The following is a 72089-nucleotide window of genomic DNA, read 5'->3' as shown; positions in this document are numbered from 1 at the left end:
CCAAAAGGGTGAAGCTTTTGTGAAGAAAGACTCAAACTTCAAATTTTCTGTTGGTCAACCAACAGGATGAAGAAAAAATCTTCGATATGACTGGCGAAGGAAAATTCAATGACGTTGAAAAGCCATAAGTGAGTTGACATTGATCATAGCTATTGGCACATTCTTAAAGATTACTCTTTGACAGTGAGACTGTGGAAATAACCTGGGCAGTAAAGAGAACCTACCCAATCCATATCTCCTCAGTCATTTGAGCTGCAATCAAATATCTGCAAAGGGGATCTCTTAATTGTCGTCAAGATGAAGATGAATAGGCAAGTTAGATCTCCGGAGCCAAAGAAGATTTGGATCATCTTCGAGATGAAGGAGTTTGTGAAGGATCCTTTCAGAGAAAGTTCAGATCACCGTCGAGATGAAGGCGAGTGTGATGAACATACCGACAAACCCTAAAAGATATTTGATTTCTGCTATAATCTAAAGACCTTTTAGAATCGATGTCATCAGCCTAATTCCTGAGAAAGAAAAGAAGGATCGGAACATCTCCAAGATGAAGGAGTTTGTGACGTACCCTTCCCCGAAAAAGAGAGAAAAGTCAAGACATCTCCAAAATGAAGGATGATGTAAAAGCCCAAGAAAGCTCCATGACTCAAAAGAGTGCAAAAAGATCATCATGGGAAAATGCCCAGGATATCAAACTGCCCAAATTATCAGGAATCATCTTTATCTATGTGAATTTCTTCTATCAATATCTTTTCATTCAAATGCTTTTATGAAGCTAAGAATATTTTCTCTCTTTTCATATTAAGGAAATTGATAGCCTCCTTGAAGAAAATCAACAACAATAATTTGACTTTGATTCTGGACTCTATAGAGTAAACCCAGTTGGGGGTAATACTCTAGGTGGATGAAGGAACATCTTTCGAAAGTGCTTACCTTAAAATTACCTTGAATCAACTATAAATTTTATCATTTTGGCAAAATTTTCTAGCTTTCCTAATAAAAAATAATAACTTAACAACTGTTTTGATACATCTTGGTGTTGCCTTTTCCTTCTTTCGCATAGTCGAAAGAGTTGCCTTCCCCTCTTTCATAAGAGTTGCCTTCTTCATCTTTCGCTTTGATCGAAAGATTCACCTTCTCCTTTCCAAAAGGATCACCTTATTCGTCTTTCGCTTTGATCGAAAGATTTGCCTGCTCCTTGATAAAAGGATCGCCTTCTTCATCTTTCGCTTTGATCGAAAGATTCACCTTCTCCTTGATAAAAGGATTGCCTTATCCGTCTTTCGCTTTGATCGAAAGATTCACCTTCTTCTTGATAAAAGGATTGCCTTATCCATCTTTTGCTTGAATCGAAAGATTTGCCTTCTCCCTGCCAAAAGGATTGCCTTATCCGTCTTTCGCTTTGATCGAAAGATTTGCATTCTCCTTGATAAAAGGATTGCCTTATCCGTCTTTTGCTTTGATCGAAAGATTCACCTTCTCCTTAATAAAAGGATTGCCTTATCCGTCTTTCGCTTTGATTGAAAGATTCACCTTCTCCTTGATAAAAGGATTGCCTTATCTGTCTTTTCGCTTTAATCGAAAGATTTGCCTTCTCCTTGCTAAAAGCATTGCCATCTTCATATTTCACTTTTTGCCTTCTCCTTGCTAAAAGGATTGCCATCTTCATATTTCACTTTTTGCCTTCTCCTTGCTAAAAGGATTGCCATCTTCATATTTCACTTTTTGCCTTCTCCTTGCTAAAAGGATTGTCATCTTCATATTTCACTTTTTTCCTTCTCCTTGCTAAAAGGATTGCCATCTTCATATTTCATTTTTTCCTTCTCCTTGCTAAAAGGATTGCCATCTTCATATTTCATTTTTGCCTTCTCCTTGCTAAAAGGATTGCCATCTTTATATTTTATTTTTGCCTTCTCCTTGCTAAAAGGATTGCCATCTTCATATTTTACTTTTGCCTTCTCCTTGCTAAAAGGATTGTCATCTTCATATTTTGCTTTCACCTTCTCCTTACTAAAAGGTTCGCCTTGTCAAGAGATTCGTCTCCTTGATAAAAGGTTCGCCTTATTCATCTTTCACACCATCGAAAGATTTGCCTCCTGTTACCTTATTGAAAGAATTGTCTCACATCCCTTTATTTTTCATCTCTCACATTCCCAAAAAGAGTTGCCTCATTCAGTTGAAGTATCTCTTCCTGTCCTATCACGATTTCTCCATTTGAGAATTGTGTATGGTCGTACCCACTCAGGTTAAGGGTCAAACCTGTATCTTCTGCAAGAGGTCATTAAATTCAAAAGCTATTTCAGTCTCAGCCGTGAGACGCCCAAGATCATCCATTTTTCAAAGCTTTAGGGAACCCTATTTCCTCCTTTCGCAAACCCCTTTCGAATTTGTTTGTCAAAACTCCGAATGGCCCATCATGGTCTCTTCACTCGAGGATTCTGTATGGTCGTCTCCTTCAGGTTAAGGGTTAAGCCTGAACCTCGCCCATCGAGGTATCTTCCTTTTTCAGGTTTGGGTTAAACCTGAGTGTCGTTCTGATGAAGTCCTTCGTTTTGACGAGATGTTTTTCCAGTCCTATCATGGTTCTTCCCATCAAGAAACCCATGCCTTGTATATCCATCCAGGACAGGATCCTACTTAAGCATCATCTTCTTTTCCAAAAATGTCCCATTAAGGTCATCATATATTCCTTCCCCCATTCAGGTTATTTTGAGATACCTTCATCCCATCTAGGTTAAGGGCTAAACCTGACTCATTCCAAAAGTTGATCTAGCCTCACTCATGAGACTTGATCAAAATTCTTATCTTTCATCATTTTGGAATCTTTGCCCAAAGTCCCATCACGATTTCCTCATTTCTATTATTCAGTCGTATAATTATCAAGGATTTCGTCTCCCCAAGCCATTCAGGATAAAGGTTTTAAGCCTGAAAACCATGTCTTTCAAATAAATTCTTCCACACCCAGTTCAGATCTGTTGACTGGGGCATTTTTTTCAAAATTTGAAGTGTTTCTTTGCCACTAAGCTCGGCTTTCAACCGACTTAGTAGCAGAGAGGGGCATCTGTGAACACCCCAAATTTTCAAAATCTTATAAATATTCCCCTTTTGCCCCTGACCCCATTTTCTAAGCAATTGAGTAACTTTTAAATCTAAGTTCCAGTTCATTTCTCAAGTTTTATTGAAATTAATTTCATTTTATATGTCTGACTTGATTTCGGATCCAGATCCATTGTCCAGATCCAAATCTGGGTCTCGTTGTCCAACTTTTAAATTAAAATTACAGAAAATACCAAAAATAGTTTTTAAATAGCTCGGACAATCCATTCGGCAGCCGTTTGGATCCATCATATTGTATTTCTCGATTCAAGTGTCAAAACTTGAACATTTTCTCAAAATCTGGATCCAAACCCATTTTCTGAAGAAATTTTTCCAAAATAACCTTGATTTTTCAGAAAAACCCTTTCTTCTGTAAATATTTTGAAATTTTGTAAAATTAGTTTAAATTTCTTAGTTTTTAGAGTTTTGTTTTCAAAAAATACAAAAAATATATATAAACATAAAAAAATAAGAAAATAGGGAAAAAATAACACAAAAATAATCTTTTTGAAAAATACCTTTCAAAATTCGAGTTTTATGAAGAAGCACTTTTTAGCAAAATTTTATTAAAAACTTCCTCTTTACAAAATCTTGAAAAACAAAAGGCGGGGATGTCACAAAACTCCTTCTTAGGGTTTTAAAAAAGGGTTACAGGCCGCACTCTCCTCTCTCTCAAACACTCTCGAAACCCTCTCTCGCCCCCCTTTTTCCTCCTCCACTCATCGCCAACCACCCAGGCGACTCTCCTCCACCCATCACCAACCGAACCCTCCTTCCTCCTTTTTAAAAGAAGCACGAATGGGAAGGATTCAGGGATCGCTTTCACCCCTCCATCCTCCTGTGTATACGACTCTTCTTCATTCCCTCTTCTCCTCTCTCTTATTTTCCCTTCTTGCTTTATTTTCTCTGCCATGTATTTGTTCAACCCCAGCAATACAGGTTAGTCCTGCAATTAAGGGCCAAGGTAAGTGTCGTTTCCTTCATTTTTTTTTATGTTTCCTTCACCTTAACGCAACCATCGTGGTGTCGTTTTGTTTATTGCAAAACTGAACTACGTATATGCAAGATTAATAGGAACGAATGTGTTCCAACAAATTTTTCTTTCTTTCTTCTTTCCTTTTTTTATTTTTCATTTCAATTTCTGTTTGTGTTACGATATGTTCTTTTTTTTGCCTTGATTTCTGTTTTATTTCCAGTTGCTCGATCCTGTAGGATTCCAATTTCTCTTTTAATTGATAGGTTTTACTTTATTTTTGCAGTTTGGTTTTGATTTTCAGCTTCATCAAATATGGTTCAGCATTTCCACTTTGTTTTTGCATTCCCCTTTCACGTTATTAGCAATTTCATTCTATTTCGTTGTGACTATACATTCATTTTCTTAATACTTTCGATGTATTTTATCTTACCTGGTACAACTCCTTCACAATATTGCTATATTTGGGTGATCTTCTATATTATTGCATTTCCTATTTTCGGATGTGGTCAATAGCATCATTAGTCTCCTTGCGCAGGATCTAACCCTGTATTTGTATCTTTTTGTTCACCCTATTGATAAGATTGTGAAGATTAGTTACCCTTTTGAAACAGTCTGATTTGTCCTCCAACAGCCAATAAAAAAAAAATCCATTTGAGATTATGAACTCAAAAGTGTGAAAACGTAACTAATATCAGATTTTCTCTGGAGTTAACAATATGGGTCCTATTTTATTCAAATATTTGCTATTTGCACATGGTCAAGCTAGAGATTATGGAGAAGTTTTTGGTTTGTTCTGCCAGGTAAGGCCTTCACTACAGTTGCATCCCTTTCATTGGTACATTGGGTGTGTGTGGTTAAATTACAGGTGTTTAACCAATTTGGTTTTTTTCTTTCTTTTTTTTTTGTTTTGTTGGGCAAATGTAACTGTGTACACATTGATTCAATCTAACTGTAAGCAAAATTTTATTATGTGTGCCCATTGTGGAAATTTGTATCCTGTAGAAAAGGTACTTTGGAATCATGACATTTGGAGGAAATGATGTCTCGTAGAATGTTATGATCACAGAGTATGAGGGGCTTTTGCATGAATGCCTCTGAATCATATAAAAAAGAATGTCGGTTGAGTCTCACAGTAGCCCTCATTTCAAGTTCAGCTGTGAATTCTGCTTTATTAAATCAAGCACCTAAGCTTTGATGTGAGTTTCAATGACTTGCCTACAAGAGGTGGCATTTGGCCTGTCCTCTAGATTACTTCTCTTGGCTATGCATTACATGCATTTGTCAATGGTAAGTATATAGGTATTGCCTTTGTCTGTATTGAAATAAGAATCTTTCCCTCTGTTACTATACCAAATCATTTGATTTAGCAAATATATGCACCAAGATATTTTAGATAGACACATTTTCCATCACTATGTTTAAAATATTTTGAATTCTAACATGCATAGGTAGTGTTTTATGGTTGCCATTTAAGCTTCAGGTGAAAAACCTCTTCAAATTAAATGTTGTGCTTTCTAAGAAATTGTTGATATTCCATCATAATCATCTACTGATATATACTTTGATTATAGCCTGTGTTATCCCTGTTGAAACAAATTCAGAGGTAACTTTAAATACCTTGAAGTATGCCAACCTTGCACACAACAAAGCAATTGTAAGTTAATTCTCACAGTTACATTGGTTACTTTTTTTTTCTTTCTCTTTTATGAGAGTTGCATTTAGTTATGCCTTGTGTTCTCTAATGAGAGTCACTGCTCAAATCAACCTGCATTTTCAGAGATATCAAGATTGATATGCAAAAGAAAGGTTCTGAAAACTTAGTAGCTTCTGGAAAAATCAATCCATGTTTGCCATTTTTTTTTAGTGTGTAACTGCTTCACTCTGGCAGGTTTGATTAGGCAATTGACATAGATCCATCTCAAGGAGCTGCGATTGTGCAATTAAAACTATAATTTGATCTCCATTGAACATGATTGGGATGCACAATAATATTCCTCGGATGCACCCTCTACGACAGATATTACAGAGAGCTTTAAATGTGGAGAGGAATTCATGATCAATCGGGGTGGACCGAAACTCTTCACTTGTAGATGGTTGCCCACAAATCAAAAACCAAAAGCACTAGTTTTTTTTTTCATGCCATGGATGTTCAGTGGAATATAGCATCACAATGAAAGCACCTTCCTCAACAGGCTTTCATTGTTGCTATCTTACTAATCACCCCTGCATCTCACCATCGTCACTGCTACAACAGAGCACCTAAGGTAAGTTTTCTACTAAATGTATTTTGTTCTTCAAAGCATACTTTGTAAACAGTTACCTTCCTGCCCCAATCTGTCGATAGCCATTCATGGCCGATATTGGCAAAGGGAATTCAATTTGTTAAAATCAGGTGTTAGAATCAATCTTCTTCCTCCATTATGATAAAAGCTACAATAGATCTCGTGTGTTATCATAGCCAGGGATATCAAGCCAATGCATTTTATTAATAGGGTATATACACGTATGCCCACAGGTAAGGTGACTGAGTTCTTTTATTTCGTGCTTCTTATAACAGTTACCTGATCAAACTTCCTCAATTCTTTTTTTTTTTATTACTAGCTTATTGTGAACTGATATCATTCTCTGCTGATTTATTATTTGTGTGTCATTGGTGTACTTACATCTCCTCTATGGCATAACATCAACTCTCTATTTATCAGGTTTCATTGGCATAAAATTGCGTCCCTCCTGTTTCCAAGTCCAGCGATTGGAGGTAACAATTCAGTTGATTGAATGTCTTGAACTGAGTTCAATATCGGATTGTGAGAAACAACATCTCTTGTTTCATCTATCACTGTATATCCATATAGTCTCACCTTTTTTTAGATTCTCTAAAGTAGAGATTATTCATATCTTCATATATGCACATACCATATACCAGTTCCTTTTCAGTTTAATCTTGATAATTAATGATTTCACTAGTGCTCAACATATGACATTTAGCCCAGCTCCATTATGTTTTGCAGTTTAATTTAGTTGTGAGGTTAGGAATGGTGTTTGGAATCTATTGGCTAGTGTGTGCCATCATTGGTAGGCTGTGATACGTTTCAAGTAAATTTCCTGTTTGCTGATCCAATGCTAGTACCCTATGGTGACAGTTGTTTACTCATCTGAAATATTGTGATTCTTAAGATTAGAAGCTTATTTCTTGCAAGACATGAACCAACAAATGTGCAGATTCTGTGTGGTATTGCAGAAGGATTACAAATGGCAATGTTCTTATCATTTAGTAGTATACAGGTTGGAGAATTTGCCTGGGCTAACAGTCGAGTGTCTAGAACAATTGCTGGAAAGAGCTGCTGATTTCGTTTGAATGGAGTTGAGAGGGTTGCTGTATAATTTCTTCTAGTAAGATTGTTCACTTTTGATTATAATTGCAGCAACCTGTTACAATGCTATTCATCTGCAAGTCTACAGGTTCACTTGTTTTAGATAGAATATGTGTAATTAGGCCTAGAGTGAATATAAATGTCAGGTGATACAAGACACTGATCAATATGTAACAGTGGGTGTCTTGAGAGTGTGCTGGTGAATGGTTCCATTTCTATATTGTGTAAATCTAGTCCAGAAATGTGGGTATGTTTTTTTGGCTTACCAAAGCTATAAAGAAGAAGGCTAAATTGCAATTTTGCTATTGATCCATAACAACCCTTGCTGTTATGAAGCATCTACAACAGAGTCTCTGCTATTATACTCTGTCCGGTATATGCTCACCCAACCACTCCATAAAATCCACGTTGTATCCACCTGAAATGCTCTAGCTCAATTGTCCCAAGGAATATCTGGCAATACATCTGCTGTTTTGCAGCAGATTCAAGGTTTACATCATTTGGTAGCAAGCATTTGAAGAATATGGCGTTTCTTTACAACCATTCCAGCGATGCAAGTGATCTCATCAAATCATGAAATGGCAGATTGAACTTGACTGTGGTTCTGCAGTAAATTTTAAAAGCAAAAAGTTGGATGTTATTTGAATATGTTCTCAGATCATAATCGTGAAAATGAACAATGTAAAGGTACATCCTACTGCTCTCAGCATCTTTCACAGCTTGTTGTCTATTTACACTCAATACCACCTCTTTAGCCTTGATCACACAGTATATACTAGTTTATATATTAGTTGTACATGTTAGTTGTAACATTATGTTAATATTGCATATGTAATTACACTGCTAAACGTTAGAAATCCTTTAGTATTTATGTGAGTTGTAAAGTAAATCCCCTGCAGTTTGTATCATCATGATGCATCATATCACCTACACTATCACCCACTTCTATAATACTTTCTTCACTGTGGAGGCATCTGTACATCCTGTGTTGGCATTTGTATATTCTATATTTTTATACACTTCATCTCATTCTAGCAGCATCTGTATATTCTATATATACTTTATTTCATTTGTATCTAACAGCATCTGTATATTCTATATGTGTACCTTCATTTATCAAATGTTTCACGGTGATTTTAAACTCTGTGTACTGGCTCCCATATGATTGCCAAATATTCAGTCTCACTAAAATCTCATGATTACTGTGTGTTCATCATACAGTGCATGGTCCCTTAGCCAATTTTTTGTAGAAATTGATCTGTCAATTGATCTTATGGTGCTGTGTGTCATAAATTGGCACAAACAACTTACTTCAAACAACTTGCTGAAACTATGTGGACCTGTGACATCCCCTTGATTGAACTAATTTGTATATTTGATCTTGGAGCTTGTGAACACCCCAAATTTTTCAAAATGTTGTAAATATCCCCTTTTTGCCCTTTTCTCCCATTTTCTGGGTAATTGAGTCAGTTTTCTAATCTAAATTTCATTTTATTTCTCAATTTTTTCTGAAATTAAATTTATTTTACATATCTGACTCAGTTTCGGATCCGGATCTAGATCAAAATCCAAATCTGAGCTTCATTATCCAATTTTTTTTTTTAATCAATTTCTAAAAATTAACAAAATAGCTTTTGAAAAGCTCAGACACTTCGTCCGGTATCCATTTGGATCCATCGAATTGTATTTCTCAATTCGAGGTTTAAAACTCGAATATTTTCTCGAAAACTTGGGTCCAAAACCCTTTCTTCTGAAGAAATTTTCCTGAAATGGTCTGAAATTCTCAGAAAAATACTTTTGTAAATATTTCTCAGAAAAATACAAAAAAAAAATTAGCGTTTAATCTTTGTTTTCATGTAAAAAACTTAGATTCTGTTCCAAAAATACAAAAAAATGGAAAAATCATGCAAAAAACCAAAGAAATTAGGAAAGACTACGTGGTTTTTGAAGATTTTACCGAAAAACTCACCTTTAACCATCTTTTTAGAAAAACTTGAAAAGGAGGCCTTTTTTGGAAAAACTAATTTTTAAGGTTTAAAGGTCGAGTTAGGGTTTTTGAAAACCCTAACTCGCCCTCCTCCCTCAGCCGCCCCTCTCCTTCACGAAGCCTCCCCGGCAGCCCCATGTGCAACCTCTTCATCATCCGTGCATCCACCTTCATCCAAACTCTAAAAAAAAAACCCTCGATCGCCAACGGCCTGGCACGCTATGTTTCTCCACCTTCGATTGCCAACGACGCACAATCTTCTCACCTCAGCCATCGATCTGCAACTGGAGTATGTTCCTTCTCGAACCTTCATCTTCCCCTATAAGAAGAGTGACGCAGGAGGGGAATGAGGGGGGAAAAAAAAGGCACCCATGATTCACATCATCGATCTTCTTAAGAGATATTTTTTTTCGCATCTGCTATCGGGCATCCATCTTCATTGAGTAACACCCATCACGAGTAATCTTCATCGGAATCTCAAGCAGCCAGTCTTCTTCCCCAATCAGCAGGCACCCGGGTTGCTGAAGGAACAGACTATCTCTCATTCGTCAAAGGAAGGAGCAGAACCAAGAAGACCAGCCACTTCTGTAAAGGGGAATATGGTAAATCCTTTTCCCCTGTTTATTCTTTTCCCCTTTCTTTACATTAGTCCTTATTAACGCACTCCGGAGAGACTGGGATTGCTTATTGCAACACCGATCCTTCTATTGTGCAACAACCAACAGAATGATATCAGATTCCCACATTCTTTTTCTTCTTTCCTTTTTTTTTTCTTTCTCTCTCTTTCTTTAGTTTTGTTATGAATCGCTCGCTGTGTTTAGTATTTGCTCACGATTACCGCAGTTCCTCTGTTAATTTGTCATCTTATTCCTCTAATAGAAGTTGTTACTGAACTTGTACATTCTTTAGTCATTCATGTTGTTAAATTTGTTACGGTCGCAGACCACTGTATTTGTAAGTTTCTCTTTTAGCCTATCATCTAGCTTTGCTTCACAAACTTTTTTTTTAGTATTATTCTATAAAGTTTCTTCATGATATCTCATAGTTTAGTATTATTAATCTATTTCGTCTTCATGATTTGTTTCTTGCAGGAGTAATTGTTTGAATTAGGTAATACCATTGTGATTTAATATTTCTTGAATTTGATTCATTGTGCCTTGCTCGTAATCATTGCATCTTCTTTCCCTAAAAGGGATGTCGTGCTCTCTTTTACAATGAAATTGCATTTTGATCCCTGCGATTAAGGCAAAGTGGAGAAGCCTAAAAAAAAAAAAAAAAACCAAGCCTGCATTCTATGCATTTCTTGAAGTCTCTTTCAATGGCTATTCTGTTTTAATCAATTTTCTCTGTTTTGACCTGTTTGCTTCAATCTGCGTTACTTATTGCATTCTCATGTTTATCAAATCATATGAGGCATCAGGAATCTATCTCAATATAGACAGAGATTACTGTACCATCGAGTTATCTACCATCGGATTGAGCCCTGACCATCTGTTTTTTTTTTACTATGATGCTATATTTGGTAGTAGGTTGTTATTTTTCATTTCTTTTCCACACCCCTGGTCCGGATCCTGCGACCTCCTTAAAATTGGTGACGTGGATGACATGAAAACTCGACCCTGCTTTTCCAGTACCTTTCATTATTTACATGCCTCATTATGCTTACCTAAGCAGATTAACGTCAGTACACTAGAATGGGTCGGTGAATTAAAGACATGAGGCAGTATCTCGATTCAGCAATCGTCCATGATGGGCAGTAAGTCAAGGATATTGCTGTCAGCATGAATGGTTTCAGCTCAATACCTCCTGTTTATCATCACCACCATGGCATTTTCGTTATATACTAATTAATTATATGATTCGTGATTGTCTTATCTTGTTGCACATTTGAAGTGGATATTTAAATTAGTATCATTCTGGCAATCTCATTATATCAAGGTGGAGCTTCAGATACGCAGTTTGACTGCATGAGTTGGGATTTTAGGTCCACAGATTTGCAAATATTGTGGTTGTTTCTGTTATGATTTCGCCATGGCAAACTTCAGATAATTTTATTCTCTACATCTCGTCTGTTGTAACGTGCTGATCTCTGCATCCTGGCCTTCACTTGTATATTATCGTTGACATGGGAAGAAAATCAGGTTCAGAATTTGCGCCACCACTCACAGCATAGTGTTGCCAAGTATGTATATGTGAATCATTGTAGGTTATTACTCAGTGTAACCTCTGCTTACTCTCATGTTGTGCACAATGCACCTCATCTGTCCCCTCTCTGAAGCTTCATTCGCCCTCCACGACATCCATATATTTCCAGACTCACAATGGCTACAGCTGCCTTATAATCCATGATCGATAATCACATATCCTGATTTGAGATTGATATGTTCTTATTTTTTTTCTTTTTTTTTCTTTTTATAGGTATAATCTTACTAGCCTCTGCCCATCTACACACTACCCAGCTACCTGATCATCGGTGTCACCAACTACCAGTAAGGTATGTTTGGTAGTTACGTTTCTACATCTATGTTCGGGATCATGGTAATCGGTCACTGTCGAGCCCTATATCTAAGTCATACCATGTTATTTTAATCTGTTCTTTCACTAACATTTCCATACATAAATGTTAAACACTATTCCTGCTAATAATCATACTGACAGATCAATTTAATGCTCAACTCAGCTTAAAAGTTTGGATTAAGTGCCATGTTTTAAAAATAATTGTCGTTAATTGGCTTGATGGGTATTAGATTAGATGATGTATATTGCTTGTTTAGGTAGCCAATAAGTTTACACGATCTGTCTTAGTAAGTCAACGGTAAAATTGAATTCTAGAAAGTGTTAAATAGTAGATATGCCGGTCCTTGCCAAATGGATTGAGTTTAGGTCGATAGGTGTTCACGGCTCAATACCAGTAAATATCAATGTTGTCAACTTTGTTGAGATCAAAAGTCATCAGACATAGCATAGGCATTAATGGTTGATAAAGGGCATATCTAAGCATATGGCATGTATCATGCCACGTAATTACCCCATACCACTTGCTGTGAGTATCTCAACAGCATCCTGTTATTCCCACTAACAACACTGCATTCCAAAGTACAACAGAACTGGACTTCTTCTTTTTGCAAAGAAACATTGTGGTCTCTTCTTCCTACATTTACAGGACCTGCCAACATATTAATGATTATTGCAGCTCCCTAGGCTCCCAGTTGAGCTCTCAAGTATTTGAATCTGAGGGTTCAAGGAATGTTAAACGTGTAGTCCATCCTGTCAAACAGTAACTGATTGTTAAATATTTGGGCTGTCACATTACACATTGGCCTTTTCATGGAACACCCTCAATGTCTTAGAGATGGGTATAAAGATCAGGAGATCCTTGCATTTTACCACTATGATCACTATAAGCTCAACACGTTGTTATATTCCTGTGTGTTCTCAAGGATCAACGGCTGGGAAATTATGATAATTTTCTAGATCTATATGTCACCATATGTCATGTTCCCCCTGTTCACTGCTATATCTTTGTATTTAGCTACAGTTTAGTGTGCTGACTAAAAAAACAAATTCTGACTTACTAGTTACTGCAAAATGTTGTAGTTATCCTGATATGCTCAGAATGGTAAGAGTCGGATATGTGCAGGGCTAATGTTCAGTTAAAATTAACACTTGAGGAAAATGATAAATCTGGTCATGCTCAGGTTTTTCTTTTGTAAACCCAAGTCTCTAAGATTTTTTTTTTTTTTTAACTAAATAATGGTGATTATCTTGTTTCTTCACTGTTGCATTTTATATTATTGGTAGATCCATCCAATTTATTGATAGTTCTCTTAGGGCCATTGTATACATAATTGAGATTAGTATACTTACCATAGTTTTGATTGGCGCCTCCTCAGTCGGCCTGTTCACATCATTCTAGATAGATACAGCGGTTGAATGATAAATAAAAAAAAAATGGTTTTACCATCTTTAAATAATACACCAGGTCAACCCTCCACTCCCACATACAGCAGTTAGGTAGATGCATCCTCTTGTCTTTTTTTAGATAATATATATTTCCTGTGTGTAAATACATTCTTACATCTGTTTAGATAAGTGCAGTCCCATGTACCTTCTCTATAAATTTGGCATTCGGGTTTTTCCGGATATCTTTCCATCATCCTGCATTTCTTGCAATTTTGCCTTACACTAACCAAGTGTTTTGTAGGAAATACATCTAATATGCAAATTTCCTTCTTAGATTAGGACTTCAAATTCAATTCCAACAATGTAATAAGTCAGATATTAATGAAAATTGTACATTTCCTGTTTTAGATAGAATGTATGAGCATGCATCTTCATAGAATTACTTGTTTTCATATCATTTTCCCCTTACTTTTCAAAAAAATCTCACAATGGCAACACGAATGGCACGTGCACCATTTTGTAAGAGGTAAATTAATCCTAAGTTGATGATTTACATCAACGGCCATAGTCGGGATGTAAACAAGACTTAGGATTTTTATCTTTTACGAAATAACACTGGATCCATTTTCAAAATTCATCATATTTCCTTAAATATTTTCTCCTTTTATTTGAATTTAACTTAAAATTGACTCAAAATATATACCAATGGCCATAGTCAGGGTATATTGAGAATTAATTTCATTTTAAATTTTATAAAAGCACCAAATGTATTTCATTCTTCACCTGAATTTAAATATAGATTATTATATAATACATTCAATGACCATAGTCAAGAATGTATTATATCTTCAATCTTATTTTGATTCATTTAAAGAATTGAATAGCTTTTCAAAACCCAATTTCAAAATTATTCAAATTCATTCATCATTTAGGATAGAACTGCATCATATTTTCCAAAAATTCCTTTTTCAAAACTCCAAGTAATGTAAATATCTTCCTCAATCTATCTTCAATCCTTCTCAAATCCAATTCATCCTTTCATTTTTCGAAATTCTATTTTTAATCTCAAAGTTCAATCCAACTTTGAGATTTCAAGTTCATTTTTATATATTCAAATTCAAATTAGATTTCAGAGTTCAAATTGACTTTGAAATTTCAAATTCATTTTCAAAAGCTCTAATCAAACTCAAAGTTCAATTTAATTTTGAGATTCTTGATTCATTTTTCTAAATTTCAAATTCAAACTTCAAATCCAAGGTCCAAATTGACTTTGGGATTCATCTGTATATTCAAAATTCATTTTCCAAGTTCAAATCTAACTTGGGAGTTTTTGACTCATCTTCTGAATATAAACTCCAAATCCATTTTAGGATCCAATATTCAACACAGTATTCAACCCTCATATTGGATCTCAGACTTCAGATCCAATTCCTCTTTAGGATCCAGACTCCAATTTCACATTTGGATCTCAGACTTCAGATCCAAATCCATCTTAGGGTCCAGAGTCCAACTCTACATTGGATCTCAGATTTAAGATCCAGTTCCATTTTAGGATCCAGAATCCAATTCCACTTTGGATCTCAGATTCTAGATCCAAAATCCATTTTAGGATCCAGAACCCAGTTTTACCTTGGATCTCAGATTCAGATCCAAATTCCCTTTAGGATCCAGAATTCAATTCCATCCTGGATCTCAAATTTTATATCCAAATTCTATTTCAAAACCCAGATCCAGTTCCATCTCAGATATCAGATCAAGATTCCATTTCAAATCTAAACTCATCTTCTATTTTCAAAAGCCAATATTATTTCTCAAATCTGAATTCAAAATTCAAATTCCTACATTGAATTCAAAATCGACCCTTGAAAATCGATTCTAAATTCAAAAGGTCCATTATGACTTTGGAAGTTTCAATTCTAAATTCCTCTTTCCACAGCTTTATCCCTCCTAAATCCAAGTCCAAAATTCAAAGTCCATTTCAGACTTTAAAATTTCCTTTCTCTTTCCTTTTATCTCACCTTCAAATCATCCTTTTTCCAAAAATCAAAATTTACTTTTCCAACTCTGATTTACTTCAAAGACTTAGAACTTCTCTGATCTATCTCAAGTTAGATTCAAACATTTCTTCACTCCCTTACCAAATTCATCTCAGACATACTTGGAAATTTCTAAATCAATTTTCAAAAGAGCATACATCTTTGCATTGCACAAGCATGATTCTTTGTGCATTTAGATCTTTTAGGATAAATTCTTAGATTATATTTAGGCAAAGCAAAAGGCATAGATTCGATCCTTGGTTCGATTACCCCTGGTAAAGGCGCCAGGAACGGTCGAACCTCGTATCGACGAGCGAATCCCGTCTCCCATTTTCCCGCAAATATTTTTCAAAACGGAGGTGAGTTAAATTTCTAAATTCTTTTCAAATCAAGGTCAAGTGAAAACCCGCAAAAGAGTTTCTCTTCTCTTCTCTCTTTCTTTCTTTTCTCTTCTCTTCTCTCTTTCTTTTTCTTCCTTTTATTCTTCTCCCTCAAAAAGGAGGAAAATAGAGGTTAGAAAAGGGAAAGAGCAGGAAGAGAGAGAAACCAATGAGAGAGGAAAAATTTTGCAATGATCACAGTTTTGGCGACCGAGATGGGACTCGTCTTCGTCCGGTTGGATCTATGCCTTTGCTTTGCTTTAATATTTTCTAAGTCTTTATTCTTCTATGTCAGCTACATTTTCATGCAAACCTTAGGAGCCTAGACTCTGTCCTAAAAGCTGACATCTTTGCATATAGGATCTAAGTATGGTTTGGTAGGACCATATTGAGGAGATTATTCCATGTTCACATTAAACTTAGGTCTTAAATACAACTCTCCTCAATTTTAGGGATTGAATGCAAAACAATTTATGCAAGTGTATGCTTCTATTCATTTAAATTCTATCTCTTTAGGACTTGCATTAGAGCCTTCTGATTTTATTGCATGTTGATCATATTTCAAAAACATCCCTGCCTATATTGTCCCGGTCTTCACGTTGCTGGGTTGTCTCACTGAACCATAATTCGGGAGAGTGCCTCACAACTGGACCACTTATTTGGGTTCGCGCCCCCCTACCACGTACCTAAGGGCCATAGTCTGAGGTATATCGGTAGGTGCTCAAGGATGTTGGGAAGCCCTTACCTTAGAACCGGAGAAATATCTTATATGCCACGTACTTTGAGCTTCGGCTTGAGTATATCGGCATACCTTGATTGGAATCAGATGATCTCAACCGTAGAGTTAGGATTAAGGTCCTACGAGCTATTTCAAATATTACATATAGAGTCAACCTTTAAGGAGTGTTGTGTGCACATCCTTGTTTGTGCAGCTATGATTATGCGATGTTTTCCTTCTGTTCCCCTATATATATCAACCTCTTTTAAAACCCTGGGTGTACTCTTCAAAACTTCCTCTATTTTCAAAAACCCCGGGTGTATATTTTCTCCTTTACCTACGTTCTTCTCTCTTTTGTTGTCAATCTTTCTTTAAAAACCCTGGAAATTCTTTCTTTAAAAAGTCCCTTGATCTTTTATAAAATTTCTAGGAAATTATGTTTGTTCCTCCTCTCATCAAAAGTCTATCCGTAAGTCTTGCATTCTATCTGACTCTTTTCCTTTTTTTGCCTCAGTATCACTCCGATGGCATCCGAATCTCCCGATGCTATCTTTCCTTGGGATCATGTCTTCTATCAAATAAGGGATGGAACCCCAGATCATCGGGTCATCCAGTCTCATACCTTCTTCCATCGGTGGTACTATTCTTGGTTCACCGCCTTCTCGCGTATGTTCCCAGACCACTTGGATGATTGAGGATTGGAGATGGCATCGGCAGTTGGCAAGCGAACCATCAACGACAGTCTGATTCAAGCTATGGCAGAGCGATGGAATCCGCGCACCTGCACGTTTTGGTTTCCGTGGGGAGAAATGACTTTGCTAATGGATGAGTTCAGTGATATCATGGGATTGCCAGAACCAACTGGTCAGCCAGATGATCTGGTCGAGCAGCAATCTTGATCAATGTCAAAGGGGTAGATGTTCGAGAAGCATTGGCCAGAGCTACAGGGAGCAGATCCTGGCCTCTCACAGAGATCAACGGAAGTCAGTTCATCGATCTGTTTGAACTCTACAACAAGTATGGAGCTTATGAAGAAGTCGATACCTTGTCCCGGGCAGCAAAAGAAAGAATCCAGCATGCCATGGTCCTATGCACAGTAGGATTAGCATTCTTTCAGGATGGTCAGAATTTCGTCGATATCAGAGTCGCCCAACTTTTTCAAAGATGGGGAAGCAAGCAGACCCGTCAGCTTTCAATATCCATGGCGGCTCTGGCTTTTCTCAACAGAGGTTTGGCTCGATTTGCCCTCGGAGAGACCATTTTGGTGGAATGATGCACGTATGCCTTGCAGTCGTGGTTCCTGCAACATGTATCGTCAAAAGCCAGTTCTTTCAGATTCAGCAACAAGCAGCCGAAGTCAGCCATTCAGTGTCGAACTTTGATCGAGAGGCTGCATCAGGAGGAAATCGTTTGGGATTTCTTCCACAGAAGAGAGACCGTTCCTCGGTACACCTATGCTCGTGACAAGCGCTACAAACTGCTCGGCCCTTTCTTCTGCGTAGACTATCATCCAGAGAGGTGTCTACGACAGTTTTCGCAGCGGCAGGTTCGTGTCAACACTCGCTTCCCGGCAGGCCGCATGCCAGAGTTCGATCTACGGTCGGATCAGTGGTCTGGAGCATACCATGTCGCCAAATACACTTGGGACTCTTTCATTCCTTTGTCTATATTTCCCGGTCCTAATGTATCATCAGAGTATCGAGAATGGTGGCAAACTGTCTGCCCACCTCCCCTTTGTATTTAAATTTCGTCATTAATAAAAATACAAACTTTTATTCTGATAAAAAGCTTTTGTGGCCAAAAATCTTATTTTGTTTCATATAGTTACGAATTCATCCCGAGTGATGAGACCCATTTTCTGTGTATTCTTTCCTCGATTATCTCTCGTCATGATAGACGACCTCACCTAGGTCATAAGGCGCATTTTGTTGCCACAAAAGGTGACACAATCATTGCAAAAATGTGTGATAACCCATTCCCTGGTGGTGGGATAACTTACCTAAAAGTTGTCTATCAATTCCTTCCCTCATGTCTTTTCCTAAAAGAAATCGCATTTTCAAAAAATTTCCTCCGAACCCTAACCATTCCTTTCACCTTCACAGGAAATCACTGGCATTGGCTCAATGGTTGTAACAAGGGCAGGAAAAGAAACAGTTCCTCAACACAGCAACAGTGAGGCCGGAGGGATGGATTCCCCCAAATCAGTTAGGGGACAGAATCAGAATCAAGCAGATGATATAGATCTAGCCATGTATAATCTGTTCAAAAGAATGATGACCAAAATGATGGCTGAGCAGGCCGAGGCTAGTCAGAAAGAAGTTGCTCCAAAAAGCAAGCCAAAGAAGAAGGCTGTAAAGAAGCCAGTCAGGATTGTTAGAAAGCAAGTACAGCCCGACACCACTTCTGAAGAAACAGAATCAGCTGAAGAATCGGAAGAGGAAGAGCAGTATGTTTATCATCAGAATCCTCCACCGCAGTTTGTAAAGACCGCTGCAGATCCCAAATCAATAAACAAACCCGTTCCGGCTAATGACCCAATGCAAGAGCAGATGAAAGAAATGAATCGGGCCATCAAGGATATCCAGGCCAAAAGCAAGGGCAAGCAGACCTACTCTGGCGAAGATTTTTATCATGGTCTGGATGGGGATGACAATCTGGAAAATCTCCCTCGCAAGTTCCTTAAATTCGATGGAACTAGCAACCCTAAGGCTCATTTGGCCACCTTTTATGCCGAATGCGGCCGTTTCAGGAAAGACAATCGGGCGTTATTCATCTGCTTTCCTCGCAGCCTTGAAGGGATAGCGGCCAGGTGGTATGCAGACCACATTAATCCTATCGAACTACGAGAGTTCGATAAGGTCGTGAACTTGTTCATTGAGTGCTTCATGTTTAATGTCGAAGCCTCACCAACCCTTAATCATCTGTATAATTTAAAACAGATGGAGAATGAGAAAGCCAGTGAATTTATCCACAAGTGGAGAAGCACCTGTAACAGAATGAAAGTTCTCATCCCTGAGGAGCACGCCCTGCAGATTATTCTGAATAATTTTGCCCAGCCTCTGAGGAACCTCATTTCTACTTCGCCCGCCAAATCATTCATCAAACTGATTGAGAGAGCCGAGTGGCTCGAGACCGGTCTGGATAATGGCTTGTATGAGGATTACCCTTTCGTCTGAGGAAACCCTGAGCAGAAGAAAAAGGCTCATGCTGCTTATTCCACGGATTTTTCAGACAACAGCGGTAGTTCTGGCAAAAAGAAAAGCAAGAAGAATCGCAGCAAGAACTCAGGGCATCCCAGGGCCGAAAGAACAAACTCTGCAGCCCAGAAGAGAAAATTTGTTAAGCCACAGCCCATCCAACTAGTGCCCCAGCCAGAAGCAAAGCAGCCAGAAAAGCCGAAGCACGAAGGTTGGAGTTATGATCGGAAATTTTCAGCCTTAGAGAAGTCCCGCGAAGACATCTTAGAATATATGATGTCGAAAGGAATGATCAAACTTCCCAAGGTGGCAGACCCTCCCGTCGCTATGGGTAAATGGACTGACAAGTTCTGCAAGTTTCACCGGATTGTGGGACATGACACCGAGCATTGCTTTGTTCTTAAGAACATCATCCAGGACTGCATTAACAAGAACCTATTGATTGAGGATGAAGAAGAACAACCGGAAATTCTATCCAAGCCATTTCCCAAACACTCAGCTTCGGTCATCATGGAGCAGGCATTCTCTCTTCAAGATAGCATCCAACCATGTTCTAAACAGGACATTCAAGATCAACATCAGGTCCTAGTCCTTCGCCAGGCACAACCATCCGTCAAGAGGGCGGATGCCACTGCATCTTCCAACAAACCAACAAAGGCAACGATGAAAATTGCCAAGATGGTCCCCAGAATCCCGAAGCGCTTTATCAAGGCAGCTTCGAAGAAGGAAGAAGCTTCAGGGTCAGTTCAGAAGCCGATCACTGCTTTATCCAATGTTTCTATTTTAGACTTGACCCACGCTTCACCTGAGCACCAGCAAGTGTTAGAAGATCTGCTCAGAAAGATCAAAGTCAAACCTAGCACAACACCGCAAGACATGGCTCAGATCGTCAATCAAGCAATGACGAATGCGCCAATCACCTTTTTGAATGAGGATCTGCCAAAACCTCATTCTTTTCATAACAATGCACTTTACATAGTCGTGCGAACCAGGGGCATGACAGTCCCTCACGTGCTAGTCGACGGGGGCAGCAGCCTAAATATCTGTCTAGAGATGACAGCCAAGGCTTTGGGATTAAAAGAAGAGAAATATACCCCGGATCCGATCATGATCTACGGTTTTGATAACCATGGGCAGACAACCAAGGGGAAGATATTTCTCGAGATCTTCATCAACTATTCGGTGCATACTGTACTCTTCCATGTGGTCAATGTACCGCCAACATACAATATGTTGCTTGGGCGCACCTGGATCCACAATGCCAATGCTGTCCCATCAACTTTGCACCAGCGTATCAAGTGGTCAAAGGGAGGCATGATCACTACGGTCCTAGGAGATGATCCGGAAGAACGACTCCCGCAGCCGATGATTCCCCGTCCCACTTTCACTGCAGACATCTCGAGCATCCGGGAAGCCGAAGAAATTGATCTAAGTGAAAGTCTGGATATGCTAAGTTTGAAAGAAATCCAGCCAACAGAAAATGTCACCGCAGTTGTTCAGTGGCAGGGACCTCGCTTCTTCAAGCTAGAAGGACGCCTCGATTGCACTTCATTTAAAGATCACCCTATGTTTCCTCGATTCTCAAAATCAAGGAAAGGATTTGATCTTCTAATGAACCACGGTTACCAACCCTTCAGGGGTTTGGGCAGAAATGAGAACTACATTCTGGAGCCGATCGTCCCCGCTCAGCATGTCATCGGCACAGGCTTGGATTTCATAGGTCAGTCATCAGGCAGAAAGACCATCTTCGTCAAGGGAACCCAGTAAAGAAGACAATGCCAGTGTTTTCTGCTTTTTCCTTTCTTTCTGTCATCTTGTAAGAGCAAGATCCGCCCCGGCTTCTTTCTTTTCTTCAAACAATCACTTGTAAATATCAGAGATTACTCAATCAATGAAAAGTTTGTTTTCTCTGTTCATCTTGGTGTACACAAATTCTTTGCTCGTATCCTCGGCTATTCTGTCGCTCTCTGTTTATGTGCAAAAGGCTATTTTTAAAATATCTTACCTCTTTTTCTCAAAAGCCTTCTTTTCGCTTTCAGGATTGCCGGAATCATGGCTCCTAAATCGTTCAAAAAGCTCATTATCAATACCAACCATTTTCAAAATAAACCGGCCAGAATCTACAAGGCAAAGACAGGGGCAGAAGTCAGCAAAATGACAGTGCAGATTGAAGAGTTGGCAGAATTCGACTCGACAATTCAAGATTTGCCAGCATTTAGAAGCAGGATGAACCATTGCCGTTGGTTCAAGATCCAACGGAGGATGTCAACATTGGTTCAGAAGACGATCCAAGAATCCTCAAAATTGGTTCCAGTCTAAGTTTAGATGAGAAGGAAAAGCTCATCTACTTCCTCAAACAGCATCGGGAAGTCTTCGCTTGGACTTATGAGGATATGCCAGGCTTAGACTCCAAGTTAGTCAAGCATCGCCTTGTGTTGAAGCCGGATTGCAAACCGATCAAGTAGAAGCTAAGAAAAATGGATCCTCGGGTGGCACCGCAAGTCAAAGAAGGACTTAAAGAATTGTTAAAAGCAGGATTCATTCGGACTATTGAGTACCCAGATTGGTTGGCGAACATCGTGGCGGTTCTCAAAAAGAATGGCAAAGTTCGAATCTGCATAGACTTCAGAGATCTGAACAAAGCCACCCCAAAGGATGATTATCCACTCTCCAACATCGATCTTCTGATCGATAGCACGGCAGGCCATGCCATGTTCACCTTCATGGATGGATACTCGGGCTACAATCAAATCAAATTGGCCGCTCGTGACCAATCCAAAACTTCCTTCATCACGCCTTGAGGTACCTTTTGCTATACAGTCATGCCATTTGGACTCAAGAATACCGGGGCAACCTATCAGAGGGCTATGGCAGTGATCTTTCATGATCAGATTAACAAGAACATGGATGCCTATGTGGATGACATCCTGGTCAAGTCCAAAGAAGGAGAGGATCATCTTGATGCTCTCGGCCAAGTCTTTGAAAGACTTATCCTCTACAAGTTGAGACTCAATCCGCAGAAATGTGTCTTCGGGGTAGAGTCAGGCAAGCTACTTGGCTACATGATCAGCAAGAAAGGCATAGAGGTGGATCCTGCCAAGGCGAAAGCAATCATTGATATGTCGGCTCCTACCAATCTCAAAGAACTGCGAAGCCTTCAAGGTCGCATTCAGTCTATACGGTGCTTCATCTCCAATTTGGCCATGAGATGCGAGCCCTTCAATCACTTACTGAGAAAAGAAGTGAATTTCGAATGGGGACCAGAATGCCAACTCTCATTTGAGCGCATCAAGCAGTATCTTCTCAATCCACCTGTTCTGAAGCCACCAGAACTTGGAAAACCGCTTCTTTTGTATATTTTGTTGAGAAACTCGGTTTTGATGTCACATAATATGATACACTGTCTTATTTGATTTTATATGATAGGATAATATGTTCTCTTGAAATAATGTTATATTATGACTGAATATGTTTTGCCTTAAATCTAACGAGTATTTGATGCAAGGATATCTCACCCAATAAGGATGGAGACTTCCTGTTCAAGTACAACTATGGTGCAATCATACTCCTTGAAGAAAAAGCTTGATGAGCCATGCTTTCCTAAAGCTCAAATGAAGAAATCGGCTACCTCAAGATGAAGATTTTTTCTTCTTTAGAGTCATATGTAACAGAACCTTCAGGAACTTGCATTTTGCATATTACATACTCATTCATACATACTATATCATAAAAGTATACGATAGTTTCAAAAAGCTTCTTTTTTGAAAACCAATAAGTGTACCTTCTTACAACCTTTTATGAAAGAGATATTTTGTCATATAATAATTGTACCTTCTTACAACCTTTTATGAAAAAGACTTTTTGTCATATAATCATTGTACCTTACACTATATACAAGACAACATGAAAAAAGGAATGTAGGAAAAAGAAAAAAACATAACATCGACTACATGGAGAAAACAAATAAAATATGTTTTTGAAAAGACTTTAGTTATCTTCTTTAATGAAATGTTTTTATAAGAAGAAGACAAAAACATAAAATCGACTACATAAGAAAAACAAATAAAATATGTTTTTGAAAAGACCTTAGTTATCTTCTCTAATGAAATGTTTCTTAATACAAAGAAGAAGACAAAAACATAAATCGGCTACACATAAGAAAAACAAATAAAATATGTTTTTGAAAAGACTTTAGTTATCTTCTTTAATGAAATGTTTTTTAATATAAGAAGAAGACAAAAACATAAAATCGACTACATAAGAAAAACAAATAAAATATGTTTTTGAAAAGACCTTAGTTATCTTCTCTAATGAAATGTTTCTTAATACAAAGAAGAAGACAAAAACATAAATCGGCTACACATAAGAAAAACAAATAAAATATGGTTTTAAAAGGACTCTAGTTACCTTTTTTCATAACCATAGAATGTCGACTTACTTGAAGTCATCATTCTCTCTACAAAGCATTAAATGCCTTCTGTAACAAATCCTTTCTAAATATCCTTTCCAAAGAATGTCGACCTTCTTTTTGGTCCTCATTCTCTTTGGAGACTTTGAAATACACTACATAAAGAATACACTTGACATGACTATGTACAAATAAATATCTCAAAGCACTCATAGTACTTACACTCATTTAAAGTAAAGAAGTACTAATGTACCTCAAATCATTAATTAGAATAAAGACAAAACTACAACCCAACGTTCAAATGTACTATTGTAAGAAATAGACTTTTTACATAAAATATGTATTACCTAAAACAATACAACGACTAGTGTACCCTCTATTTCACCTTTATGGAAAAAGGCATTCTCGAACTTCTCTAAAAGATGGTTTTGAAATGACCTAACATTTCACATTTCAAAAAGTTACAATTCCAAAATGTAACGACTACTTTTTATAAGCTATATAAACACACACACATAAACTATTCAAACAAGAGGAATGGAATAGACGTGTGAGCTTACAAAGAGAAAAATTTCTATTCGTGATTTGAAAAGAGAGCCTTGAAAAAGAAAGAGAAAAAGAAAAAGGAAGAAAAGAGAAAAAGTCAAGTCCAGCTCTTTGACAAAGAGTATCCTCTGAGTGACAAACAGAACATTCTTAGAATCCTTCATTCGTGCATTCATATCATTCTGAAGGTTCTATAGGAAGTATTGTAACTCTGTTATTCACTGTATTTCTTCTTTGTTTAAAGAAGTAGACCTCTGTGAAAGAGGGTGTTGCCCTTCTCTGTTCAGAGAAGAAGACCTCTTGGGAAGAGGGTGTGCCCCTTCTCTGTTGAGAGAAGAAGACCTCTTGGGAAGAGGGTGTTGTACTATTTATCCGGTAACTCGGATGTTATAGTGGAATCTCAAGTGGTTTGCTTGGGGACTGGATGTAGGTCTGGATATTGACTGAACCAGTATAACTTCTGTGTTTTATGTGTTGTGCCTTATTGCTTAATTATTTTATTTTATCGATCATTATCATATTTCACTATTCACCCCCCCTCTAGTGGAATTTCATTTGGTATCAGAGCAGGTTTGTTGGTTTCGACGTAACAAGTCTTCCAGCACAAATGGCATCTACCTCTTATGCTCGTGATATTGAAGGTCAACACGCATCTCGTCCTCCCTTCTTCAATGGCTCCAACTATGGATATTGGAAGTGCAGAATCGCTATCTTTCTCAAATCCATAGACTTTGCTGTATGGAAAATTGTTGAGCATCCATACACATCTCCATCCGCAGACTATAACTTATGGTCTGATGAAGAAAAGAAAATGGCAAACCTAAATGCAAAGGCTATGAAAGCCTTATATTGTGCCATTGATCAGAATGAATTCAACAGAATATCTATATGTGAATCTGCATATGACATTTGGCATTCTTTGGAGGTTATTCATGAAGGAACCAACAAAGTAAAAGAAGCCAAAATATCATCTCTTGTTAGAAAATATGAGTTGTTCAAAATGAACAAAGATGAACCCATCACAGAGATGTTTACCAGATTCACCAACATCACTAATGATCTGAAATCTCTGGGTGTAACATACTCCCAGACTGAAAAGGTGAAGAAAATCTTGAGATCTCTCACAACTGATTGGGAGAAAAAGACTACTGCTATTGAAGAAGCTCAAGATTTATCTAAACTTACATTGGACGACTTAATAGGCAATCTTATGGCCTATGAAGTCCACATGAAAGAAAGAAGGGAAGAAGAGCAACCAGTAAAGAAAACTCTAGCTTTCCCAGCTCTATCTGAGAATGAAGACTCAGATAAAGAATCAGAAATTGCGCTACTTACCACAAAATTCCAGCACTTCATGAGAAGGAACCGGCTTCAAACAGGCACAAGGAAAGAAAAGATCTTAAAGAAGATCCCATGTGCTTTCAGTGTAATAAGCCAGGCCACTTAAAACGTGACTGTCCACTTCTCAAAAGAAAGTCCAAGACTGAGGAACCAAAGAAGAGGTTCTTCAAGAAAAAGGCTCTGCATGCTCAATGGGATGATTCAGAACCATCCACTAGTGAAGAGTCAAGTGATGATGAAGCCGAAACTGCAAATATGTGCTTCATGGCAAACGAAAGTTCGGTAAGTGAAATCTTTGATTTTTCCTTTGAAGAACTTCTAGATGCTTTTCAAGATCTATTTGAAGAATCTAGAAAATTGAGTTTCAAAAATAAAGTTTTAAAATCTGAAAATTTAAAGCTTTCTCAAGAGAATGAAAAACTCAGCTGTAAAAATTCTGAGTTAAAAAAGAAAAATCTTTTGCTTATGTCTGAAATTTCTTCTACTAGCTCCAAAACTAAAAATATGCAAGTAGAGATTTCAGAGCTAAAAAGTAAAACTGAGAACCTCATGAAAACGGTTTTCAAGTTTACTAAAGGTAAAGAGAACTTGGATAAACTCTTATCCTCTCAGAAGGTCTCTTTTTACAAGAATGGTATTGGCTACTCTCATTTCAAAAAACCTTCTTGTATAAATCAAAAGACCACGTTTGTGAAAAGTTTATCTGAACTAAATAATAAGTATTACAATGTTAATCTTTTTAACTCCTCTAAAGAGATAGACAAACCCAAATCCAAATGGATATGGGTTCCAAAGTCTAACAAAAAAGGACCCGATTGGGTACCAAAAAGGAGATTTACTTAATGTTTTGCAGGCTCTAAAGAAGAAGAGTAGATGGATATTAGATAGTGGATGTTCAAAGCACATGACAGGACATCCAGACCTTTTTGCTGTTCTTCATCATAAAAAAGGAGGAACCGTCACCTTTGGAGATAACAACAAAGGTTTGATAATTGGTATTGGAAATATTGGTAACATAGACAAACCTCTTATCAAAGACGTTCTCCTTGTTAAAGGCTTAAAACATAACCTACTAAGTATCAGTCAAATGTGTGACATAGGTTATAATGTTAGCTTTAATCATGATGCATGCCTCATAGCTGACACAAATGAAAACATCATCTTAAAAGGTATAAGAAAGAATAATATATATGAACTATACCTAGAAAACATCACAGAACATTGTCTCATAGCTAATAATGACACTCAACATCTATGGCACATGAGAATGGGCCATGTCAATTCAAAATACATGTCCAAACTAGCTAAAAATAAGTTAGTACGTGGGTTACCCAACATATCTTTTAAAAAGGATTATTTTTGTGATGCATGTCAATTAGGAAAATTGTCAAAATCTTCTTTCAAATCAAAAAATGTCATTTCAAGTAAAAGACCTTTAGAGCTTCTCCACCTGGACCTTTTTGGTCCTTCTAGGGTAGCTAGCCTTAATCATAATAGATATGCTTTTGTCATTGTAGATGATTACTCAAGATTTACTTGGGTAATATTTTTGAAAAACAAAAGTGACACGTTTTGTCAGTTTGAAATCTTATGTAAAAAATTACAAAACGAAAAATCATGTTCTATTGTTAAAATCCGTAGTGACCATGGAGGAGAATTTGAAAATGAACTCTTTGAAAATTTTTGTAACTTGCATGGTATTTCTCATAACTTTGCCTTTTCTAGAGCTGCACCTCAAAATGGTGTAGTAGAAAGAAAGAACAGAACCCTTCAGGAATCTGCCAGGACTATGCTCCAACACAATAATCTTGCAAAATCTTTTTGGGCAGAAGCTGTTAATATTGCATGCTACATAACAAATAGAGTTCTCATTAGACCCTTATTAAATAAAACTCCCTATGAACTATTCTATGACAGAACTCCAAGAATAGACTACTTCAAAGTCTTTGGATGTAAATGCTTTATCCTAAACACAAAAGATAGCCTGGATAAGTTTGATGCTAAATCTGTTGAAGGCATATTCTTAGGATATTCAAGTCATAGTAAAGCATACAGAGTTTTCAATAAGTGTCATAATACTATTGAAGAATCTATGCATGTTAGTTTTTGTGAATCTATTGATCAATCTGTTCATATACAAACTAATGATGATGATGTTGAAAGTACAGATTTATTTTTAGATAACACAGCTAAGTCTAATGAAGATGATCACCAAAGAACCTTTGTCGATATCAAAGATCATCCTCAAAAGCAGATTTTGGGAGAACTAACAAAGGGGGTTCAAACTAGAGCTCAGCTAGAACGGATTGCAAACATGGCATTCATTTCTCAACTTGAACCAAAGAAGATTGATGAAGCCATCATTGATGAGTTCTGGATGCTAGCCATGGCTGAAGAACTGAATCAATTTCAAAGAAATGACGTTTGGGATCTTGTACCGAGACCAAAGGATCATCCAATCATTGGGACAAGATGGATCTTCAGAAACAAGCTAGACGAAACAGGTAATGTTATAAGAAACAAGGCCAGACTAGTAGCTCAAGGATACAACCAGAAGGAAGGTATTGACTTTGATGAAACATTTGCTCCTGTTGCTAGACTTGAATCTATTAGAATGCTCTTAGCATATGCAAGCTATATGGATTTCAAATTATTTCAAATGGATGTTAAAAGTGCTTTCTTAAATGGTTTTATAAATGAAGAAGTCTATGTAAAACAACCTCCAGGATTTGAAAATGAACAATACCCAGATCATGTTTTTAAACTCAAACGTGCTTTGTATGGTTTAAAACAAGCACCTCGTGCTTGGTACGAAAGACTTAAAACCTTTTTATTAAAAACTGGTTTTTCTGTTGGCAAAGCAGATTCTACACTATTTGTCAAAGTAGTGAATAATCATACCGTAATTGTTCAAATCTATGTCGACGACATCATCTTTGGATCCTCTAACAGCACTCTCTGTGAAGATTTTTCTAAGTCCATGCAGAAGGAATTCAAAATGAGTATGATGGGAGAACTCACCTACTTTCTTGGACTGCATGTTAAGCAAACCAAGGACGGAGTTTTCATCAACCAATCTAAGTATGCTCATGAACTTCTGAAGAGGTTCAACATGAACTCAACTGCTTCAAAATCCACTCCTATGAGCACTACTACTGTGTTGGACAAAGCTGAAGATGGTAAGACTGTTGATACAAAGGTATACCGAGGTATGATAGGATCACTTCTTTATTTAACTGCTAGCCATCCAGATATAATGTTTAGTGTTTGCTTGTGTGCTAGATTCCAGTCAAATCCAAAAGAATCACATCTTAAAGCTGTAAAAAGAATAATGAAATATTTAAAAGACACAGTTGATTTTGGATTATTCTATTCAAAATCCTCTACATTTGATCTAATCTCATACAGTGATGCTGACTTTGCTGGAAGTAAATCTGACAGAAAAAGCACAAGTGGAACATGTCACATGCTAGGGCACTCACTAGTATCATGGTTCAGTAAGAAACAGAATTGTGTATCATTATCAACTACTGAAGCCGAATACATTGCTGCTAGCCTAGCTTGTACTCAAGTTATCTGGATGAAACAAACATTAAAAGATTTTGGTTTAAATTTTGAAAATACAACTATTTTCTGTGATAATACGAGTGCTATAAACCTATCTAAGAATCCTATTTTACACTCACGAACTAAGCACATTCAAATAAGACACCACTTCTTAAGAGAACAAGTCTTAAACAACATAATTAAATTAGAATTCATACCCACTAATCAACAGTTAGCAGACATATTCACTAAACCATTAAAACATGAAGACTTCACACGAATTAGAAGAGAACTAGGAATATGCAAACTAAGTGACTTATAAATTAATCACACTTATTATAATACTTCTTATAAGTCTTGTTTAAATCATATTTTAAATTGCTTTCCTTCTTATCGATTTTAGTTAGTCAAACTAAGTTTCCATATTCACGTATTCTTATAAGACTCATTCTTTATGTCATTTAACTTGTCATCTTTCAAGTACACATCCATTATAACTCCTTGTCCTATCTCCTTTCTCTCATATCCATAAAAACTAATTATATTAAAAGCCATCATAACAATGTTCACATCACTCAACTCCTTTATTATTTTTGTCCTTTTATAAAAACTTTTCTTACGATAAATGGTCCTACTTAGTTTATGAGAACTTATTACTCTTCATTAGTTAAAATCGAATGACTATTTAGTTCCTTTAAAAGATCTAGTTGCTATATTCTCACGTAAATTTTTTTACTATATCATATGTTATATCATAGCCCTACAAACTATCTATTATCATCTCTTTCATATACAAATTAAGCCTCCATTCTTGTCAACTCTTGTTTTAACTTAACCTTGTCGAGTTTCTTTAAGAATATAAATAATAATTCATATCAATCATAACTTTATGTCTTTCATCAATCTTTTTTATTACTTCTTTATCCTTCACAAAAATCCATATATGTCATCTCACTTCTCTCTATGACAACTCACATTTATTACTCTTCATTCATAAATATTTCTTTGTCTCCTCATTTCATCTCTCAAATACATTTTTTTTACATTTTTGAATCCGACTCCTCCATGTCTATTCTTATTTCAATTCTTATATATTTTTTAACTCTTTCTCCTTTTTGTCTCAACATCATGAAACATTTTTTTTGGGCACTCTTTTCTTTAAAATGTCATATCTTTCAAAGTACACATCACATGATCACCCTATGACCTTTCTTTCCATCCGTGACCTTGTCTCTCTCTTATTGTATATCTCTCTAAAATCGAGAACCTTTAAAGTCTTGCCTCCAAGCAAACCTTTATTTATTCTATCTTTACTTTATGTCATATCTAAATCAAGTAAATGTTGTCCTTTATTTTCTTTCTCTCCTCTCTAGATATCCACATCATCTTTGTTATGTCTTTAACTCTCCATTCACGAATTTAGAATCCCTTCACATAGAGTAACAAGTTGTTTGTCTTGTTAGGCCATTATTTTTAAAAGATCAATCATTTTTTTTGTAAAAACATGACACCCCATACTCTATTAATGGTTTCCCTCACTAGTCGATAAACTCATCCATAGTAAAATCTATATATTTCAATAACTATGTCCTCCTCAATCTAATATAATACACTATCCTCAAACATTGATTTGATTTGTCATTCACAAGTCTCCTAACTTACTACTCACGGATTTCCTTATTTGACTAAAATCTAAAAATTACTCTTCCAATGTCATTCATTTCATATCAACAATTATTTTCTTCTTTCTATTTAATCAAAGTGGTTCATCTCTTACCATTCCATTCGAACTTTTCTATCCTTATACAAACTTTCTCTCGGTTCTAGCTCCTTTCTCTCCTAGTGATTTATTTTCAAGGCATTCGATAATGGCTTCCTCCTCCACCAATCTGATCACCTCCGCCGATCTAAGGTATCATGATTTGTTTCACACCTACAACTCAATCTGCTCTCGCCCCATTCATGAAGGAAAATTGATCAACTTTGACGACTTCATGTTCTTCGACTTAGACACCTATCTCCCCGAACTCAAACCTCTCATAGGATCTTCATCCCCAGCTGCCTATTATCCCGAACTAGTCCGACTGTTTTATACCAACTTCTCGTCTGATCATGAACACACCTCAATCACCAGCAAAGTCCGAGGACAGCTGATGATTTTCGATGCTTTCGACCTAGGTAGAATTCTAAATCTACCTTCCACCGGTACCGACCTTAACACCATAGTACCAATCGACCGATCGGTACTTCGAAAAATACTTCTCTGCACCAACTGCTACCAACTTCCGTGGCACATGAGGAATCTCCAACCTCATGCTCAGCTACTTGCCCAGATTCTTCTCCACAACATCTATCCCAAGCATCCCCGCCAGGGATTAGTTCCTAGAAAAATCTCTCTTCTTATCTACGCAATCCTTTCTTATCTTCCGATAAATTGGTCATCCATTATTTTCGACCTCTTTATTCGTTATCAGAAATTTGAGCCTCTTCTTTTTGGGTGTTTTATAACTCCCATTCTCAAATACTTCCAAGTACCACTTCACAACAAAGTCATCCTCCGTCCCTCTCACGTCCTCGATGGTACCACCTTCAATATAAGGTCCCTGCACATGCCCGGCTCTGATGAAGCAGATCCAATGTCCTCCTTCAATTACTTTTCTGCTATGATGGATATCGAGCAAACTCAGGATCGAATCATTCGTAATCAAGCCCTGTTGCAGCAGACTCGCAAGCGGAATCGTGCCAACCGGACACCTTCACCTTCTCCACCTTGGAGATAGACTCATTTTTTATTATATTTGGTCTGTAATAACTTTTAAATACTTTCGGTCTGTCATAATTTTTTTTTACTCTGATCCCTCATTTTTGTCAATAACAAAGGGGGAGAAAACCTGTCTCCATTATTGGAGAAATATTCTCTCTTTAAACATTATTTCACTTTTTTTTATCATATTATTATTTCTATGCATAATGTCTTTTTGACAGGGGGAGCATATTTTGTCATCATCAAAAAGGGGGAGAATGTTGAGAAACTCGGTTTTGATGTCACATAATATGATACACTGTCTTATTTGATTTTATATGATAGGATAATATGTTCTCTTGAAATAATGTTATATTATGACTGAATATGTTTTGCCTTAAATCTAACGAGTATTTGATGCAAGGATATCTCACCCAATAAGGATGGAGACTTCCTGTTCAAGTACAACTATGGTGCAATCATACTCCTTGAAGAAAAAGCTTGATGAGCCATGCTTTCCTAAAGCTCAAATGAAGAAATCGGCTACCTCAAGATGAAGATTTTTTCTTCTTTAGAGTCATATGTAACAGAACCTTCAGGAACTTGCATTTTGCATATTACATACTCATTCATACATACTATATCATAAAAGTATACGATAGTTTCAAAAAGCTTCTTTTTTGAAAACCAATAAGTGTACCTTCTTACAACCTTTTATGAAAGAGATATTTTGTCATATAATAATTGTACCTTCTTACAACCTTTTATGAAAAAGACTTTTTGTCATATAATCATTGTACCTTACACTATATACAAGACAACATGAAAAAAGGAATGTAGGAAAAAGACAAAAACATAACATCAACTACATGGAGAAAACAAATAAAATATGTTTTTGAAAAGACTTTAGTTATCTTATTTAATGAAATGTTTTTATAAGAAGAAGACAAAAACATAAAATCGACTACATAAGAAAAACAAATAAAATATGTTTTTGAAAAGACCTTAGTTATCTTCTCTAATGAAATGTTTCTTAATACAAAGAAGAGGACAAAAACATAAATCGGCTACACATAAGAAAAACAAATAAAATATGTTTTTGAAAAGACTTTAGTTATCTTCTTTAATGAAATGTTTTTTAATATAAGAAGAAGACAAAAACATAAAATCGACTACATAAGAAAAACAAATAAAATATGTTTTTGAAAAGACATTAGTTATCTTCTCTAATGAAATGTTTCTTAATACAAAGAAGAAGACAAAAACATAAATCGGCTACACATAAGAAAAACAAATAAAATATGGTTTTAAAAGGACTCTAGTTACCTTTTTTCATAACCATAGAATGTCGACTTACTTGAAGTCATCATTCTCTCTACAAAGCATTAAATGCCTTCTGTAACAAATCCTTTCTAAATATCCTTCCCAAAGAATGTCAACCTTCTTTTTGGTCCTCATTCTCTCTGGAGACTTTGAAATACACTACATAAAGAATACACTTGACATGACTATGCACAAATAAATATCTCAAAGCACTCATAGTACTTACACTCATTTAAAGTAAAGAAGTACTAATGTACCTCAAATCATTAATTAGAATAAAGACAAAACTACAACCCAACGTTCAAATGTACTATTGTAAGAAATAGACTTTTTACATAAAATATGTATTACCTAAAACAATACAACGACTAGTGTACCCTCTATTTCACCTTTATGGAAAAAGGCATTCTCGAACTTCTCTAAAAGATGGTTTTGAAATGACCTAACATTTCACATTTCAAAAAGTTACAATTCCAAAATGTAACGACTACTTTTTATAAGCTATATAAACACACACACATAAACTATTCAAACAAGAGGAATGGAATAGACGTGTGAGCTTACAAAGAGAAAAATTTCTATTCGTTATTTGAAAAGAGAGCCTTGAAAAAGAAAGAGAAAAAGAAAAAGGAAGAAAAGAGAAAAAGTCAAGTCCAGCTCTTTGACAAAGAGTATCCTCTGAGTGACAAACAGAACATTCTTAGAATCCTTCATTCGTGCATTCATATCATTCTGAAGGTTCTATAGGAAGTATTGTAACTCTGTTATTCACTGTATTCCTTCTTTGTTTAAAGAAGTAGACCTCTGTGAAAGAGGGTGTTGCCCTTCTCTGTTGAGAGAAGAAGACCTCTTGAGAAGAGGGTGTGCCGCTTCTCTGTTGAGAGAAGAGGACCTCTTGGGAAGAGGGTGTTGTACTATTTATCCGGTAACTCGGATGTTATAGTGGAATCTCAAGTGGTTTGCTTGGGGACTGGATGTAGGTCTGGATATTGACCGAACCAGTATAACTTTTGTGTTTTATGTGTTGTGCCTTTTTGCTTAATTATTTTATTTTATCGATCATTATCATATTTCACTATTCACCCCCCCTCTAGTGGAATTTCATATTTCTGTCAATCAGAATGCGTGTGGCGGATTTCTTGCGAAATATGAGGAAGGCAGCCGGATAGAACATGCCATCTACTACAGCAGCAAGACCTTCATCGATTATGAGAAAAGATATTCTCAGATGGAGAAGACATGTCTAGCCTTAGTGTGGATGTGTCAGAAGTTAAGACATTATCTGATGGCCTCAGAGATCAAAATCCTGTCGAGACTTAACCCTCTCAAATACATCCTTGAGAAGCCTTTCCTTACCGGACGGATTGCGAAATGGCAAGTTCTCCTAATGCAGTATGACCTGGAATATGTTTCTCAGAAGTCAGTCAAGGGTCAGTCCATCACAGATCAGTTGGCAGATTTCCCGTTAACAGAAGAGATCAAAGCAGAAGATGATTTTCTTGATGACCGCATCTGCAGTATTCAGGAATCTCCAGTCTGGACTCTATTCTTTGAGGGAGCCAGAAATATGTCCGGTATAGGGATTGGGATCTTGTTGATCACTCCCGAAAAGGAGATGCTCCCTTATTCCCTCAAGCTCAATTTCCAATATACTCATAACATGGCCGAGTATGAAGCACTAATACAAGGCCTCAAAATTTCGCAAAGCTTTGATGTCAAGAGAGTACACGCCTTCGGCGACTCATTACTTGTTGTCAGCCAAGTTAATGCTGAATGGCAAGTAAAAGACTCAAAGTTAATTCCCTATCAGAAGATCGCCTTGGCTCTCATAGGCGACTTTAAAGAATTTCAGCTCAATCATGTCAAAAGGGAATACAATCATATAGCCGATGGCCTGGCCTGTCTGGGTTCTTTGTTGTCCTTTAAAGACAATGAATCCTGTCGTTCTTTCGAGATCAGCATCAACCTGCCTACATTCTAGTTGAGCAAGTGAACCAAGCCGCCCAGAAGGAGAAGCCTTGGTTCCAAGACATCAAAAGCTTTATCGAAACCGGTGAATTCCCACCAGACATGCCAAGAAGGGAGCAACATGCAATTCAACGCATGTCAGTCCGCTATTTCATCCTTGCCAATACTCTCTACCGTCGTGGGTTCAGTTCTGAGTATGCCAGATGCTTAGATAAGGACGAAGCCATGGAAGTTGTCCAAGAGGCACAAGAGGGAATTTGCGGTGGGCACGTCGGCTACCAAACACTCGTCAAGCAGATTATCCGCGCAGGATATTACTGGAAAACCATGCAGCAAGATTGCCATCGATTTGTGAGGAAGTGCGTCAAATGTCAGATGTACGCACCTTCCATTCATGCGCCAGCAGCATACTTGCAATACGTAGTCTCTCTTTGGCCCTTTTCGATGTGGGCCTTCAACGTAGTTGGTCCGATCACTCCTTCAGCTTCTAATGGCCACAGATACTTCCTCGCAGCTACAGAATACTTCACCAAATGGGTCGAAGTTATCACTCTGCGAACGGTAGAGGGAAGACACGTGGTTTCGTTTATTCATAAGAATCTTCTTTGCCGCTTCGGCGTCCCACACGATATTGTGTCGAACAATGGCAGTCATTTCAAGAATGAAAAGATGAAGACCTTCTGCTCGAAGTTCGGGATTCATCACCACTTCTCAGCTCCTTACTATCCCCAAGGGAATGGCCAGATTGAGGCCACCAACAAGATTTTGATCCGCATTCTGGAAAGAACAGTGGAAACAGGCCGTGATTCGCACGAGAAGATGCACGATGCACTTTGGGCATACCGAACCACCATTCGAACCCCAACCAATGCTACGCCTTCAGAGCTTGTTTATGGGACGGAGGTGGTGTTACCCCTACATGTTCAGAAGCCCGCACTCAAGTTTGCGTCACTCATTGAACTTCCGCTTGATCAGTATCAGCAGCAGAGATTGATACAGCTTGATCTATTAGACGAGAAAAGACTCAAGGCAGCAGAGCACGCTCAAGCCTATCGTCAGAGGATAGCTAGGCACTACGCCAAGTCAGTTATTGAGAGAAGGTTTCAAGTTAATGATCTTGTGCTCAGATCGACAACTCATCTCAAGCATCAGCCGAAGGGCAAGTGGTCACCCAATTGGGAAGGCCCTTATGTGGTTAAAGAAGCATTGCCTCGCAATTCTTATCGTCTGATCAACACAGATGGAGTAGAACTGCCCGATCCTATTAATGCTTTACATTTAAAAAGATTTTACACTTAAATTGTTCGTCATAGCCTTTTGTACTCCTCAAAAGTCTTTTCAAATAAAGCAATATTCTTCTCACATTCTTCTCCCTGATACTGGGGCATTTTATTTTGATCTATACTTATTTTCCTTCATCATGATGCAGGCAGGATCAGACAAATCCTTTTCCTAAAAACCTTACCAATTCTTTGCTAACAATGGTTATCTTCATTAAATTGCGTTCATTTCATCTTCTTTTCAAATTTTATCAGTTTGTTGTCAATTTTTATCAATTTGTCAAAATTTCATCAAGTTTTATCAATTTTACTAAATTTTATTCCTTAAAACCTCCTTCAGGTTAAGGGATAAACCTGATGCCTCTTTTCAATGAGGTATTCTTTTATTTTCCCCTCAGGTTAAGGGAAAAACCTGACCCTCGTTGTCCAAGGTGTTCCCATTCAGGATAAGGGGTAATCCTGAAATCCCTCATAGGAGCATCAATGCTACCCATGAGAATTCTTTTTCAAAATAAATTTTAAATAAATTCCCTTAAATTCTTCCCCATTCTTTTACTTTCCTCCTTCCTTCAGGATAAAGGATAATCCTGAAGTCTTTCCTCATCAATTTCTTTCTTAATTTTCTATCAATTTGTAATTTTATCAATTTTGTTGATCCTTTGTTAAATTCTTCTTTATTCTTCAAAATCTATTTGTCATTTGTTCCTTCTCCTTTCAAGTTAAGGGATAAACCTGAACCTCGTTCTTCGAGGTACATCCCTTTCAGATTAAGGGTTAGACCATAATTATTTCCCATAAATTCTTCCGTTCATATCAAGGGAGATCTTGAAGTCATCATAAATAATTCAAGGTTCAGACCATCTTGGGTCAAGAATCTTGAATAAATCTTTATATTCGTCGGAATCTATTCATGCCTTTGTCGATCCTTTCGATCCGACTCTTGGGTAGGAATTATCTCCTTCTCATCTAGGTTCCGACTCGGATTTTCCCTTTTTTTGTATATTCTTATTTTTGAAGTCTCAAGTTCCGACTTGAACTTCCTTTTGAATCCAATGCTCGTGTTGAACAATTCATTATTTTGAGAATGCGAGTTTTCAAACCCGATTCTCAATCGTTTTCTTGTATTTAAAAACCGGGTTCCGACTCGGATTTTCCTTTTTGTATATTCTTATTTTTGAAGTCTCAAGTTCCGACTTGAACTTCCTTTTGAATCCAATGCTCGTGTTGGACAATTCATTGTTTTGAGAATTCGAGTTTTCAAACCCGATTCTTACTCATTTTCTGGTATTTAAAAACCGGGTTCCGACTCGGATTTTCCCTTTTGTATATTCTTATTTTTGAAGTCTCAAGTTCCGACTTGAACTTCCTTTTGAATCCAATGCTCGTGTTGGACAATTCATTGTTTTGAGAATTCGAGTTTTCAAACCCGATTCTCACTCGTTTTCTTGTATTTAAAAACCGAGTTCCGACTCGGATTTTCCTTTTTGTATATTCTTATTTTTGAAGTCTAAAGTTCCTACTTGAACTTCCTTTTGAATCCAATGCTCGTGTTGGACAATTCATTGTTTTGAGAATTCGAGTTTTCAAACCCGATTCTCACACGTTTTCTTGTATTTAAAAACCGGGTTCCGACTCGGATTTTCCCTTTTGTATATTCTTATTTTTGAAGTCTCAAGTTCCGACTTGAACATCCTTTTGAATCCAATGCTCGTGTTGGACAATTCATGGTTTTGAGAATTCAAGTTTTCAAACCCGATTCTCACTCGTTTTCTTGTATTTAAAAACCGGGTTCCGACTCGGATTTTCCTTTTTGTATATTCTTATTTTTGAAGTCTCAAGTTTTGACTTGAACTTCCTTTTGAATCCAATGCTCGTGTTGGACAATTCATTGTTTTGAGAATTCGAGTTTTCAAACCCGATTCTCACTCATTTTCTTGTATTTAAAAACCAGGTTCCGACTCGGATTTTCCCTTTTGTATATTCTTATTTTTGAAGTCTCAAGTTCCGACTTGAACTTCCTTTTGAATCCAATGCTCGTGTTGGACAATTCATGGTTTTGAGAATTCGAGTTTTCAAACCCGATTCTCACTCGTTTTCTTGTATTTAAAAATCGGGTTCCGACTCAGATTTTCCTTTTTGTGTATTCTTATTTTTGAAGTCTAAAGTTCCGACTTGAACTTCATTTTGAATCCAATGCTCGTGTTGGACAATTCATTGTTTTGAGAATTCGAGTTTTCAAACCCGATTCTCACACGTTTTCTTGTATTTAAAAACCGGGTTCCGACTCGGATTTTCCCTTTTGTATATTCTTATTTTTGAAGTCTCAAGTTCCGACTTGAACTTCCTTTTGAATCCAATGCTCGTGTTGGACAATTCATGGTTTTGAGAATTCGAGTTTTCAAACCCGATTCTCACTCGTTTTCTTGTATTTAAAAACCGGGTTCCGACTCGGATTTTCCTTTTTGTATATTCTTATTTTTGAAGTCTCAAGTTTTGACTTGAACTTCCTTTTGAATCCAATGCTCGTGTTGGACAATTCATTGTTTTGAGAATTCGAGTTTTCAAACCCGATTCTCACTCGTTTTCTTGTATTTAAAAACCGGGTTCCGACTCGGATTTTCCCTTTTGTATATTCTTATTTTTGAAGTCTCAAGTTCCGACTTGGACTTCCTTTTGAATCCAATGCTCGTGTTGGACAATTCATTGTTTTGAGAATTCGAGTTTTCAAACCCGATTCTCACTCGTTTTCTTGTATTTAACAACCGGGTTCCGACTCGGATTTTCCTTTTTGTATATTCTTATTTTTGAAGTCTCAAGTTCCGACTTGAACTTCCTTTTGAATCCAATACTCGTGTTGGACAATTCATTGTTTTGAGAATTCGAGTTTTCAAACCCGATTCTCACTCGTTTTCTTGTATTTAAAAACCGGGTTCCGACTCGGATTTTCCTTTTTGTATATTCTTATTTTTGAAGTCTCAAGTTCCGACTTGAACTTGCTTTTGAATCCAATGCTCGTGTTGAACAATTCATTGTTTTGAGAATTCGAGTTTTCAAACTCAATTCTCACTCATTTCTTATATTTGAAAAAATCGAGTTCCGACTAGGATTTTTCATTTTCCCTAAATTTTCATCAAATGTCTATTCTATTTCCCCTTCAGGATAAGGGATAATCCTGAAACACCGACAATCATTCTCGCTTAATTCTCAAGTATCTTTGAATGTCGGTCCCATTTTTCAAATCCTCCTTTTGAAAACCCAGGGCTCGTACTGGGTATTCTTTTTGAAATCTAGTGCTCGTGCTGGTACATCTAGCACTCGTGCTAGTTGATTGGCTCGTACTAGCGTGCATTTCGAAAATCCAGTGCTCGTACTAGTGTGCATTTCCAAAATCCAGCGCTCGTACTGGGGCATTCTTTTTTGAAATCCAGCACTCGTGCTAGTGTTTGGCTGACTAATCAGTTAGCCATCCGGGTTCAGCCTTTGTGCTAACCAAACATCATCATTTCAAGCTCTAAGCTCTCAATTTCGACCTTTGGGTCATCATTTTATCAAAAAATCAATCATTTTCTCTTGCGAAGGACCCTCTTTAGGGAGAGTTCGAGGGAGCTCGTTCCTTTCGCATGCAACCATCTTTCATTCGCAAGAACCCTCTTTTCGAGGGGGAGTTTGAAGGGACTCGTTTTCTTCACGAATCGTTTGCGAAACAACAACCAACTTTACACAAGAGAACCCTTTTTCCAAAGAGAGCTTCGACGGAAGCTCATTTCTTTTGTGGCCCCTGTTTTATCATCTTTGGCCAACCCCTTCATAGAGGACCCTCTTCTAGGGAGAGTATGATGGACTCGTTCCTCTGTGATACTTTCTCAACTTTGTTTTTCAGCCGCCTTTCCATAAGAGAAACCTAGAGATAGGGAGTTTTGACGAAAACTTAATTTCTCTTCGAAAGTTCCGTTTTGCAAACACCTCCTCTTTCAAGGAAGAGAGGAGTATTTCCAACACTCCCCATTCAGGTAAGGGCTTAAGCCTGAGTCTCTCTTTTTGGGGAAAAAGAGAGGAGAATTTTGTCACGGACATGTCAATTCGATATCGAGTAATTTCTTTCATCAGGGATTTATAGAATACTTTTGCCAATTTGCTATCAAAAGTCATTGTTGATCTCAAAGTTTTCATCGCACAAAGAATTATCTCAAACTACCTTCAGTATCATTTTCGAAGGAGCAAGACTCTTGCGAAATAAGAATTAAATTCAAGACTTATCTGTTGGTCAACCGAGAGGATGAAGAAAAATCTTTGATATGACCGGCAAAGGAAAATTCAATGATGTTGAAAAGCCATAAGTGAACTGATATTGATCATAGCTGTGGCGCATTCTTAAAGATTATTCTTTTGGCGGTAAGATAGTGGAAATATCCTGGGCAGTAAAAAGAACCTACCCAATCCATATATCCTCAGTCATCTAAGCTGCAAGCAAATATCCGCAAAAGGGATCTCTCAATTGTTGTCAAGATGAAAGCAAGTTAAGCGATTAGACCCCCGAGGCCAAAGAAGATTTGAAACATCTCCAAGATGATGGAGTTTGTGACAGATCCTTCCAGGGAAAGTTTGGATCACCGTCGAGATGAAGGCGGATGCGATGAACCTACCGACAAACCCTAAAAGATATTTGATTTCTGCTATCATTTAGAGATTTCAACCCAAGAACCAATGTCATAATTCCTGGGAAAGAAAAAGAAGGATCGGAGCATCTCCAAGATGAAGGAGTTTGTGACGTACCCTTCCTAAAAAAAGAGAGAAAAGTCAGGACATCTCCAAAATGAAGGAGGATGTAAAAGAACCCAGAAAAGATCCGTGATTCAAAAGAGTGCAAAAAGATCATCATGGGAAATGCCCAAGATATCAAACTGCCCGAAACTGTCAAGAATCATCTTTATCTATGTGAACTTCATTATCAATATCTTTTCACTTAATTGCTTTTATGAAGCTAAGAATGTTTCCTCTCTTTTCATGTCAAGGGAATTGATATCTTCCTTGAAGAAACTCAACAGCAAACAAATTTGAATTTGATTCTTAAATTCTACAGAGTTAGCCCTGTTGGAATTAATACTCTAGGTAGAAAGAGGTGATATTTTCACACATGAGCACAATTCAATCATTCTGAATCAACTATAATTTTTGGCATCTTATTGGCAATATTTTCTAATAATCCCAACATGAAGTGTGAGCTTGAGATCGTTTTGACGTATCCTGACGTCATCCCTCCTTAGGACTGAAAGGTCCTTCCCTTCCGTCTGATCTGAGCGCTCTCAGATTCGCACACTTCCCTGTGTTTCCCACTGTCTCGCCATAGACAGTTCCCGCTGAGGATAAGGGTTAAACCTGAACTTTTTGCAAAAGATCTGTTATTGTCAAAAGCTATTTTCAGTCTCAGCAATGAGGCGCCCAAGAACAACCCCTTTTCAAGCTTTAGGGACCCCCATTTTCATTCTTTTGCAAAAAACCCCTCGTGGACTTGTTGTGCAAAGTCTAGAGGCCCATCGCAGTTTTCCTCGCTCCTCGAGGATTTTGTATCCATTCAGGCTAAGGATTAAACATGTTACCTCGCTCCTCGAGGTACCACCCAAAACTTCTGCGAGAGGTCGTCTGTTTTTAGAAAGCTAATTTTAGTCTTAGCAATGAGATGCCCCAGATCATCCCCTTTCCAAGCTTTAGGGAATCCCTTGTTTTTCTCTTCTTGCAAACCCCTTCTGGATTTGTTCGTCCAAATTCCGAAGGCCCAATCATGGTTTCTTCATCCGAGGATTCCGTATCATCGTCCCTTTCAGGTTAAGGGTTAAGCCTGAACCTCACTTCACGAGGTACCTTCCGTTCAGGTTAGGGTTAAACCTGAGTCCCATTTCCGACTAGATGTCCTTTCTAGTTCCATCACGGTTTCTCCATTCGAAGATTCCGCATCATCTCCCACTCAGGTCAAGGGTTAAACCTGAATCTCGCTTCGGCGATGCATTTGTTGTCCCATCACGGTTTCTTCACTCAAAGATTCTGTATGGTCGTCCCTTTCAGGATAAGGGTGAAGCCTGAACCTCGCTCCGTGAGGTACCTTCCTTTCAGGTTTGGTTTAAACCTGAGCCTCGTTCAGACGAGGTAATCCTTCCCGTCCCATCATGGTTTTCCCCACAAAGGAATCTGTGCTCTCTGTGCATCCATCCAGGAAAGGATCGTCCTTGAGTTTCATCTCATGAGGCATTTCTCTCAAAATGTCCCATCGATGGTCCGCTTATGTTTCCTTTCCCCATCCAAATTATCTTGATCTATCTTTGTCCCATCCAGGTTAAGGGCTAAACCTGAGTCATTCCAAAGGGCTGATCTTGTCTCACCCATGAGACTTGATCAAAATTCTTACCTTTCACCATTTTGGGATCTTCGCCCAAAGTCCCATCACGATTTCCTCATTTTTATCATTCAGTTGTATCATTGTCGAGGATTTCATCCCCCCGGGACCATTCAGAATAAGGTTTCAAGCCTGAATAGTCGTGCTTTCAAAATAAATTCTTCCACACCTAGTTCAGATTGGCTGACTGGGGCATTTTTCAAAATTTGGAGTGTTTCTTTGCCACTAAGCTCGGCTTTCAACCGGCTTAGTAGCAAAGAGGAGCATCTCTGAACACCCCAAAATTTTCAAAATGTTGTAAATATCCCCTTTTGCCCTTTTCCCCCATTTTCTGGGTAATTGAGTCAGTTTTCTAATCTAAATTCCATTTTATTTCTCAAACTTTTCTGAAATTAAATTCATTTTACATATCTGACTCAGTTTCGGATCCGGATCTAGATCAAAATCCAAATCTGAGCTTCATTATCCAATTTTTTTTTTTAATCAATTTCTAAAAATTACCAAAATAGCTTTTGAAAAGCTCAGACACTTCGTTCGGTATCCGTTTGGATCCATCGAATTGTATTTCTCAATTCGAGGTTTAAAACTCGAATATTTTCTCGAAAACTTGGGTCCAAAACCCTTTCTTCTGAAGAAATTTCCCCGAAATGGTCTGAAATTCTCAGAAAAATACTTTTGTAAATATTTCTCAGAAAAATACAAAAAAAAAATTAGCGTTTAATCTTTGTTTTCATGTAAAAAACTTAGATTCTGTTCCAAAAATACAAAAAAAATGGAAAAATCATGCAAAAAACCAAAGAAATTAGGAAAGACTATGTGGTTTTTGAAGATTTTACCGAAAAACTCACCTTTAACCATCTTTTTAGAAAAACTTGAAAAGGAGGCCTTTTTTGGAAAAAACTAATTTTTAAGGTTTAAAGGTCGAGTTAGGGTTTTTGAAAACCCTAACTCGCCCTCCTCCCTCAGCCGCCCCTCCCCTTCACGAAGCCTCCCCGCCAGCCCCATGTGCAACCTCTTCATCATCCGTGCATCCACCTTCGTCCAAACTCCCAAAAAAAAAACCTCGATCGCCAACGGCCTGGCACGCTATGTTTCTCCACCTTCGATTGCCAACGACGCACAATCTTCTCACCTCAGCCGTCGATCTGCAACTGAAGTATGTTCCTTCTCGAACCTTCATCTTCCCCTATAAGAAGAGTGACGCAGGAGGGGAATGAGGGGGAAAAAAAAAAGGCACCCATGATTCACATCATCGATCTTCTTAAGAGATATTTTTTTTCGCATCTGCTATCGGGCATCCATCTTCGTTGAGTAACACCCATCACGAGTAATCTTCATCGGAATCTCAAGCAGCCAGTCTTCTTCCCCAATCAGCAGGCACCCGGGTTGCTGAAGGAACGGACTATCTCTCATTCGTCAAAGGAAGGAGCAGAACCAAGAAGACCAGCCACTTCTGTAAAGGGGAATACGGTAAATCCTTTTCCCCTGTTTATTCTTTTCCCCTTTCTTTACATCAGTCCTTATTAACGCACTCCGGAGAGACTGGGATTGCTTATTGCAACACCGATCCTTCTATTGTGCAACAACCAACGGAATGATATCAGATTCCCACATTTTTTTTCTTCTTTCCTTTTTTTTTTCTTTCTCTCTCTTTCTTTAGTTTTGTTATGAATCGCTCGCTGTGTTTAGTATTTTCTCACGATTACCGCAGTTCCTCTGTTAATTTGTCATCTTATTCCTCTAATATATGTTGTTACTGAACTTGTACATTCTTTAGTCATTCATGTTGTTAAATTTGTTACGGTCGCAAACCACTGTATTTGTAAGTTTCTCTTTTAGCCTATCATCTAGCTTTGCTTCACAAACTTTTTTTTTAGTATTATTCTATAAAGTTTCTTCATGATATCTCATAGTTTAGTATTATTAATCTATTTCGTCTTCATGATTTGTTTCTTGCAGGAGTAATTGTTTGAATTAGGTAATACCATTGTGATTTAATATTTCTTGAATTTGATTCATTGTGCCTTGCTCGTAATCACTGCATCTTCTTTCCCTAAAAGGGATGTCGTGCTCTCTTTTACAATGAAATTGCATTTTGATCCCTGCGATTAAGGCAAAGTGGAGAAGCCTAAAAAAAAAAAAAAAACCAAGCCTGCATTCTATGCATTTCTTGAAGTCTCTTTCAATGGCTATTCTGTTTTAATCAATTTTCTCTGTTTTGACCTGTTTGCTTCAATCTGCGTTACTTATTGCATTCTCATGTTTATCAAATCATATGAGGCGTCAGGAATCTATCTCAATATAGACAGAGATTACTGTACCATCGAGATATCTACCATCGGATTGAGCCCTGACCATCTGTTTTTTTTTTACTATGATGCTATATTTGGTAGTAGGTTGTTATTTTTCATTTCTTTTCCACACCCCTGGTCCGGATCCTGTGACCTCCTTAAAATTGGTGACGTGGATGACATGAAAACTCGACCCTGCTTTTCTAGTACCTTTCATTATTTACATGCCTCATTATGCTTACCTAAGCAGATTAACGTCAATACACTAGAATGGGTCGGTGAATTAAAGACATGAGGCAGTATCTCGATTCAGCAATCGTCCATGATGGGCAATAAGTCAAGGATATTGCTGTCAGCATGAATGGTTTCAGCTCAATACCTCCTGTTTATCATCACCACCATGGCATTTTCATTATATACTAATTAATTATATGATTCCTGATTGTCTTGTCTTGTTGCACATTTGAAGTGGATATTTACATTAGTATCATTCTGGCAATCTCATTATATCAAGGTGGAGCTTCAGATACGCAGTTTGACTGCGTGAGTTGGGATTTTAGGTCCACAGATTTGCAAATATTGTGGTTGTTTCAGTTATGATTTCGCCATGGCAAACTTCGCATAATTTTATTCTCTATATCTCGTCTGTTGTAACGTGCTGATCTCTGCATCCTGGCCTTCACTTGTATATTATCGTTGACATGGGAAGAAAATCAGGTTCGGAATTTGCGCCACCACTCACAGCATAGTGTTGCCAAGTATGTATATGTGAATCATTGTAGGTTATTACTCAGTGTAACCTCTGCTTACTCTCATGTTGTGCACAATGCACCTCATCTGTCCCCTCTCTGAAGCTTCATTCGCCCTTCACGACATCCATATATTTCCAGACTCACAATGGCTACAACTGCCTTATAATCCATGATCGATAATCACATATCCTGATTTGAGATTGATATGTTCTTATTTTTTTTCTTTTTTTTTCTTTTTACAGGTATAATCTTACTAGCCTCTGCCCATCTACACACTGCCCAGCTACCTGATCATCGGTGTCACCAACTACTAGTAAGGTATGTTTGGTAGTTACGTTTCTGCATCTATGTTCGGGATCATGGTAATCGATCACTGTCGAGCCCTATATCTAAGTCATACCATGTTATTTTAATCTGTTCTTTCACTAACATTTCCATACATAAATGTTAAACACTATTCCTGCTAATAATCATACTGACAGATCAATTTAATGCTCAACTCAGCTTAAAAGTTTGGATTAAGTGCCATGTTTTAAAAATAATTGTCGTTAATTGGCTTGATGGGTATTAGATTAGATGATGTATATTGCTTGTTTAGGTAGCCAATAAGTTTACACGATCTGTCTTAGTAAGTCAACGGTAAAATTGAATTCTAGAAAGTGTTAAATAGTAGATATGCCGGTCCTTGCCAAATGGACTGAGTTTAGGTTGATAGGTGTTCACGGCTCAATACCAGTAAATATCAATGTTGTCAACTTTGTTGAGATCAAAAGTCATCAGACATAGCATAGGCATTAATGGTTGATAAAGGGCATATCTAAGCATATGGCATGTATCATGCCACGTAATTACCCCATACCACTTGCTGTGAGTATCTCAACAGCATCCTGTTATTCCCACTAACAGCACTGCATTCCAAAGTACAACAGAACTGGACTTCTTCTTTTTGCAAAGAAACATTGTGGTCTCTTCTTCCTACATTTACAGGACCTGCCAACATATTAATGATTATTGCAGCTCCCTGGGTTCCCAGTTGAGCTCTCAAGTATTTGAATCTGAGGGTTCAAGGAATGTTAAACATGTAGTCCATCCTGTCAAACAGTAACTGATTGTTAATATTTGGGCTGTCACATTACACATTGGCCTTTTCATGGAACACCCTCAATGTCTTAGAGATGGGTATAAAGATCAGGAGATCCTTGCATTTTACCACTATGATCACTATAAGCTCAACACGTTGTTATATTCCTGTGTGTTCTCAAGGATCAACGGCTGGGAAATTATGATAATTTTCTAGATCTATATGTCACCATATGTCATGTTCCCCTGTTCACTGCTATATCTTTGTATTTAGCTACAGTTTAGTGTGCTGACTAAAAAAACAAATTCTGACTTACTAGTTACTGCAAAATGTTGCAGTTATCCTGATATGCTCTGAATGGTAAGAGTCGGATATGTGCAGGGCTAATGTTCAGTTAAAATTAACACTTGAGGAAAATGATAAATCTGGTCATGCTCAGGTTTTTCTTTTGTAAACCCAAGCCTCTAAGAATTTTTTTTTTTTAACTAAATAATGGTGATTATCTTGTTTCTTCACTGTTGCATTTTATATTATTGGTAGATCCATCCAATTTATTGATAGTTCTCTTAGGGCCATTGTATACATAATTGAGATTAGTATACTTACCATAGTTTTGATTGGCGCCTCCTCAGTCGGCCTGTTCACATCATTCTAGATAGATACAGCGGTTGAATGATAAATAAAAAAAAAATGGTTTTACCATCTTTAAATAATACACCGGGTCAACCCTCCACTGCCACATACAGCAGTTAGGTAGATGCATCCTCTTGTCTTTTTTTAGATAATATATATTTTCTGTGTGTAAATACATTCTTACATCTGTTTAGATAAGTGCAGTCCCATGTACCTTCTCTATAAATTTGGCATTCGGGTTTTACCGGATATCTTTCCATCATCCTGCATTTCTTGCAATTTTGCCTTACACTAACCAAGTGTTTTGTAGGAAATACATCTAATATGCAAATTTCCTTCTTAGATTAGGACTTCAAATTCAATTCCAACAATGTAATAAGTCAGATATTAATGAAAATTGTACATTTCCTGTTTTAGATAGAATGTATGAGCATGCATCTTCATAAAATTACTTGTTTTCATATCATTTTCCCCTTACTTTTCAAAAAAATCTCACAATGGCAACACGAATGGCACGTGCACCATTTCGTAAGAGGTAAATTAATCCTAAGTTGATGATTTACATCAACGGCCATAGTCGGGATGTAAACAAGACTTGGGATTTTTATCTTTTACGAAATAACACTGGATCCACACTGGATCCATTTTCAAAATTCATCATATTTCCTTAAATATTTTCTCCTTTTATTTGAATTTAACTTAAAATTGACTCAAAATATATACCAATGGCCATAGTCAGGGTATATTGAGAATTAATTTCATTTTAAATTCTATAAAAGCACCAAATGTATTTCATTCTTCACCTGAATTTAAATATAGATTATTATATAATACATTCAATGACCATAGTCAAGAATGTATTATATCTTCAATCTTATTTTGATTCATTTAAAGAATTGAATAGCTTTTCAAAACCCAATTTCAAAATTATTCAAATTCATTCATCATTTAGGATAGAACTGCATCATATTTTCCAAAAATTCCTTTTTCAAAACTCCAAGTAATATAAATATCTTCCTCAATCTATCTTCAATCCTTCTCAAATCCAATTCATCCTTTCATTTTTCGAAATTCTATTTTTAATCTCAAAGTTCAATCCAACTTTGAGATTTCAAGTTCATTTTTATATATTCAAATTCAAATTAGATTTCAGAGTTCAAATTGACTTTGAAATTTCAAATTCATTTTCAAAAGCTCTAATCAAACTCAAAGTTCAATTTAACTTTGACATTCTTGATTCATTTTTCTAAATTTCAAATTCAAACTTTAAATCCAAGGTCCAAATTGACTTTGGGATTCATCTGTATATTCAAAATTCATTTTCCAAGTTCAAATCTAACTTGGGAGTTTTTGACTCATCTTCTGAATATAAACTCCAAATCCATTTTAGGATCCAATATTCAACACAGTATTCAACCCTCATATTGGATCTCAGACTTCAGATCCAATTCCTCCTTAGGATCCAGACTCCAATTTCACATTTGGATCTCAGACTTCAGATCCAAATCCATCTTAGGGTTCAGAGTCCAACTCTACATTGGATCTCAGATTTAAGATCCAGTTCCATTTTAGGATCCAGAATCCAATTCCACTTTGGATCTCAGATTCTAGATCCAAAATCCATTTTAGGATCCAGAACCCAGTTCTACCTTGGATCTCAGATTCAGATCCAAATTCCCTTTAGGATCCAGAATTCAATTCCATCCTGGATCTCAAATTTTATATCTAAATTCTATTTCAAAACCCAGATCCAGTTCCATCTCAGATATCAGATCAAGATTCCATTTCAAATCTAAACTCATCTTCTATTTTCAAAAGCCAATATTATTTCTCAAATCTGAATTCAAAATTCAAATTCCTACATTGAATTCAAAATCGACCCTTGAAAATCGATTCTAAATTCAAAAGGTCCATTATGACTTTGGAAGTTTCAATTCTAAATTCCTCTTTCCACAGCTTTATCCCTCCTAAATCCAAGTCCAAAATTCAAAGTCCATTTCAGACTTTAAAATTTCCTTTCTCTTTCCTTTTATCTCACCTTCAAATCATCCTTTTTCCAAAAATCAAAATTTACTTTTCCAACTCTGATTTACTTCAAAGACTTAGAACTTCTATGATCTATCTCAAGTTAGATTCAAACATTTCTTCACTCCCTTTCCAAATTCATCTTAGACATACTTGGAAATTTCTAAATCAATTTTCAAAAGAGCATACATCTTTCCATTGCACAAGCATGATTCTTTGTGCATTTAGATCTTTTAGGATAAATTCTTAGATTATATTTAGGCAAAGCAAAAGGCATAGATTCGATCCTTGGTTCGATTACCCCTGGTAAAGGCGCCAGGAACGGTCGAACCTCGTACCGACGAGCGAATCCCGTCTCCCCTTTTCCCGCAAATATTTTTCAAAACGGAGGCGAGTTAAATTTCTAAATTCTTTTCAAATCAAGGTCAAGTGAAAACTCGCAAAAGAGTTTCTCTTCTCTTCTCTCTTTCTTTCTTTTCTCTTCTCTTCTCTCTTTCTTTTTCTTCCTTTTATTCTTCTCCCTTCAAAAAGGAGGAAAATAGAGGTTAGAAAAGGGAAAGAGCAGGAAGAGAGAGAAACCAATGAGAGAGGAAAAATTTTGCGATGATCACAGAGCTATGTAATCAATTCAATCTGCTGGTTATGTGACCAAGTTAGGGAACCTACTGTGTTTTCACAGTGGTTCATTGTGTTCCCCTTTCTTCTATGGTAGTTCATCAAGAATTACCATAGTTGCTGTGAATTCACAGTGGTTCACAATTGTGATCATCGCAAAAATTTTCCTCTCTCGTCGGTTTTTCTCTCTTCCTTCTCTTTTCCTTTTCTAACCTCTATTCTCCTCCTTTTTGAAGGGAGTGGAATAAAAGAAAGAAAAAGAAAAGAGAGAAGAGAAAAGAAAGAAAGAAAGAGAGAGAAGAGGAACTATTTTGCGTAGTCTCACTTGACCTTAATTTGAAAACATTTAAAAATTTAACTCGCCTCCATTTTTGAAAATATTGCGGGAAAATGGAGAAACGGGATTCGCTCGTCGGTACGAGGTTCGACCGTTCCTGGCGCATTTACCAGGGGTAATCGAACCAAGGATCGAATCTATGCCTTTTGCTTTGCCTAAATATAATCTAAGAATTTATTCTAACTCTAAATGCACAAAGAATCATGCTCGTACAATGCAAGGATGTATGCTCTCTTGAAAATTGATTTAGAAATCTCCAAGTATTCTGAGATAAACTTGGTAAGGGAGTGAAGAAATGTTTTAATCTAACTTAGAACTTGAGATAGATCAGAGAAATTCTAAGTTTTTGAAGTAAATTAGGATTTTTGGAAAAATGAGAAAGAATGACTTGAAGCTTTTAAAAAGTGAAAGGAAATGAAGTTTCAAAGTCAAAATCGACTTTGAATTTGGATTTGAATTTAGAAAAGGAAATGAATACTTGAGATGGAATTGAATTTGGATTTTCAAGTCTGGAATGGATCTGGGATAATCAAATGGTATTTAAGAATAGAAATGGATTTAGGGAGTTCAGATGAGATCTGAAAATGGAATGAAATCTAGAATTGAGAATGGAATTGGATCTAAAGATGGGTTTATAATCTGAGATCTGAGATCCGATATAAAAGTGGGTTCTGGATCCTAGGATGGATTTGGATCTAAAGTCCAAGATCCAGAGTAGAATTGGATTCTAGATCCTAAAGTGGATTTGGATCTGAAGTCTGAGATCCAAAAGTGGAGTTGGACTCTGGATCCTAAAGAGAAATTGGATCTGAAATCTGAGATTCAAATGTGAAATTGGGTCTTGGATCCTAAAATAGAATTGGATTTGAAGTCTGAGATCCAATATGAGTGTTGAATTTTGGATCTTAAAGTGGATTTGGAGTTAAATTCAGAGGATGAATCAAGGATTTCTAAGTCTGATTTGAATTTGGGGAAAGGAGTTTTAGAAATTGAATTTTTGAATATACAGATGAATCCCAAAGTCAATTTAGACCTTGGATTTGAAGTTTGAATTTGAAATTTATGAAAATGAATAAAGAATCTCAAAGTTAAATTCAACTTTGAGTTTGATTGGAGCTTTTGAAAATGAATTTAAAATTTCAAAGTGAAATTGAACTTTGGAATCTGATTTGAATTTGAATATATAAAAATGAATTTGAAATCTCAAGGTTGAATTGAACTTTGAGATTAAAAATAGAATTTCGAAAAATGAAAGGATGATTTTTCATTTTTCAAAAGCTTGATCTTGTCTCGCCCACGAGACTTGATCTAAATTCTTACCTTTCATCATTTCGAGATCTCCAAATTCATCCTTTCAGTTTTCGAAATTCTATTTTTAATCTCAAAGTTCAATTCAACCTTGAGATTTCAAATTCATTTTTATATATTCAAATTCAAATCAGATTCCAAAGTTCAATTTCACTTTGAAATTTCAAATTCATTTTCAAAAGCTCTAATCAAACTCAAAGTTCAATTTAACTTTGAGATTCTTGATTCATTTTCATAAATTTCAAATTCAAACTTCAAATCCAAGGTCTAAATTGACTTTGGGATTCATCTGTATATTCAAAAATTCAATTTCTAAAACTCCTTTCCCCAAATTCAAATCACACTTAGAAATCCTTGATTCATCTTCTGAATTTAACTCCAAATCCACTTTAAGATCCAAAATTCAACACTCATATTGGATCTCAGACTTCAGATCCAATTCTATTTTAGGATCCAAGACCCAATTTTACATTTGGATCTCAGATTTCAGATCCAATTTCCCTTTAGGATCCAGAGTCCAACTCCACTTTTGGATCTCAGACTTCAGATCCAAATCCACTTTAGGATCTAGAATCCAATTCTACTCTAGATCTTGGACTTTAGATCCAAATCCATCCTAGGATCCAGAACCCACTTTTATATCGGATCTCAGATCTCAGATTATAAACCCATCTTTAGATCCAATTTCATTCTCAATTCTAGATTTCATTCCATTTTCAGATCTCATCTGAACTCCCTAAATCCATTTCTATTCTTAAATACCATTTGATTATCCCAGATCCATTCCAGACTTGAAAATCCAAATTCAATTCCATCTCAAGTATTCATTTCCTTTTCTAAATTCAAATCCAAATTCAAAGTCGATTTTGACTTTGAAACTTCATTTCCTTTCACTTTTTAAAAGCTTCAAGTCATTCTTTCTCATTTTTCCAAAAATCCTAATTTACTTCAAAAACTTAGAATTTCTCTGATCTATCTCAAGTTCTAAGTTAGATTAAAACATTTCTTCACTCCCTTACCAAGTTCATCTCAGAATACTTGAAAATTTCTAAATCAATTTTCAAGAGAGCATACATCCTTGCATTGCACAAGCATGATTCTTTGTGCATTTAGAGTTAGAATAAATTCTTAGATTATATTTAGGCAAAGCAAAAGGCATAGATTCGATCCTTGGTTCGATTACCCTTGGTAAAGGCGCCAGGAACGGTCGAACCTCGTACCGACGAGCGAATCCCGTCTCTCCATTTTCCCGCAATATTTTAAAAAACGGAGGCGAGTTAAATTTTTAAATGTTTTCAAATTAAGGTCAAGTGAGACTACGCAAAATAGTTCCTCTTCTCTCTCTTTCTTTCTTTCTTTTCTCTTCTCTCTTTTCTTTTTCTTTCTTTTATTCCACTCCCTTCAAAAAGGAGGAGAATAGAGGTTAGAAATGGAAAAGAAAAGGAAGAGAGAAAAACCGACAAGAGAGGAAAAATTTTGCGATGATCACAGTTTTGGCGACCGTGATGGGACCTCGTGTTCGTCCGGTTGAATCTATGCCTTTGCTTTGCTTTTATATAATCTAAGTCTTTATTCTTCTATGTCAGCTACATTTCCATGCAAACCTTAGGAGCCTAGATTTTGTCCTAAAGCTGACATCATTGCATATAGGATCTAAGTCTGGTTTGGTAGGACCATATTGAGGAGATTATATCCATGTTCACATTAGATCTAGGTTGAAATACAACTCTCCTCAATTTTTAGGGATTGAATACAAAACAATGTATGCAAGTGTATGCTTCTCTTTATTTTAAATCTATCTCTTTAGGACTTGCATTAGAGCCTTCTGATTTTTATTGCATGTTAATCATATTTTGAAAACATCCCTACCTATATTGTCCCGGTCTTCACGTTGCTGGGCTGTCTCACTGAACCATAGTTCGGGAGAGAGCCTCACAACTAGACCACTTATTTGGGTTCGCGCCCCCCTACCACGTACCTAAGGGCCATAGTCCGAGGTATATCGGTAGGTGCTCAAGGATGTTGGGAAGCCTTTTTCCTTAGAATCGAAGAGATATCTTATATGCCACGTACTTCTAGCTTCGGCTTGAGTATATCGGCGTACCTTGATTGGAATCAGATGATCTAAATCATAGAGTTAGGATTAAGGTCCTATCAGCCATTTCAAATATTGCATATAGAGTCAGCCTTAGGGAATGTTGCTTGTACATCCTTGTTTGTATATCTGTGATTGTATGATATTTTATATCTTCCCCATATTCTTCAAAACCCTGGGTATATATTATTCAAAATTTTCTCTTTTTAAACTCAGGTGTATCTTTCCCTTTATTCTTCTGATTTCTTCAAATTCTTTGATCGTGCCTGCAATTCTTCAAAATTTTCTTTAAAATATCCTTTTCAAAATTCTTTTGTGATAAAATAAATTTTTGTCAGGATATGTCCCTTTCAAAATTAAATATTTGTTTTTCAGAAAAACAATGTGGTTGTCACAAAATTTTTTTTGGTGACAACCCGATCCCTCGTAATGGGATATTTTCATCATCAGACTTTGATTTCTTCCTTTATCATAATTTTCCTCAAAATTTTTTCCTAAATATCCCATTCTTACCTTCAGAGAGGACGTTGACATTTCATCATGGTTCGGGCAAAGACTGGAAAGGAAACAGTGCCCCAGCAAAGCGACAGTGAAGGAGAAGAAATGAACTCCATCAGGTCATCCAAGCAGCAGGGCCAAGAAGTAGAGAGCAATATTGATTCAGCTACATACAAGTTGTTTCGGAAAGTGATGGCCAAAATGATGTCTGAACAGGCTGAGGAAAACCCTGAGAAAATATCTTCTAAAAGCAAAGCCAAGGGAAAAGTCAGCAAGAAGCAAGTTCAGTATGACAGCACTTCAGAGTCGGCAGAGGAGGACTCAGAGGAAGAGGAGCCGACATATTTTCACAATCCCTTGTATCGACCCAAGAAAGTCAATGAGGGGCACCAGTCAGCAAGCAAAGCCAAAGGTCAGATCCCAGCAGAAGATCCGATGCAGGAGCAAATAAGAGAAATGACTCGTGCGATCAAAGACTTACAAACCCAGGACAAAGGCAAAAAGGTCTACATCGGCGCAGATTTTTATGACGGCCTAGAAGGAGATGACAACTGAGAAGATCTTCCTCGTAAATTCATAAAATTTGATGGGACCGGCAACCCCAAGGCTCATCTGGCCACATTTTTCGTCGAGTGCAACCGATTCAGAAAGAACAATAGGGCTTTATTCTTATGCTTTCCACGCAGTCTGGAGGGAGTTGCAGCAAGATGGTATGCCGACCACATCAACCCGATTGAACTGCGAGAATTTGACAAAGTCATCAACTTGTTCATTGAAAGGTTTCTCTTCAATACCGAGGCTCCGCCTACCCTCAACCATCTTTTCAACCTAAAGCAAAATGACAATGAGAGGGCAAAGGATTTCATTCATAGATGGAGATCCACCTGCAACAGGATGAAGGATCCAATATTAGAGGGGCATGCACTCTCAATAATTTTGAACAATTTCTCTCAACCTCTGAAGGGTCTGATCTCTACTTCCCCGTCTAAATCCTTCATCAAGTTAATAGAGCGAGTCAAATGACTCGAAATGGGATTAGAGAATGGAACCTATCATGGCCTCACCTTGGCAGGAGGCAGTCAAGATGTGAAAAAGAAAACCAACTTTACATTTTCTACCAGTTCCTCCAACAACAATGGCAAAAACAAAAGAGGTGGCAGAAAGAACCACACTGGCGGGTCAGGCAGAGATGATTGTTTCAGTCAAAAGAGTGAGATCAGCAGGCAGAATGGCAGCCCTCCCTCGAGCATCCAGTTAGAGTCTAAGCCCCAAGGGAAGCCGAAGCATGACGGTTGGGGATATGACTGCGAGTTTACCCCCTTAGAGCAAACACTTGAGGAAGTTCTTGAGTATATGACAACAAAAGAGATGGTTAAACTCCCCAAGGTGGCAGATCCTCCTATCACCATGGGAAGATTCAAAGATCAGTTCTGCAAATTCCATCGGGCGATGGGGCACGACATCGAGCACTGCTTTGTTTTCAAAAACATCGTCCAAGACTGCATTGATAAACATCTGCTGGTGGAAGATCGAAAAGAAGAGTAGCTACCCGTCCTGGCTTAGCATCCTGAACCATGTCAATGTTTCTTTTTCTGCTTTCTCTCTTTTTTAGTCACCTAATAGGGACAACTCAGTCCTAGTCTTTTGTGGCCTTTGGTCAACAAACTTGTAAATATTTCAGTCATTGTTATCAATGTTTTCCTATCAATGAAAATGTCAAAATTTTCTTCAAACCTGTTGATATCAAATACCTCTATCCTTTGCCACGATGGGGCATTTATTTTAGAAAAATTTGTATTTCTCCTATTCTTTTTAAATTAAGGGACAATCCTAAAAACATCATCATGAGAGAAATGATATTACCTAGGAGGGATTTTCAAAATCATAAAAATCTTGAGAACTTCTGCAGAAACTCCTTCATGATCACCGAAAATTCAATATTTTAATCAAATCTTTTTCAAAGTAAACTATTACATTGATTTTTCTTAAAATGGGTTTTTCAAAACCATTATCTTCAAAATTAACCCTCATGATGATTCCTTTTAAAAAGGATCGGATCTCGCACTGATCGTTCTTCTTACACATGAATTTTCTTTCCAAAATGATTTCTCATTTATCTTTTAAATAAACATTTTTTCCTCCCAAGATCCCATATGCAGGCAGGATCAGAAAAACTCCTTTTCCTCTTAAATCTTATAAATTTTCAGTTAAATTTAATATTTATATCAGTTTCATTCATTTTATTCATATTTTTATCAAGTTTATATCAATTTTATCAAGTTTTATCAATTTCTCCTCAATTCTATTAAATATTATCAATTCTTTACCCTTTTAGGTTAAGGGATAAACCTGATGCCTCTTTTCCATGAGGTATTCTTTTATTCATTCCCCTCAGGTTAAGGGATAAACCTGACCCTCGTTGTCCGAGGTGTTCCCATTCAGGATAAGGGAAAATCCTGAGACCCCTTGTAGGAGCCACAACGCTACCTATGAGGATTCTTTTGCAAATACAAGTTTTATCAATCTTTATTAATTTTCTAGATTTATATCAATTTTCCTTCACTAAATTTTCTTAAATTTTATTCTTTCCCCATTCAGGATAAGGGAAAATCCTGAAACCCCTCGTAGGAGCCACAATGCTACCTATGAGGATTCTTTTGTAAATACAAGTTTTATCAATCTTTATTGATCTTCTAGATTTATATCAATTTTCCTTCATTAAATCTATTTAAATTCTATTCTTTTCCCATTCAGGATAAGGGATAATCCTGAAACCCCTCGTAGGAGTCATAATGCTACCTATGAGGATTCTTTTGTAAATACAAGTTTCGTAAACCTTCATTTGATTTTCTAAATATATATCAATTTTTCTTCATTTAAAATCTTTAAATTCAGGATAAGAGATAATCCTGAGACCTCTCGCAGGGACAATAATGTTACCTATGAGAATTCTTTTTGCAAATACAAGTTTCATTAAATTGATTTTCTAAATTTATATTTCCTTAAATTCCATTTTGTTCCCTTTCAGGTTAAGGGATAAACCTGAATCATTGTCCATTATATCCTAAATCCTCATGTCTATCAACCTCATTAAATGTTTATCAAATCTCATCAAATGTCTTTTATTATCAAGCCTTTGGGTTTCAATTTCATCAATGTATATCCTTTTCAAGCCTTCGGGTCACAATCTCACCCAAGTATACCATCTTCAAGCCTTCGGGTCACAATTTCATCAAAGTATATCATCTTTAAGCCTTCGGGTCACAATTTCATCAAAGTATATCATCTTCAAGCCTTCGGGTCACAATTTCATCAAAGTATATCATCTTCAAGCCTTTGGGTCACAATTTCATCAAAGTATATCATTTCCAAGCCTTCGGGTCACAACTCCATCAATGTCAAATCATTCTTACCATATCAAAAATCCTGCTGTCAAGCTGGTCGGTCAAAAAAATCCTGCTTTCGAGCTGGTACTCCCATCAAAAATCCTGCTTTCGAGCTGGTTGGGCAACCAAAATCCTGCTTTCGAGCTGGTACTTCCAAAAATCCTGCTTTCGAGCTGGTCGGTCAAACAAATCCTGCTTTCGAGCTGGTCGGGCAAACAAAAACCTGCTTTCGAGCTGGTGCTTCCAATAAAAACCTGCTTCCGAGCTGGTCGGTCAAAACAAAAATCTAAATATTCCTTCCCAAAAGTTGCAACTAAAGGTCGCATCAAAATCCATATTGAGTAAATATTTCACATAGAATCATGAAAACCTTGCCAATATGCTAAAAATATTTGTTGATTCCAATATCCTTATTGCACAAAAGAATCACCTCAGATTACCTCTAGTATTCTTTCCAAAAGGGTGAAACCTTTTTCGAAAGAGGTAAAATTCAAATCTTTTCCCTGTTTGATCAACCAAAAGGATGAGAGAAATATCCTCGGTATGATTAGCGAAAGAAATATTCGATGACATTGGAAAGCCAGAAGCGAATTGATATTGATCATGGCTATGGCGCATGTTTAAAGACGGCTATCTGGCAATCAGGCAGTGGGAATATCCCGAGCGATAAAAAAGAATCCACTCAATTCATATCTCCTTATCCATTTTTGAGCCGCAATCAAATATCGGCAAAAGGGATCTCTCAATTGTCTTCAAGATGAAGGCGAATTAAGCGAGTAGACCCCCGGGGCCAAAGAAGATTTGAAACATCTCCAAGATGATGGAGTTTGTGAAGGATCCTTCCAGGGAAAGTTCAGATCACCATCGAGATGAAGATGGATGTGATGAACCTACCGACAAACCCTAAATGATATTTGATTTCTGCTATCATCTAAAGACCTTTGAGCCAATATCATATATAATCCCTGAGAAAAATAAGGATCGAAGCATCTCCGAGATGAAGGAGTTTGTGACGTACCCTTCCTTGAAAAAGAGAGAAAAGTCAGGAACATCTCCAAAATGAAGGATGATGTAAAGAGCTCGAAAAACCCAATGACTCAAAAAAAGAGTGCAAGAAGATCATCACGGGAAAACACCCAGATATCAAACTGCCGAAATTGCCGGAAGTCATCTTTTCTTATGCAAAATATCTGTTATCAATATCTTTTCTTTACTTGCTTTTATGAAATTGAGAATATTTCTTCTCTTCTCATATCAAGGAAATAAATAGCCTCCTTGAAGAAAGTCATCAGCGCTAAAATTTTTGAATTTGACTCTTAAAACCGAGAAGTTAACCTCGTTGGAGGAAATACTCTAGGTAAAAGAGGGAATATCTTTCGCACATACGTGCACATTTTTAAGCATTGAAGTCAACTATAAATTTATCTTATTGGCAAAATTTTCTAGATATTCTAATAATGAAATAAATATTTGGTATCTATTTTGATACAACCTAGAGTTGTTTACATTCTCCGTCTTTCGTTTTGTCGAGAGACTCGCCTTCTCCTTGATAAAAGGATTGCCTTCCCCGTCTTTCGCTCTGTCGAGAGACTCGCCTTCTCCTTGATAAAAGGATTGCCTTCCCCGTCTTTCGCTCTGTCGAGAGACTCGCCTTCTCCTTGATAAAAGGATTGCCTTCTCCGACTTTCGCTCTATCGAGAGACTCGCCTTCTCCTTGATGAAAGGATTGCCTTCTCCGTCTTTCGCTTTGTCGAAAGACTCGCCTTCTCCTTGATAAAAGGATCGCCTTCCCTGTCTTTTTGCGTTGTCAAAAGATTTGCCTTTCTCCTTAACTAAATGATCACCTTCCTCGTTTTTCGCTTTGTCGAGAGACTTGCCTTCTCCTTGCTAAAAGGATTGCCTTCTTCATATTTTACATCTTGCCTTCTCCTTACCAAAAGGATTGCCATCTTCATATCTCACATTTCGCCTTCTCCTTACCAAGAGAATTGCCTTCTTCATATTTCACATCTTACATTCTCTTTGTTAAAAGCATTGCCTTCATCATATTTCACATTTTTGCCTTCTTCTTACTATTGCCATCTTCATATCTTCATATTTTACCTTCTCCTTGCTAAAAGGATTGCCATCTTCATCGCCATCTTCATATTTCACTTTTACCTTCTCCTGTCCAAATGATTTGCCTTGTTCCATCTTTTGCCTTGTCAAGAGATTTGTCTCCTTGATAAAAGGTTCGCCTTATTCATCTTTCACACCGTTAAAAGATTCGCCTCCTGTTACCTTATTCATCGTTCATGTTGTCTCACATCTACTTATGTTCCATCTCTTACATTCTCCGGAAGAATTGCTTCATTTAATTGAAGTATCTCTTCCTGTCCCATCACGATTTCTTCACCCGAGGATCCCGTATGGTTGTTCCCACTCAGGTTAAGGGTCAAAACCTGTATTTCCTGTGAGAGGTCGTCAATATTAAAAGCTGATTCAGTCTCAGCAATGAGATGTCCAAGTTCATCCCTTTTTCAAAGCTTTAGGGAACCCCATTTCCTTCCTCCTTTCGCAAACCCCTTTTCGGATTTGTTCGTCCAAACTCCGAAGGTCCCATCATGGTCCCTCCACTCGAGGAGTCCGTATGGTCGTCCCCTTCAGGTTAAGGGTTAAGCCTGAACCTCGTGCATCGAGGTACCATCCTTTTTCAGGTTTGGGTTAAACCTGAGTCTCGTTTCGACGAGGTATTTTCCTCCAATCCCATCATGATTCTTCCCATCGAGGAATTCATGCTTTGTATATCCATCCAGGACAGGATCCTATTTGAGCTCCATCTCACAAGGCCTTCTCTCATAAATGTCCCATCAAGGTCCTCATATATTCCTTTCCCCATACAGGTTATTTTGAGATATCTTCGTCCCATCCAGGTTAAGGGCTAAACCTGAGTCATTCCACAAGGCTGATCTTGTCTCACCCATAAGACTTGATCAAAATTCTTATATTTCATCATTTGGGGATTATCACCCAAAGTCCCATCACGATTTCCTCATCTCTATCATTCAGTCATATCACTTTGGAGGATGTCGTCTTCCAAAAGCCATTCAGGACAGGGCTCTAAACCTGAAAAGCCATAATTCTTCCACACCCAGTTCAGATCTGCTGACTGGGGCATTTTTCAAAATTTGGAGTGTTTTCTTTGCCACTAAGCTCGGCTTTCAACCGGCTTAGTAGCAAAGAGGGGCATCTGTGAACACCCCAAATTTTTCAAAATCTTTTGAATATTCCCCTTTTGCCCCTAAATTCATTTTTTTTTGAGTAAATAAGTCATTTTAAATCTAAATTCCAGTTCATTTCTCAAGTTTTATTGAAATTAAATTCATTTTATATGTTTAAATTGATTTTGGATCTGGATCCATTGCCCAGATCCAAATCTGAATCTCCTTGTTCAAATTTTAAGAAAATACCAAAAATAGTCTTTAAAAAGCTCGGATAGTCCATTCGACATCCGTTTGGATCCATCACATTGAATTTCTCGATTCGAGTCAAAACTCGAACATTTTCTCAAAACCTGGGTCAAAACCCCTTTTTCTGAAGAAATTTCCCCGAAATGGTCCAAAATTCTCAGAAAAATACTTTTGTAAATATTTCTCAGAAAAATACTTTTGTAAATATTTCTCAGAAAAATACAAAAAAATTAGTGTCTAATCTTTGTTTTCTCGTAAAGTCTTAGATTTTCATTCCGAAAATACAAAAATATATATATATATATAAAAAAATATATATTCAGAAAAGAACAAAAATAAATAAAAAATAAATGAAGAAAATTGCAAAATGATTTTTAGAAACCTGTTTTAGAGAAAACTTTTTAAAAGAGGCCCTTCTTTGGAAAAAGCATTATTTTCATTTTAAAGTCGAGTTAAGGTTTTTGAAAACCCTAACTCTCGCCATCTTCCTTCCTCAGCCGCCTCTCTCTCTCCTCCATGGCCCGACCTTCCTTCTCCCAAAACCCTTCGATCCCTCATCCCCGCGGAGGAACCACTGATCTTCAACTTCCCCATCGTCTCTCTCAGTCGCCGTCCATCTCTAACAAAATCCTCCATCTCCTCCTTCGTAAGCCCCCCATCTTCAACCGCATCCTCCTTTCCATCTTTAAAAAGGGACGAAGACCCTCTTCCTCCAGACCGCCCTCACCCCTCCCCTTTCTTGTACATTCCTCTTCTTCTACTTCATAAATCCGTTTTCACCCCACCCCCCGTCTCCTTCATGCATCGGCCGCTCCTCACCATCGCACCTTCCTCCTTCTCAAGTGCGCATTATTTTCCCCTTGTTTTGTTATCTTGTTTGGAGGAATCGAAGTCATCCGGCGTCCATAAGAATGAATCATCTCCTGCGCAGTTGTATTGAACCTCTCTCGATCTCTCCCAACCAGATGAAGGAAGTTGGCCCTCTCTACAACATCCAGAGGGAATACCCCCTTTACCCCTCAATCCCCTCTTCCTGTGCTTCTGATTGGATGTCCTAATCGAAAGGGATTCTCATCCCAATTCATCAATCATGATAGCAACAGGAGTCCCGATTCCCATTCAAAATCAAGTAAGTGCTCTTTCCTCTTCCTGTAAATTTTTCTTTTCTTTCTCTTTGATTTTTCTGTTTTTCAGCCCCATTTACGCAACAATGGTGGCGTTGGGTTGCCTGTGCAACACCAACCCACCCTTATGCTATAACAAAAAGAATGAATGTGTTTCGACAATTTTTTTTATTTTATTTTATTATTTTTTTTTTTATGCTTGATGTTAATGTTTTTAATACAATCATGCTATATATCGCAATTTCAATATATGTTTGCTCTTTATTCTGATCCATTTTCCTTTTATTAGTCCAATTTCCTATTTACAATCGGCTTGAGCTCTGATATCTCATTTGGTTTTGTTTGATTTCCTGTTCATATGTCGATTATCCTTGATTTGAGATTTCCTATTTCAAATGTCTTCTACCCTCAATTGTTCGTTACATTTCTGAGGCTCCCGTCCCTGGTTTCATGGTGCTTTGTCCATCACTCGTATGCCCCTCACATCACGACATGAACAATATAGAATTCGTTGGGTTCAGGAGTTCAGCGAGAGAAAGTCACCTCTCAGCTGTTATCAAAGGGGTCCAACATTAATTTATGTTCTAGCTCCTACCTCTGCAAATATTAATTCGGTATAAGCATGTTTGTATTTTATCTCACTGATTCCGGTCTTTTGCTAGCTATTACTAACTCTCTTCAGTTTTTTATTTTTATTTTTTGCAGGTTCTTGAGCATTTGCTCACATTTCGATCTTCTGTTTTATTTTAAATGTCCATCATATATGATTCCTTGTTCTATCTCTAATTTTTTTTATTTTTTTGTTCCTTCTGACCATCGATTTAGATTTTTATTTCTTATTTTGTTTCATGTACCGCAGTGCACGTAGCTAATCAAAGTTAGTATTTTAGTACCACTGTTAATTCATCTACAGACGTCATTTATTTGTTGGATTTGCCTTCTGATCGTGTGATGGCGTCATTCCCATTTATCCTATACCATCTGACATTTTGGGCATAGAAGGTGAATCAAAATGCTCGATTTACATTACCCAGCAATCACCTACAGGCCTTCTGGAATCATTCCAGAGAATTGCACATCATTAACTCTGGATTGGCTGTGAAAGGAGAGTTGAACCATTAGACCTGTTTGCTTCAGAATTTGAACCCAGAAATTACAGGTATGTTGGACTGGTGATTGACAATCCACTATAGGTATGCTTGATTTCATAGAGCTTGTACATTCATTTTATTTCTGATTTTCATATTGCTCTTCATTCAATTCATAGGCATTGATTCGTGTCATTCCATTCATGTAGCATCTAGTTTCATCAGATTCATCATACCAATTTTTGAGTATCCATTCCCTGCATCTGTGCTTCGCAAATATAGCATTTACATTTTATCTGAATTTGCTTTTTGATTCATATGTAATATATTGATCATATGATCTAACTGAATTCGGTTGCCATAATAAGTTTACTTTTGATAGTTGTCTGAATAATGGATTTGATCTGTTGTGACAACCGAGGTCATTGCTCGATGGACCCATGTGAGATTTTACATTGCAACCTAATGAATGAGTACCAGCCATAAGAAATTTAATTCAGCTGTCATCATCAAAATCGATCTGCTAAAACTGATCTGCAGCTGGTAGCCCGGATTTTGTATAGCAAACAGTTAGCATGTTGGGGCACAAGCATCGTCCTTGCCACTTTGGCACTCCCATTATGAGCTACCGCCCTCCAAGCCACAACCTTACCCTTCAAACCCTGTACACTACCACTAAAAGACAAAGACTGTCACATGTCTGGAAGTGCATCATAGCCAAGTCCTGTTTGCCCTGCAAACATCACACTTGATATTAAGGGATCCTCACATAAGAAATTCTCAAAGTAGTGGCAACCCAAATTTTCTGTTGGTTTGATCTCTGCAAAGGAAGGCTAACTTTGTGTTTTGTTTGATGTGCCTGTGTTGTCATATATTAGAAGAAAGGATGGCAACAGGGGTTAGAAAATTCCAAATAGATTTCTATTAACTAGTGTTACCTGTGCATGTCAGGCTAAGTTTATAGTTTATACATCACCATTAATTGCATATATCTGTGTATCACTTTCTTACATATCAATCATCATATTGTAATTCGTGGCACACACACCTCATTTCTTGCACATTCACCTGTATCCACCCTGCATTCCATTGCCGCACCTACACAGTTATGATTTGTTGTCCACCTGTACACTCCAACTTCCAGCATATCTGTATACCCCAGTTCTCACACATATTCATTATCTCTTGACCACCTTCACAATCCTTCTCCTGTAATTAACACACATTTCCACGCATCCACTTCGTTCACCTATCCACCTTCATTTGTGCTGCTTGTTTTGATTCATCTTAATCCCCTGTATCCACACACCCGCTTGCAGTCACCTGCAAAATCACGCATACCTCCATCTAAGTTCATTCCCTGCGTCATAGTTGCACCCATCTTCCTGCAACTACACCAAACACTTCACTATAGCATGCCCAGCACAATTGTTATTTATATTAAGGGACCTTACAACCCTGCCATACCATTGATTGTCATACTCAGCACCTCCTGCTATAACCAAGCATCATCATTGCGTCAATAGTACCAGCAACCCCAACATCTTCTCATGGGGATGGCCTCAAGGGTTCTAAAAATAGCTTACAGGCTTCTAAATGGCAATAGCCTGACTGGAAATCATTCTGAGCAACCTTTGGGGAAATAAGCAAGCATGAGGAGATCACCACTAATGTTCGTAATTGATGGTGCCAGCCTTGTTTGTATAATGGCCAGTGATCCAGAAAATGTGCTTTTAATTTAGCAATTTTTAATTGACTAATACTAACATCTTTTGTTTTGGATCATTATTTTCATATCTCCTGTTTATAATAGCATATGCTCTCTCTCTCTCTCCCTATCTCTTCAAGCCTCCCTGGTGAGTATATGATTCAATACATTTGGAGACTGTTAATTTGGAAATATAGTAGATACTGACTTGGCTACTTGTTTCTTTGCAGGAGTATTTTATTACTCTCAGATATTGCGCATTTATCAGTTAAGTATCTAAGGTCGCCCCTGAAAATTTAATTTTTTTTTTCTCTTTTGCTATAAGATGTTGAATTTCGGTAGTCTCATCCTTCTTTCTTTCTGTGCACAAATGACTCTCCACACACAGCTAGGAAATTATGTTTGCCCTTAACAGGTGTTACTTAGAGTATGGCAATTATCCTAGTATTTTCTGAATGATACCTGAAAGATGATATTCAACATAAGGATACAAATCTGATGACAAATTTGCCACAAATTTGCTCAGGACTAGTTGGTCAGTACCTCAAAACTAGCCTAAACCATGTTCGGGTCACTAATAAATTCGGGCACTTTAAAGATAATAGTCATTAGTATGTTGAATCAGGAAGGTATATAGGCGTGTTGGTCCAAAGCATTATCAGTATGCATAGACCTAAGGTCAGATCACTTTTTGACAGTAAGAGGAAACTTTTTTTTAGTGATGGTGCTGTAAATTAGTGATTGACTATATAAATATGTCATTCGCAACCAAGAGAATTTGGTTGTGATAAATCTCGGTTCTTTGATACGTTAAATATTCCTATCTTAATAAACCAACAGGCTGGGATTTCTTTATAAACTCCCTGTGAGGTAGCAGTCCATTGCTGTATGGCTGGGACTATTGAACCAATTAAGGGTGGGACCAATAACTTGACATTGGCTGTAGCCAATGGGGCCAATAATGTATCAATGACATAGATAGCTGGTGTTAGAGTCAGAATATACATACCTCTTCATGAAACCACCCTGCGTGTTCATTACAGGTTGTAGTCAGTCTGTATATAGGTATATCATCAAAAAGCATTGAACCCTGTATAGGAGTGAGGTTGTTACGTTTCACAGTGGTCTAACTCGAACTATCCTGGCTCTTGACTTCACCTATTATGCATACCTTTCTCATTTAGCATGAGCCCAGCACCTTACATTAGGATCAACACAAATCACATACAATTTTGCTTTCAATAAAACATCTTTTTCCATATTGAGCTAACTCATTTCTTTGCAGGGAAGTCGTGGAAAACTTATACTGTTTTCTTGGATTAGAGATGTCATTATTTCAAATTTCAAGGATTGGAACAACTTAGATATAAATAGGAAATTCAAATTTCCAGCTTTTAGATAGAATGAATGAGCATCGTAAATATCATGGAATTCTTATTCTTCATGCATTTTTCCTTTATTTCTCAAAATCTCACAATGGTGAAACGCGAATGGCACGTGCACCATTTCGTAAGAGGTAAATTAATCCTAAGTTGATGATCCATATCAATGGCCATAGTCAGGGTGTGGACAAAACTTAGTATTTTTATCTTTTACAAATTAACATCGGATCCACACTGGATCCGTTTTTCAAAATTCATCATATTTTCCTTAAATATTTTTCTTTTATCAGAATTTAACTTAAAATTAATTCAAAATATATACCAATGGCCATAGTCAGGGTATATTGAGAATTAATTTCATTTTAATTTCTATAAAAGCACCAAATGTGTTTCATTCTTCACCTGAATTTAAATATAGATTATTATATAATACATTCAATGACCATAGTCAAGGATGTATTATATCTTCAATCTTATTTTAATTCATTTAAAGAATGAAATAGCTTTTCAAAATCCAATTTTAAAATTCTTCAAATTCATTCATCATTTAGGATAGAACCACATCATATTTTCCAAAATTCCTTTTTCAAAACTCCAAATAATGTAAATATCTTCCTCAATCTATCTTCAATCCTTCTCAAATCCAATTCATCCTTTCATTTTTCGAAATTCTATATTTAATCTCAAAGTTCAATTCAACCTTGAGATTTCAAATTCATTTTTATATATTCAAATTCAAATCAGATTCCAAAGTTCAATTTCACTTTGAAATTTCAAATTCATTTTCAAAAGCTCCAATCAAACTCAAAGTTCAATTTAACTTTGAGATTCTTGATTCATTTTCATAAATTTCAAATTCAAACTTCAAATCCAAGGTCTAAATTGACTTTGGGATTCATCTGTATATTCAAAAATTCAATTTCTAAAACTCCTTTCCCCAAATTCAAATCACACTTAGAAATCATTGATTCATCTTCTGAATTCAACTCAAAATCCACTTTAAGATCCAAAATTCAACACTCATATTGGATCTCAGACTTCAGATCCAATTCTATTTTAGGATCCAAGACCCAATTTCACATTTGGATCTCAGATTTCAGATCCAATTTCCCTGTAGGATGCAGAGTCCAACTCCACTTTTGGATCTCAGACTTCATATCCAAATCCACTTTAGGATCTAGAATCCAATTCTACTCTGGATCTCGGACTTTAGATCCAAATCCATCCTAGGATCCAGAACCCACTTTTATATCAGATCTCAGATCTCAGATTATAAACCCATCTTTAGATCCAATTCCATTCTCAATTCTAGATTTCATTCCATTTTCAGATCTCATCTGAACTCCCTAAATCCATTTTTATTCTTAAATACCATTTGATTATCCCAGATCCATTCCAGACTTGAAAATCCAAATTCAATTCCATCTCAAGTATTCATTTCCTTTTCTAAATTCAAATCCAAATTCAAAGTCGATTTTGACTTTGAAACTTCATTTCCTTTCACTTTTTAAAAGCTTCAAGTCATTCTTTCTCATTTTTCCAAAAATCCTAATTTACTTCAAAAACTTAGAATTTCTCTGATCTATCTCAAGTTCTAAGTTAGATTAAAACATTTCTTCACTCCCTTACCAAGTTCATCTCAGAATACTTGGAGATTTCTAAATCAATTTTCAAGAGAGCATACATCCTTGCATTGCACAAGCATGATTCTTTGTGCATTTAGAGTTAGAATAAATTCTTAGATTATATTTAGGCAAAGCAAAAGGCATAGATTCGATCCTTGGTTCGATTACCCCTGGTAAAGGCGCTAGGAACGGTCGAACCTCGTACCGACGAGCGAATCCCGTCTCTCCATTTTCCCGCAATATTTTAAAAAACGGAGGCGAGTTAAATTTTTAAATGTTTTCAAATTAAGGTCAAGTGAGACTACGCAAAATAGTTCCTCTTCTCTCTCTTTCTTTCTTTCTTTTCTCTTCTCTCTTTTCTTTTTCTTTCTTTTATTCCACTCCCTTCAAAAAGGAGGAGAATAGAGGTTAGAAAAGGAAAAGAGAAGGAAGAGAGAAAAACCGACGAGAGAGGAAAAAATTTGCGATGATCACAACAATGAACCACTGTGTTCCCCTTTTCTGTATGGTAGTTCATCAAGAACTACCATAGTTGTCACGTTTCATAGTGGTTCACGATGAACCACCGTGTCTCTTCCTTTCTATGGTGGTTCATCAGGAACTACCATAGTTCATGATGGTTCACATTGGACCATCATGGCTCCTGCTTTCAGCCATTACACATACCCTCTTACACATAAGTTTTTGTTTGCTTATAACATATATATATATATATATATATATATATATATATATATACGTGTATACATATACACATGGATATGTATATATGTATATATGCATATATATGTATATTTTCTCATAATATGACCATGTGCATCTTTCATCTAGTATGAGTATAGTATCTTAAGTTAAAGTTAACCATTTACATTCTTTTTCTAATTTCTTCCATCATGCTAAACTCCCCTTTTTTTTTGCAGGAATATGTGAAAAGGCCGAACTGGAAGCGGTTGATATTTTTAGTTTCAGTGTTGTAATAAGTTAGACATTAATAAAAAAACTTTGCATTTCCTGTTTAGATAGAATAAATGAGCATTGTAAATATCATAAATTGCTTATTTTCATGCTTTTATCTTTATTTTCCAAAATCTCACAAATGGTGAAACACGAATGGCACGTGTACCATTTCGTAAAAGGTAAATCAATCCTAAGTTGATGATTTACATCAATGGCCATAGTCAGGATGTAAACAAGACTTAGTATTTTTATCTTTTATAAAATAACACTGGATCCACACTGGATCCTTTTTCAAATATCATCATATTTTCTTTAAATATTTTCTTCTTTTATTAGAGTTTAGTCTAAAATTGATTCAATACATATACCAATGGCCATAGTCTGGGTATATTGAGAGTCAATTTCATTTTTAACTCTATAAAAGCACCAAAATATGTTTCATTCTTCACCTAAATTTAAATATAGATTACTATATAATACATTCAATGACCATAGTCAAGGATGTATTATATTTTCAAATCTTGTTTCAATTCATTTGAAGAATGAAACATGGTTTTCAAAATCCAATTTCAAAATTCTTTAAATTCATTCATCATTTAGGATATAATTACATCATATTTTCAAAATTCTTTTTCATAAATCCAAGTGATTTCCTTCAGATATCTTCTTCACTTCTCAAATCAATTTTCAACTCCTGTAAATTCAAAAATCATTTTCAGATTCTAACTTTAAATTTGAAGTCCAATTTGACTTTGAAAATCATTTGTGTATCCAAAATTCAAATTCTAATTCAAATCAAATTTCAAAAATTCAATTTAACTTTAAAATTTCTGATTCATCTTCTGATTTCCAATTCAAACTTTAAATTCAAAGTCCAATTTGACTTTAAAATTCATTTGTATACTCAAAATTCAATTTTCAAATCAAATTCCAAATTCATTGTCAAATTCAAATTCATATTCAATTTGATATCTCAAAATTCCATTTTCAAAGTTCAAATTAACTTTGAAACTTCTTATTCATCTTCTCATTTCAAGTTCAAAATCAAGTTTATTTTCTTATCCTCAAAATCCATGTTTTGAGATTGGTTCTGAATCTCAAGATTCAAGTCTTTTTTTTAAGTTTTAAATTCAATATGGGTTTTCAAAGACCCAGATCCATCTTCAAAGTCTCATTTGGACTTTCAAAGTCCAAAATCCAAAGTTAGAATTCAATCTCAATCCATTTTTAGGATCCAGAATCCAATGCCACTTTGGATCTTAGACTTCAGATCCAAATTCCATTCCAAATTTCGGATCCAACCCTAAACTTGAATCTTAGACCTCAGATCCGGTTCCATCTTTTGATATCAAATTTCAGATCCAAATTCCATTCCAAATTTCGGATCAAATTCTATCTTGGATCTCAGATTTCAGATTCAAGTTCCATCTTAGGATTAAGATTGTAGATTCAAATTCTATCCTGATCCAATTCCACTTTCAAAATCCCATCTGGACTTTTCAAATCTATTTCTATTTTTTCCATTTGGATTGTTCGAGTCCAAATTTCATCCTGATTTCCAACCTTAAATTTAGATTTCAATTCCACTTTTTCTCCTAAATCCAACTTTAAAAAATTCAAATTCAAAGTCCATTTCTGACTTTGAAACTTCATTTCCTATTCACTTATCTTCCAATCATTTCAAATTCAAAGATTTATTTTCCCAACTCTGATCATTTCAAAGACTTAGAACTTCTCTAATCTATCTCAAAGTTCTAAGTTAAATCCAATCATTCAGAAATCGTTTTCTTTATTCCATTATCAAGTTCATCTTAAAAAGCACTTGGAAATTTCCAAAACATTTTTCAAAAAGAGCATACATCTCTGCATTTCACAAGCATGATTCTTTGTGCATTTAGACTTAGGATAAATTCTTAGATAATATTTTAAGCAAAGCAAAAGGCATAAATTCGATCCTTGGTTCGATTATCCTTGATAAAGGCGCCTAGAACGGTCAAACCTCGTACCGACGAGCGGATCCCATCTCTCCATTTTGCCGCAATATATTTCAAAACAGAGGCGAGTAATTTTTTAAATATTTTCAAATCAAGGTCAAGTGAGACCCCGCAAAAGAGTTCCTCTTCTCTCTTCTTTCTTTTCTCTTCTCTCTTCTTTTTTTCTGTCTTTTATTTTTCTCCCTTCAAAAAAAAGAAAAAAAGAGGTTAGAAAAGGAAAAGAGAAGGAAGAGAGAGAAACCACAAGAGAGGGAAAAGTTTTGCGATGATCACAGTTTTGGCGACCGAGATGGGACTTGAGACTTGAATGGATAAGGAGATATGGATTGAGCTGGTCGGTCAAACAAATCCTGCTTTCGAGCTGGTCGATCAATCAAATCCTACTTTTGAGCAGGTCGGTCAATCGAATCCTACTTTCGAGTTGGTCGGTCAGACAAATCCTGCTTTCGAGCTGGTCGGTCAATCAAATCCTGCTTTCGAGCTGGTCGGTCAAACAAAATCCTGCTTTCGAGCTGACTGGTCAATCAAAATCCTGCT

The sequence above is a fragment of the Nuphar pumila genome, chromosome 10, assembly GCF_984573655.1.
Source record: "Nuphar pumila chromosome 10, dmNupPumi1.hap1.1, whole genome shotgun sequence".
NCBI lineage: Eukaryota > Viridiplantae > Streptophyta > Magnoliopsida > Nymphaeales > Nymphaeaceae > Nuphar > Nuphar pumila.
This window is presented reverse-complemented; position numbering follows the sequence as displayed.